At 44.0% G+C, this 71,499-nt stretch overlaps 3 protein-coding genes across 7 annotated transcripts; 1 reads left to right on the top strand and 2 right to left on the bottom strand.

Moving 5' to 3' along the window:
• The first annotated feature begins 1,297 nt into the window (after positions 1-1,297).
• On the top strand, positions 1,298-6,551 carry CTXND1 (cortexin domain containing 1). Its single transcript, XM_088063307.1, has 2 exons — positions 1,298-1,426; positions 5,884-6,551. The coding sequence occupies exon 2, from the start codon at positions 5,938-5,940 to the stop codon at positions 6,115-6,117; it is 180 nt and encodes a 59-aa protein (XP_087919433.1). The 5' UTR covers positions 1,298-1,426; positions 5,884-5,937; the 3' UTR covers positions 6,118-6,551.
• A 9,017-nt stretch (positions 6,552-15,568) lies between these two features.
• FAH (fumarylacetoacetate hydrolase) lies at positions 15,569-32,337 on the bottom strand. Its single transcript, XM_005521561.3, has 14 exons — positions 32,121-32,337; positions 29,790-29,900; positions 29,068-29,189; positions 27,919-27,968; positions 26,369-26,459; positions 25,756-25,853; positions 25,452-25,504; positions 23,963-24,062; positions 23,144-23,274; positions 22,320-22,395; positions 21,694-21,740; positions 20,580-20,681; positions 19,450-19,567; positions 15,569-15,788 (listed from the first exon to the last, which is right to left on the bottom strand). The coding sequence occupies exons 1-14, from the start codon at positions 32,310-32,312 to the stop codon at positions 15,709-15,711; spliced, it is 1,371 nt and encodes a 456-aa protein (XP_005521618.3). The 5' UTR covers positions 32,313-32,337; the 3' UTR covers positions 15,569-15,708.
• Positions 32,338-35,253: 2,916 nt separating this feature from the next.
• ZFAND6 (zinc finger AN1-type containing 6) lies at positions 35,254-71,200 on the bottom strand. Of its 5 annotated transcripts, none has more exons than XM_014251164.2 (7): positions 71,070-71,200; positions 68,265-68,354; positions 45,999-46,168; positions 44,821-44,932; positions 42,639-42,739; positions 36,809-36,922; positions 35,254-36,219 (listed from the first exon to the last, which is right to left on the bottom strand). In XM_014251164.2, the coding sequence occupies exons 3-7, from the start codon at positions 46,147-46,149 to the stop codon at positions 36,071-36,073; spliced, it is 627 nt and encodes a 208-aa protein (XP_014106639.1). In that variant the 5' UTR covers positions 46,150-46,168; positions 68,265-68,354; positions 71,070-71,200; the 3' UTR covers positions 35,254-36,070. The 5 variants fall into 5 exon arrangements, with proteins under 5 accessions (XP_014106639.1, XP_005521620.1, XP_087919132.1 ...); XM_005521563.3 differs by lacking the exon at positions 71,070-71,200 and adding an exon at positions 69,795-69,933; XM_088063006.1 differs by lacking the exon at positions 71,070-71,200 and adding an exon at positions 68,888-68,907.
• Positions 71,201-71,499: the final 299 nt, after the last annotated feature.

Here is a 71,499-nt window from a genome sequence, read left to right as displayed (position 1 = left end):
TTTATGTGTTTATTTGTTTTCAACTTTTGGGCTCTTGTAAATGATGACTCCTTAGTCTTCTGATGGAATACTGGCATCCAGTGATTTATAACTGGCTGAAAGCAGGTGTGTGGAGGAAAGATTATTTGTCTCTTGACCATAACTGAGGGCTAGATCAAAAAAAGGAGTTTGCATAAACTAAGCTAAGCATAAAGATTGAAAATCATTATGTAAAGCAAGAACTAAAATAGTCCAACAACCAAAACAAAATGCCAAACAGGGAGTTAAAAACAAAGATTAAACCCGCCTTCAGCTACATAGGAAAAATCATGCTTATAGGAAGGCAGAGTTACTGAAATGAAGGATTGATTTTCTGCTGAAAGGATTGTAAGTATAAAAGGACAATTAATTTTTAGACCAAGCTAACAGTCATATTATTGCTCTCTGGGTGTAGCAAGAAGCTCATCTGTCTGTATCTATCTACAGCATTTGACTCCTGTGCTCAGAGGCAGTGAGTTTTTAATAGAAACTAGATTGTTAAGAATATTAGAGTATGATCAAGTGTCCAGGCTATTCCTGTATAGATTTGAACTTCAAACTGAAGGTGACTTCGTTGGACAAACACACACAATACCTATCAGCATTTCACCTTCCTGGCCACTCACCTCCAGTCCCTTGCCTGAGCACCCTGTCCTGCTGAGTCCTCCCACAAGGGACTGGGGCTCATCTTTTGTCTTGTTCTTCTCAGCCTTCCCATCCTACACCTTAGAACTCCTTTCCACAACAATGTGTAAAAAGCCAGGTTTGTCATCCAGCAAGTGCTGCTGGTTGAAATTATTTTATGTGCATGTATAAAAAAATATTACCCCAAACCAGACTGACTAAAAAAAAAAACCAACAAATAATTAATAGTTTTTAAGTCCTGGTGTATTAATTCTGGTAAATCGAGTAGTTTTGTTTAAACAAACCATCCAAGCCCTAAATAAATACGCAGACTCCTGAGCAGGATCAATTCAAACCTGGCTGATCTTTCATTGTGATTTTAAAATAAGATTTTCTGCTAGTTTAAGAAGAAATATTGATATGACCTCGGGCTGGAACATTGCTCTTCCTATCACAAAGGTTCTAGGGAATGTCAGAGAGACGAATCCATCCTGTGCATGAGTGTCTCCACTGCCTCAGGCTGGCGCTGGAGCGATTCCCAACGCTCCACGAGTCCGTCACGCCCACATCCTGCATGAGGAGCAATTCTCAATTATTATTTTTTTCCAGAACACCCCGGTGAGAACTGCTTCCAGGTCTGTGTGGAGGTGAACCTGAGCGGAGCCCGGACGCCGCTAAAGCTCCACTGACTGACAAAACTTTTGAAATATGACTGCAGGGAGGATTTTATCTCCACCATGCTGCGATGCTGGGATGTGACAGGCTTCCTACCCAGGTCTGGAAGGTATGGATCTGCTTGCATACGTGAAATCTCATCATCTCCCCTCCCTTCCCTCCCTGTACATCTCTTGTTTTGGGAAAGGAGTATAGAAAGGAAAAAAAAAAAAACAACAAAGAAACCCCAAGAAACTAAAAACAAAGACTCTTTTGAAATTAATCCCAAGGGTTGAAATGAGTTGAAATATGATTAACCAGCACGGGAACCAGCTCTCTGCAATATGTGTGGTACATTATTAGTTTATATTTAAAGTGACAGTGCCAAGATTGCCAGGACAGGAAAAAAAAACCAAAATCAAATATTTTAAAGTACCTTGCATAGGTAGGGCTGATTGCAAAATTCAGGCATAGTTATGAGCACAAGTCTTGCAGAGAGCCTGTAACAGAGCTGGAGCACTAAGGAGGATGCCAACATCCTGCATAAGGTCATAAAGATTAAATATAATCTCTCTTCTGTGGCAATCCCTCCTGGAAAGGGCACTGGGTAACAAAAGAACCAGCAGAGATCAAATGCTCAGGATGGAGTCTTCAGTGAGGTTCGGGGTTCCTGATCCCTGGGCCACATCCCTGACCCAGCTCCAGGGGCCCCTGGCTGCCAGAACAGAGACAAAAACCTGCCAGGGGAGCAGGGCACCAAAACTGGAGGATGTCACCCTTTCTGAAGAGACACAGCTGCTGCCTGGTGCTGGCCCTCTGCAGCCCTCAGGGAGCCAAGTGCAGCCACTTTTGGTGCTGAATTACTCACCCAGCACTGCTCCATCCCTGGGTGAGCCTGCCTGTGGCACACCCCTACTCTCAGTGACAGGGGAGACACTGCACTCAAACACCCAGGGATTTACAGGAACACCTACACTCAGGATACCTAAATTGCCTAGCTTGAGCCAGGGATTGTCCTGCTTCATCTTTTGGCTTTGTTTAGACCTAATCACATTTTCAACAGATATGGAGAAATTTAAAAAAAACACAATTCTACAGCTCATTTCTGTCAAGCTGGGAAATAAAAGTAATTTTCTACAATTCAGCTATTCAGAGAAAACTTGATCATTCAAGTGTGAAACTTTATAATTGTTTCTGCAGATCTTTTTTTTTTCCCCCCATACACAATGTTGTCAACATCAACCCTGCTAGTAAAAAAGAGCAAAACACCCAGCCAACCAGTCTGTAGCTGGAGAGAGAGCTAATTCCAACAGTACTGATGGATTTCACACACCAGACCAAGGAAAACTGACTGCAAAACTCTTCTGCTCAGCTGCACAGCACCTCCCCTGGGCTGGGATGGGGGCAGGATGTGCAGCCAGCATGGAGCTCATCTGCCTCAGCCTGGGAGACACCTCCACACCCCTCTGCAAGCCTGGCTGTGCTGCTGGGCACCAGGGAAGTGAAAAAGGGGAGTGGAGGTGCTGGCCAAGGAAATGGGAATTAAGCAGGACAAGTTGTGCAGCTCTTCCAGAGATGGAGGGCCACAAGCACCTGGCAGGCAGCAGGACACAGCATGGCCATGGTAATACCTGGGAGCTGGACATTCCCAGGGGAAAACAGTCCGGGTGAACACACACAAATCACTCATTTTGCGTCTGGGGACTGACTCCTGCCAGTGCCCAGATGCCTGATCTAGAGCAGCGATGCATTCCAGCCACAATGAAATAATCTGGAGACAGCTGCCTCAGGCACAGCCCCACTCCAGCACCCAGCTCTGCTCAGCACCGAGGGCTCCCTGCCCTGCCAAGCCTGCTGGAAGGCAGCTGCAGGGAGGAACAGCACGGAGCAGCACCAAGGGCTGCTGGCACCAAGGGCTGCTGGCACCAAGGGCTGCTGGCACCAGCCCTCCCGTGACCCACGCTGGCCCTTTGGCCAGCCAGACCTGCAGAGCAGGGCTCCACTCTGACTGAGGCAGGGCTGAGGGTGAGCACAGCTGCTTGGAAAGCCAGATCCTCCTGCCAGCCCCAAGAAGCACACTGCCCATCAGCAGGGACTTCATGGAGAAAAGTGCTCAGCATCAAAACGTTACCGAGTTTGTGGGGAGACCAGGAGGAGAGAAAACATGTGATTTGTACCACCTCAAGAATGCAGCTTTTTTGGAAAAAAATATTTCTAGTCCCACTGAAAATGCCTACTTTTGTCAAAACAGATCAATATAAAGCTGAAATCATTAGGTTCAAGCTGTCACTGTAATTTACTGTGCAAACTACAGCTCAGATGCCACAGCCTTTCACTCTGCTCTCTGGGTAAAGCCTTCTGCCTGGCCCATCCCTTCCAAAGTGTGCTTTTCCCTTCCAGCAGGAGAGAATCATCCTCCAGGCACAGTCCTGGGGGCAGAGGGAAGCAGAGGGATGCAGCACTTACACCAGCCTCCTATGAGATTGAGTGATGCCATTTTGGAGAGAAAAATCTCCAAGGGATAGATCTCTACTTGAAACCTCTGATCATTTTCTGAGTAAATTATTCATCTTTCCAAAGAAAGTACATTTGAGTGAAAATGCAGTTTTCCCTCCAAGATCACTACTGATGGAAATTACCAGATAATTCTGCTATTCTGCAGGAGGTAATTTAGGATGAAATAACCCCACATGGTACAACATCCAGGAGGGGAGAAAAAAAATTGAAAAATCACACCCATCCTTGTTGGACCTCCAAAAGAGAACTACAGAAAAAGACTGGGATATGTTAGCAGTTTTGATAATATTTTTTTCTTTTGTATCCATAAAGTATTCATACTTAGTACTCAGCTTTGCTGATAAACCTTTTTTTCATCAAATGAAGTTATTAACTGCAATATAAGATCTCTTGGCTGGTGAAATAGAGTGGTAGCAGTCTCTTGGGAATATTAGACCTCTGACCAGGCAGGGTGAGCTTCACACCTGACCTCACTCCTCAGAGATTTCTTCATGAGCTCCTAAGGATGTGACTGGTAAATACATGAGATCATGAGGAGTCTGCTTGGTTTTATTCACTTTGTGCCATCAGCTTCTTTCATTTCCCTGCTGCAGGACCGGCTGTCACAGTAATTTCTATGCTTTCAGGAAATTAAAAAAAAAAATCTGACATTCTTGTGCTTAAAATAGACTCAAGAGCCCGGCTGGTTTGTACTTGCCTTGTGGGATCTAGGAGGTTGTGAGGCTAGAAAACCACCTGAAAAGGAGAAAATTATGGGACAGGAAAGAAACTGTGAGCTGTTAAAATGAAAGGTCTTCAGTTCAGCTGAGGGAGATTTGCAGGGCAGAGGAGTTCAGGAGTCTCTGGGACAGCCACTGGCAGCTGGCACAACACGATGCTGCAGGAGCAAAATGCTCCAGCCAGATGTGAACCACCACTGCAACAGCCCTGCCAGCAGCACCAGCTCACTGGAAACAAACCAGGCAAACTTGTCTGTGGAATAAAACCTGGGGTTTCCTCCCTGTGTTAATGCAGTAATACAGAGCAGCTGGGCTGTTTGATGTCCCAGTTTCACCAAATTCTGTAGCTCAATATCTTCTTGTTCCCATCTCTCCAGTTAAAGCAGGGACTGGCTCTCAGACTGATTATTGCATTTGATGTGAACAACTTTGTTGTTTTCTTTGCTGTAAAGAGGCATTCCATATTCCTGATCCCCAACACTTCTCCCTCCCACCCTGGCCAAACATGGATGTCAGGAGAAGTTTCCCCATCCCTGGGTAGTGACTCAACTCTGTGTAAGGTCAGATCCTCTCCTACAGCACAATTGTGCAAAGCAGTTTGTGTTATCAGCTGATTAACTATCTAGAATCAAACTTCCAGAGGGATTCAATCACTGCTGAAGTAATTTTGGTTATGGATTCAGGTGAGGAGGCCAGAGGAGACCTTCAGCTATGCAGACATCTGCAGTGAATAGGATAATCCTTGTTCTAATCACATAATCACCTGTACCACTCTGGTTGATAAAACATCCACTTAAAAATTATATTTCTCCTAAAAAAATCTTCTATTGCCTGGAGAACCTTGAGTACCAGAGATTAAAAGATTATGGAAAATAAGTATGCATAATTTTCACTTTGCTTTGTGCCAGTGAGAGACAGAGAATGTTTGGACAGAGAGGAAAATTGGGATAGAAACAGTCTGCTCTGCCATTTGTCTGATCTTTCACACTAGCAGAGGAATGGAAATATTTTTATGATTAGGATGTGCTGAGACAAGAACAGTGTCTGTGCCTCTTTTAAGAGATGATATTTCAAGTGGATAGTGCTCATTCACTATTGCTTCTCTCTGTTAACATCTCATTTTAGTCCCTAATATTTTAGCAAGAAGCATTTGTGGGCTAAATTAAGGTGGAGATGAGGTTTCTTCTTCTCACAGCTCTCAGTCAGATGAGCTACAGCATTTCCACTGGCTTTATTTCCCTGCAAGAATTTATCAGGCCTGTAACATGTATCTGTGTCCAGCACAACCCGGGATTTTCCCCGTGTCCAGGAGCAGCAATCCCTTCTGCCTGACACCGTGTTTGTTTTGCAGGTGCTTGATGATGTTAGGAGTAAATTCAAGCCCAGATGAAGAGCGGCCCAAGCAATGGAGGTGCCAACCCCAGAGCCCGTGTACGTTGACGTGGACAAGGGACTGACCCTGGCATGTTTTGTCTTCCTCTGCCTCTTCCTGATTGTGATGATCATTCGCTGTGCAAAAGTCATCATGGACCCTTACAGTGCCATCCCGACGTCCACGTGGGAGGAGCAGCATCTGGATGACTGACAGGGATTATTCCCCAGACAGAGCCATAGGATGCTGTGCTCCAGGAGGCCTTTTCCCTCGGGAAGGGCTGGCCCACAAACAGCCATTTCAAGATATGCAGGGCAAAGGCAATTATCTCCAAGAGCACATAGCCTAAATTATTTTTGCTCAACAGGTCAAGATATCAGCAAGCCATTCTGGCAGCAGAGTTTACTACTATGCAGCAACTCTTATTTTACAGTTGTCATTTTAACTCAAGTAGCACAAGATTCTCCAGACTTTTCCTAATATAACTCTCGGTCTAGCACAGTTTGTCCCACCCTCAATATCACCCACAAACCCAGGGTAAGCATCAATACCATGAAAAAGCAACAAGAGTACTCTGTCTTTCCTGGAAACAGATTGCTTCAAATATTGGTTGCTTCCTCGGTCATTATGGGTGCATTTTAGGAAAGGCCCAGATTTTATATAGCAGAACATCACTAAGTAGAAGTGCTGAAGTACCTCTGGCTAAGTAGAATTATGCAAGCAGATTTATTCTTGAATCCCTTGGTTCTGCACATGCACTCCCTCCTCCACTGCAGCCAAATTTCCAGTGACCAGGATATGGAAGCACTCAGAATTAGGGGCTCCTGGACTGCTGTAGACCCCATAGCACCACCTTGCTCTATCCTAGTCATGCAAAAACCAGGCATATCCTCTGTCATAGGCCCTTGGATTAGTCAGGCCACTGACTTTGAGCTTGGCAGGCACCAAAAATCCCTGGAGCAGAGCCTGGATGCTGCTGGTGTCAGCTACCTAGAACTTGCTGTGATTTTCAGAGTGATTCCACGTGCATTTTCACCCATCTTTTGCTTCAGGTGCACTTCAGTGGGATGAGGCAGGACTAGAACGACAAGGACAATAAGCAGACTTTTCTGCCAGCTTTGTCATTCAGACTCCTCAGCATAACATTTACAGCAACACACAATAATAAGCATTCTACCTCGGAGAAATTCAGCTCCTTCAAAGGAAGATTTTCCCCACAAATTTATAATGTACATTTCCTTCTCTCAATTCATTAAGACAGCTGTTATGCAAGAAGGCGTAAGTGAACATGTGAGTGCTGGAAATTTATTCTTTACCTTTGAAGAGTGGGGAATGCAGCATTCCAAAGTTCTCTGTTCCTCAGATTCTGAGGTTTGCTCATGCCTGCCTTTTCTTTCATGGCTACATGTTCAACTTATGGAATTGAAGCAATTCTGAGCAAGTACCGTGAACAGACAAGGCTTGAAAGCACAACACTTCAAGAAGGACACTTCTCCATTTCTCCTCCTACCTGACCCCCAGGTTTTTGCCATAAGACAACACACAGTGGGTGAGAAAGGTGGAAGCAAAGGCTGTGTGACAAGAAAATTGGGACATAGACTTTGTAAGGCACTGTTCTATCTCCAACAGATTTGTTTGATGATCACAAGTCAATTTTTATGTGCCTCAGTCTACTCATCAGTGAAATGGGTGTAACAATTCCATCTTGTCACACCTCGTTTTGTCTATCTAATAATACCAGAAAGCACCTGGAGAGCCTTAGATAGAAACACAGAAATGAGGTTCTTACTTACAACTCTTCCTGCTAAAACCAGTAGGGAAGGTCTGGCTCTTGTTATACAACAGGGAAGTTCTCCCCAGGCACAGGACTTGTCCAGACCCCCATTTACTGTCTCACTGCAGTATTTTGAGCCAAGCCAAAAGGCACCTGGCTTTTTTACACAGCCCACTGATTTCTGAGGGTGCAAGGTGCTCAACACTGCAAACACAGAGACCCCAAAATAGCAGGCTATGAGGCATATGGAGACTTTTGCATGGATCTTTTGAACCACACAATTTTTGCTGATCTCCGTTGTAGGAGATCCCACTCCTGAGGCAGGAAATTCAAAGATTGGCTTTCCTCCTGATGTCCCCTAGCAAGAGACCTCCACTGCTTCCACTACCCACTTCAGATTGCTCCTCAGGCTGTTACTTAGCCTCAGCTTCTGCTAGCCAGGTAATCACCAGTAACAGAGCACTTTTCCAGGCTTGAATGTTAAATGTTCATCATACTTGGAGCAAACTCACTGTTCTTTCTTGTTTGTGGGCAGGTCTATCTGTACCACAGGAACGGATGTCCTAGCTCAAAGAACAACGCTTCTGTTCCCTGGGCTAAACTATGGAACCTGTTTTTTGTCATTAAATCTTGTATCCCTCTAGTGGGGCTATTTACAAAACAAGCAAAATAACAAAATGATGTCCAGGCTAGTGACATTTTCAGTTTGCAGGTCACCTGGCTGAATTCACAGCTGATGCAGAGCAAGGACAGAGCTTGTCCTCACACCTCTCAGTGCCAGCACTCCACTTGGCGTTTATCTGCATGCAGGACTCTTTGGCATTGTCACATGTCACTGATAAGCCCCAGTTCAGCTAAGGACTTATTCAGGTGCTTAAGTTTAAGCCTCTGAGCAGGCTGCCCAACTACAGGGACCAGGGTGAGTCCTGTGGCATGTTCCTGGCAGGGCAGGGACAGTGGAACACACAAGCACAGCCCATCTGAAAACGACGGGTTACAAATGCTGAGGAAGCGAATTGACAAATTTGCTCTGCAAGGATGGTTGCCACTTTTTTCTCTCTTTGTCCAGCTGAAAAAAGCTATTTTATGGATTTTCCTGAAAGTCCTAATGAAAAGACCCCTCTGGGGTCTCTATTTTCTAATAAAATGGCACCTGTCCTCCTGTCAAGTCCATCCTTCTGTTGATAAAAAATGTCTTTATAAAAATCTGGATATTCACATACATGACTTCATAAAAGTCAACAAGATAGTTTTTATAGAGCAAATGTAAATTTATTGATCTCTTTACTCTTGTGACCAGTGACAGGACTTGAGCCTGAGTTCAAGGAGCCTTTGGACAACACTCTCAGGCACATGGTGGCATTCTTGAGATGTCCTGTGCCAGGCCAGGAGCTGGACTCTGATCCTGATGGGTCCCTCCCAACTCAGCATATTCTATGATTCATTCTAATTTCTGCCTTTCCCCACTGGTTACAATCACACAACCTCACTCCTCTTTAACCAAAAGCAATACTAGACATCATGCCTAAGCCAGACATTTTCTGCTCCTTCCCCTGGGAGGAGAAAATCCCCCTGGATTTTCTTCTCCCACCCCAGGTGCGTCGCTGCAGCTCCGGCTGGTCCAACCCCGCTGGCAAATCCGTGCTCACGGCCAGGACAGGGCTCTGTCAGCAGGAGCTGCATCGCTGGGCTCGGTAGTAACTTCAGCTGCATGCAACAAGTGCCTCTGCTAGTTTTGGTTCTTTTTTTAATCATTGTGCCATACTACCAGCAACTGCACTCAGAGGATATAAGTCAAACTTGTTGCAAGTGTATTTATCTAACATAATAAACAGCTTCGACATGGAAAACCTCCTTGCTGTCTCTGTTGTGGTTTTCTTACAGTTGCCAGGACATCTTTAAAAATACTCACAACACAATGTGATTTACAAGAAGGGCATACATTCGTGACAGCCCTCCTTGGAGAGTGAGAGCAGAGAGCAGCTCCCTGTGTAGCTGCACCACTACAGGTTTTCGGAGCTCAGGGCAGAGCTGACAGAGCCCCAGGTGTTCCTGCAGCTCTGCAGAAGGTCAGCCTTTCCAAAGGGGCTATTTCAGGTTACTCCCTTGGCCAGGAAGAGCACTCAGCTGAGCTTCAGCTCAGTGGGGGACTGCAGAATCTGTATTTCAGCAATTCATTATCGGTAACAAATTGCATACCTAAAGAAATAGGGCCACTGAGACTAGAATCCCTCCTTCTAGTGACTGGAAATGAAGAGCATGGAGCATCTGTGGGGGTCTCTTTGAAGAAGCTCCAGAATATGGGATATGCAGGGTAAAAAGCACCTAGGGAACTCCTCCTCTTGAAAAAGATGAAGAGACGAATTGCTAATTCTTTCATCTTGAAAAAGGGCTCTGTTGCCTGAAAGCTGGGTGCTTTATAGATCTGCTTGTCCCTGCAGCAAGTCCTCTGGCAGAAGGATCTTTGTGCCTGGAACCCAGTTTGCCACAAAGACTAAACCCCACTGATAAATCATTATTTCTCCCCTAGTCAGAAGCAGAGGCTGGAGTCTTTACACTCTTTTCAGTGCAGCTACTCTGGCTAAGGTAAGAGCAGACCTGAACCAAGGCCAGAAGAAGCTGAATTTGAGCAGACACCCTGGAAATGTTTTTTTCTGAAAGAAACAGGGACTGCTGGCAAGCCAGAGACCCACATGAGTGATGCTGCTGCAGCCTGCTCTGGCCAAAGGTGTCCCCAGCCTGCTGGGTCATTACAGTCTCAGCAGGCAGCTTCAGCCCAGATCACCTCAGCTCAGAAGCCAACACAGGACTCAGATTGGGAAATGCTGTGCTCAGACTGCTCAGACTTCAGCCATCGCCTTCACGTATTTTAATTTTTTTTAAAACCATTTTCATTAAAAACAGTCAATACCTCGCTAACCAGGAGGAAAACTCTGATCACACACGCATCTTTAAAGCAATAAACAATCTGAAAATCCTGGTTGTATTTACTCTCAGGTCATCATATGTAATTCAATTCACAATGGTGCTAAGAAACACTGAATGACAGAGTTCTTACCTACAAAGCTCCATGTTTCATGCTGGAACCTAGCCAGGCAGCCCACACAGGGAAACCAGAAATGTATTAAAATTGCATTAAGTGTGCAGAAGCCATAAAGACTGCAAAGTTTTTCAAAACTTATTTTATATTTACGATTGATTGGATTTCTCCAGCAGCTTCCAGCTTGCCTCTGCAGATGAAAGGAAGATTCTGATAGGGGTGAGCAGGCAGCAGAGCTGGGAGCACTTCAGCAGATCCCAGAGCCCCACAAAGGGGCTCCCAGGACACGGCAGCTCCAGGGCATCCGCAGGGCACTGGAGGTGCTGGCTGTGAGTGCTGAGCCCTGAGCACAGCTGCCCTGGATCCACTGCACATCCACTGGAGGAGAGGGACAAGAAACCCTCCCTGTGCTTGCAGCTCTCAGCCAGCCCCTCAGGACCCATGGAGCAAGGTGCTGATCCTCCAGGCTGACCCACGGGATGTCCAGCTGCCTCCAGGGACTTCTGCTCCTGCAGCATTTCCCTTGGATGTTCATTGACTGTGGTAACACCAGCTCTGTCTCAGCTGCTTACGAACAAACAGAGTAAAATCAGAAAGCACAGGTCTGTAGTTAAAACTTCACGGAAAACCAAGCACTCATGCAACACAGAAAGAGTTGAGGTGAAGAAGTTCTTGGGAATGAGGGAAGATGAGGAGGAACAGCTCACAGCAGCTTTGTATGGAGCAGCACGGTGCCAGTACCTCAGCATGTCCCTCACGTACTTCCAAAGCCTTCAGTCAATTTTAGAATCCCAGAAATTATCTCCTTCTTTCTCACTAAGCAGCAACTGTGTGGGCATTCTGAACAGAAGCAGCAATCAAACTTGAGAAATGGTCTCCTGCCTCACTGCTCAATGCCAAAAGCCAGGTGAATATCATCTACCAGCTCTGTTCCTCTTCACAAAGTCCCGACCTTGACCCTGAATAGCTACTGAGAGGGTGTTTTACTTTGAGTTATTAATGCCTGGGTGATGAAAGAATTAGGAATATTGCTGACCCAAACACTTATATCAAAACTAGGTTTTTTTTCCCAAGATATTGCATTAGTTGCTAATTAGAACCTCTGCAGAAAACTACTTCAGGTGTAGAGTGCCTGCATTTCACAGCAAAAAGCCATTGGTTCCTTTAAAATTTGAAATACATATTAGGGGTTTAGTCCATGCTTCTTATTTTTTTATATTTTTTTTGACACTTAATTATAGCAACAGCACTATTATAAATTACACCCAGCTTTTTCGTTACGCACCAACCAGACGATGCTTTGATCTGCAAGAAAATGCATCTCAGAGTACTAAACTGTGCCTGCCTTTAGTTTTGCTACCAGCAAAATAACAAAATTAGGTAGAATAGTCTCAGGCAGGATGATTTATTGCCTCTTTGCCCACTCTGTGATAAAGCAGCACAACCCAGAAGCAGCTCCTGCACCCCTCCAGGAGCTCTCACCCCACACCCCGGCACCACTCACCCCTGGCATCATGGATTGCTGCTGGGAACTGCTGGCTTCTGCTGAGAGACAAACACCAGGCAGGAGAAGGATGCTCCAGGCCAGCACAAGAGCTGTGGTTTCCACTTGGACACTCATTTCCATTTCCTCTGGTCATGGGTGCAGGGTCTGTCTCCCCACACAATGTTGCATGACCCTGAATGGGGCCTCTCAGGTGGCTGACACAGCAGAAAGGTTTTGGTTTTTTTCCTCCGGGCTTCTGAAGATCCAAGAAGGATTTTCTTGTTCTGCACACAGGTTAAAAACCCTGAGACAGGGCAGTGAAAAAGGAGCTCTGCGTTTGTTTGTGGGTTTTTTCCACTTTTGTTCAAAGACAGGTTATAAGCAAACGAAGAAAAATACACCTAAATCAAATGAAAATTTGTAACCTCTAGAGGCAGAGACAGCCATGCTCAACCCTAACTGAAACAAAATCTTCCAGAAGTGTATGGGAAGCTCTTTGTAGAGACAATCAACCCAATTGAAACTGGCACTTCAGAAATAATTTTTTTCCAAGCACCAGTCAGCCTGTTGAACTGAGAGCACCCAGTTCTTGTTCCCACTCTTGTTCCAAGAGGTCTTTTCACCTGTGTTCAGCTTGTCCCCAAACCAGAAGAAAGCTCCATGACTTTCATTTTAGAGGACAACGGTGCAAACTGGTCCCAACTGCCCCAGGGGAGGTGGAGCAAGCAGGAGGTGCCCATAACACTTTGTGTTTCCCAAAATTTGGTTCAGAGGCTGCTTTCCCCCCAGGCAGTGGGTGCTGCTGGTCCCAAAGCTGTTTTGTGGGCAGCCCTGCACATTGCAGCACAGATGTGCCCTTCACTCTCCCCTTGGCACAGCCTGCCAGGGATGAGGATCAGCAGAGCTCTGGGCTCTCTGTGCTGGGTGAGGGCAGCGTGGCCATGGGCCCCCCTTCTCCATAGTGCCCACCCAAAAAGAGCTCACTGCCTTCTTCTGGGGGGGAAGAAAGTGGCCTTGGGCACACAGAAAATTTGTCTCCTTTTTTATCATCTCCTGGCATTTTGGCCCCCATCCACATAGCAGGCAGCAGATGACTCTGAGCTCTGTCCTGAGAGAGGTTTTGGACTTTGTCCAGCTCACCTCTGAAACCTGCTGTGCCTGAGGTTCTTTCCAGAAATTACCCACCTTCTGGGAATCTGGAACTTCTCCAGATGTCCCCAGGCTAGAGAAGCTCAGCTCAGTCACCTCGGGGCTGCAGGGGGCCCTTCCCTCCTCGCACCCATCCCCAGGCAGTGCAGGGGTGCTCGGCCCAGGGTGTACAGAGGACTGCAAAGCCACCCTCCCTCAGGGCTGGGGCTGGCCGGGCAGCTTGGCTCTGGGCACGAGCCAGCTTGGAAGGATCTGTGGCCTCCATCCTGGCTGGGTTTGGGGTCTCAGTACCACTGACCTTCTGCCTGACCAGACAACAAGCCCAGTTCCCATTTGCTGGCAGGAATTTCAGCATCCAGGTGGCTCTTTGGAAGAGGAATTCATTGGGTGTGTACAGGACTTGTCTTTACCTTGCTCAAAGTTCAGGAAGAGCACTATGGACTTACAGTTCCCCTAAGTATTCCTGCACCTTGACACCACAGCCCTTCTTGGCAGTGCCTTGCCCCAAGGTCACAGCTGATGAGTAATGACACACTGTCCCACAGCAGCTCTGTCTCTCCTCAGACATTGCATTTCCAGAACATCAGACATGCCAAGGTGCACCGTGGATGTTGCTTCTGCAGAGAAATTTCTCTCCTGGATAAATGCTTTGTGTGTCCTCCTGCTGCTGCCAGGAGCAAAGCCAGGCTGTGCTCAGAGGAACTGGATGGGTTATTTCTAAATCCAAGAGGGAAGGTGTCAACTCACAATTGTCCTTTGAGGTCAAAAGACAGCACAAAGCATCTATAAATTGATGATCCAGTCAGAGTACATTAAATAAATATCTGCCTATTAGTTCAGCTCCAAGAGCCCGAAGGCAAAATAGCTTTTCCTTAATAAACAGCAATGAGCCAGTGTTTTCCTGGCCAGGTCATCCTTGATCTGGGGATGAACCTCCAAGTATCATTCGTTAAAGAACTATTATTGCTGCATGCTAGAAGAGAGCCCATTACAGTGCACATGCCCCATTAGCAGTGATTTATATGCACTGTCACATTTTTTCTTTAATTTTTATTTCAAATTAATTTTCCTCTTCTGCATGGCCATAAGGTTCACATTCCTGGTCAGCTCCAGGCACTCCCCAGGATGACATCAAATGCCTTCATGGCCCACATCAGCAAAACTACCTGGTAGAGCTTTTGAGCAGCAATGGGACAGCCTGGAAGAGCAGCAGCATGGGCTCATCCTGCTGTCACCACATGGAGCCAGCAGCCTCATCAGGTTCTTCACTTTGAGGACCAAGCAAATATTTAACAAGTTCCCCTTGCACTACAACACAGTTCATTATCCAGTCTCTCGAGCTCCTTCAGTCGGTAATATCCTCTAATTGATGTGATTTGGCACTTGGCCATGGAGTTAAATTGATTTGCAGGCCAGCAGGAGACAGCAGATGCCCTTTACACTTGAGGAAAGTGGCATGTGGCTTTGTTTACTGGCTGCTGCAAGGGGATGCTGTGGCACAAGATGCCTTTTAGGGGTGCAGGAAGGGGGTTTTCCTGCTTGGTGTCCTCTGGCCACAGCCCCTGTTGGGTGGCAGGGTGTCACTGCCACCAGTGAGTGCCTGGGGATCACTCCAGTGATGAAATTCCCCTTCCCTCCTTGACCCCAGGGATGCTGGTGCACAGGGTGAGAGAGAAACGGGGAATTCCCCTCTCTAAACCAGGGCAGGAGGCACAAGGGTGATCTTTTGACCTTTTGAGGGGTGCCCCAACACAGTTTCCCATCTCTGGGCTGGAATCAATCTCTTTCTGGGGCAGGAGAGCTGCCTCTGGTTGTGTAAGGGCAGGAGGAGCAGGGGCATCCTGCCTGTTGTGCTGATTATCACATTTCCAAATTGCTCTGTTGAAATTTATTTTAGGGCACAGTCATGTAATTCTTGCTCAGGAAGGTCTACAAGTTTTAATATCCATATGCAACTCGCCTTCAAGATTTCACCTCCAGCATATTAACACTGTGGAAAAAGGAAGTCAGCATGGAATCTCAGCTCTTATCATCAGCCTAGTACTCTGAATATTTAAGCTTACTTGAAAGCCTCTTTTTATAATTATAAAAAAAAACCCACATTAATATGGTAGAAGAGTTAAGAATCTTGCTTTCCATTTCAATCATCTCATTCATATTCCTAGAATTTTAAGCTAGTGTTGAAATCCTTTTCTTATCACACCAGAGAGCCACATTCACCTTTAAGATATTTATTGATAATTAAAAATAGTGAGATTAGAATCACTCATATAAAAATAATAAATCTGACTAGAGCAGAATGACTGGTAGAGGTGGAAGGGGAGTTCCTCCTTGGATGTCACATTACTCCAGTCCTCATGGATTCCACAGGGCTGGAAGGATTTTTCCTGAGCACTGGCCAAATCCCACACGGAATCCATTGCCCTGGCAGTAACCTGGAGACAGAAAACAGCACACAGCTTGCTCCCTAAGGACAGAAGGATTTTGCCAGGGATAAAAGTGAATAAAGGCATAAAGAGACCAAAACCAAGAGAAAACATTTCAGATATGCAATGAGAGGTAAAAAAGAAGAACACCTGGAAGAGTTCAAGCCCAGGAATATGAGGAAAAAAGAAGTACAAACTGTTAAACACAGCAATATTCAAGTCCAGTGAATTGATCAAAGAACAAACAATATGTGCCAGCAATATTTCTGTTTTCAAACCTAACCTGCAGCACCATCAATCTACCTGGCAAACTGATTCTCTGCCTGGCCCAGCCCTGCAATTAATCAAATAAATCTGGATTCTCTCTCTGCAGCATCAGGACTGCTCTTGGGATATCAGGATGCTGACAGCAGAGAGGCAGTCATTAAACCCCCTCAAACAGCAGGACCTCCCCTTGCAGGAGCTGTTTCACTTGCTAAAGTCAAGTGGCTTAGTTCCATGAGAAATTCAGCATATGACTCCAAGTTCCCATTAATCCAGTTATATAAGAGGGTGTGGAAGCTCTGCTGGCTGCTGCTGCAGACTCACAGGGCTGTGACAGCATCTCTGACTGTGGGACAGCTCTGTCTCTCCCTGCTCCCACACTGGGACAGGGATGCTGCAGCTCCTCTCGCTGCCACGGGCCAGCCAAGCTGCTCCACAAACAGCAGCCACCAGCAAAGCTGCAAGCAAAGCAGGGCAGGGGACACAGCCAGGGCCTTCTGGCCCATCTGAGAAGTCTGTTCTGGGAAGAACAGCTGAGGAGACCTACTGTAGCCTTCTGCTACAGCAGCTGACCAAAGCTGATCAAAGGAAAGACAAGTGGCATATGCTGCATTTTAAGGACTGATTTGACAGTTAGAGATGGATTTTCCTGATGGAATACATCACCTGCACATGATAAAAAAACAGCTTCCTTCAAGAAGCCAAGAAGGAGCTCAACAGAACAGACCCTAATTCCCAGTGGAAATCTCCCCCAAGGAAGAGAAAGGGTGGGCTCAGGCTGCAGGGCAGCCAAAGTTACTGCAGCTCAAAGAGCCCCTGCCAGCTCTAACCCACAGTGCAGCTCTCAGAGCCAGGCTGAAATGAAGTTTTCCAAGGGTAGGGGTGTCTCTGAATGCTTGTGTAAAGCCACAGACATCCTGGTATCTGCCAGGTAATCCTCATCCCTGAGCAGTAGTGGAGTAAGGCACTGTAAGGCTCAGCTCAGCTTCCATTTGACTCATTAGGCTTCACTGCCAGCTTTCCCTTGAGGAGCAGCTGATTATTTCAGTCCAGTTTGGTTCTCCCTGCTGCCAGGCACAATTTAGAGCAGCACTAAGGAGCAGCACACTGAACAAAGCGAGCCCTGTGCTGCCAGCAGCCCTGGCCTGAGCCCTGTGTGTGCCAAGGAGCTCCTAACAGGTTTTTGCAGGCAGCTGCCAGCACCACAAGGAGCCCTTCCCCTGCTATGCCCCCTCCCTGAGACACTTCTTGGGAGAAATAGATTTCTCTCATTTTATGCGTTAGATCTCTGAAATAGGTCCCACATGGGGAGTAAGAATACAAAGTTGAAACAGGAAACCAGAAATGGTGTGTTGAGCACTTGGCAAGAGCTAATGGCATCACCTTGGGAGAGGATGGAATAGCACCAGCCCTGCCTCAAGGGTGCCTTAAGGCCCTGGACCTGCCATACATCACTAAATAAATTGAGCAGCTCCCAAACTGTGCCAGCAGCCCCTGGCTCTTTGCAACGCCCTGGTGTCCACAGCCACAAACTGTGCTCGTGGGAGCAGCCCAGCAGATCAGGTAACATGGGACTGTCCCTCTGCCTTCCCCCAGCTTAGCAGCAAGGCCATCATGCCATCTTTAAAGACATTCAGGATTCAAAGTATTTCATGAGTTAACACAGATTGTCATGGGCATGAGGAGCATGGCTCATGGGCTGGTCCCGTTTGTCCCCGAGCTGGCTCCCCATGCCAGCAGCTCCCAAACTGCACGGTGCCCCTTGCCAAAAGGGACATGTAACTCCACAGGGATGTCCATCATCCCTGCTGTACCCTAATTTAGGGCTCCTGGCGTAGCTGCTGGAGGGAGACTGGGGACTCTGGAGGGCAGAGGGGCACTTTGAATTGCTGGAGGAGTGTCCCTGGATATATGGGGAGCCTGTGGAGAGCAGTGTCAGCTGGCTCCACGTTGCAGCATGAGCAGTCCCTGGGCTCTTGGGAGGCTGAAGGATATCAGAGGCACTGAGGACTCCTCGGGTTCATCACCTGAGAGTTCATGACTCTCTCTAGTACACCTCAACCTCCAGTTGTCTCAGCATCTTCCTCTGTCAACCTGGCAGCAGCTGACAGAAACACTATTTTCAAGGCTATTGGATGGGCTGCCAGGCAGGAGGCACTGGGGCTCTGGCTGCAGCACCACCAAAACCACTATGGAGTCATTGCCAGGGGGCTGGAATACATACATTGCTTTGTTGTTTTGTTTTGGTTTTTTTAATTCACAGAATTAAAATCTTGGATTTTATTAAATATATTTTCAGAGAAAAAAAAATTGTAATTTTAAACTGTGTTGTCAAAAATCCTAGGAGTCCTGGTTGGACTGAGCAGGCCCAGGTGTGCAGGCACATATTGGCATCACAGCATGAGGCAGCTGCCTGGGTGTTTGTCACTCACGTTTTCTCTGCCCTCAGTCACACCTGTGAAGGCTTTTGCCATTGCTTGAGCCATTTGTTCCTGTGCAGATATCTCTGCTCACATCAGCAGGCTGGAGCTGCTCAGAGCCAGGTGTGGCACTGGCTGGGTCTCAGCTGGTGACGCACAACATCCCACAGGACATTCCCTAGAATCCCACTAGGTCACACAACAAAGACATTGGAGACTTGAAACAAACACTTCTCATGGCTGTCCTTGCCAAATATTTGCTGCCCCAAAGCCACAAAGATGAAAGGAAAGGAAAAATAGATTTGTTTTGCACTAGGCTTTGGGTTAAAAAGAAGTAGGAGTGGTATTTAAATCACAAAACACCATGGTAGATTTTAATTCATAAAATCCTTAGATTATCAAGATGAAAACTAAAACCATGTCTCAGCATGAAACAGCTCTCAAGCAGAGCCCTTGTCAGAAGGGAGCTGGTCAGCTCTAGGAGGCTTCAAGCTGTTTCCTACATACTTGATTTGCAACACACTTCATCGAATACATCTAGGTTACAAATGAAATATTATTTGAAAAATAACTTTTTTTAGCATTTTCCAAGCTCTGCTCCACATGCAAACTTGGACTGTGGTGGAAACAATTCATCAACTGCTCCTAGTCCTGGGGTATTTTACCCATAAAATGGGTAAAAGAAAAATAAAAATGTAATAAAAACCAGCAAACCTACCTCCATCATCTCCTTGGTGCTCACACAGTAGCATAAGCAAAAGCATTAAGGATTTAGCAAAGCAAATAATCTAATCTAGAAAGCATTTATGGCAGGGAAATTTCCATCCACTTGCTTTAGCCTCCTCACAGGTAGGATGGAAACAACTGTGCTTGCATGGCAGGTATGTACAGAATAGCCCAGCTCCACACCAGCTGTCTGTCCTGCTGGGATCAGCCTGTGGAAATGTGTCCTTGCTGCAGTGTAAGAGCAGTTATCCAGCCATTACCTGTCAAAATTACTTCATCTCCATCCTGCAGGAATTTACGAGACTGTCCACCGCCCAGAGGGATTTCTTTTGTTCCATTCCAGGACAGCTCCAGCATGGAGCCAAAGCTCTCTGGCTCCTGCAGCAAGAGTTCATAAACAAATAAACTACTTTTTAGTATCTTCCCAGCTTATTGCTGCTGAGAGCAGACACACAAGTATGTTACCTTCACAGAACAGAGCTTTGCTGTTGGTTTAATTCATTGATACATTGGGTCCTTTTCCTGACTTTGCTTTTTAATTTCTTGCTGGCTATTAGCAGTGATGCTTACAGCTGTTATTTCTGTATTTAACACAGAGTTCAACCTGTTAAAGCAGTCTGGGTCTGCCACAGCAAGAATGGAAACAAGAGGAGGAGTGAAGGAGTGAAGGACTTCAAATCCAGTGCTTTTATGTAGTCACATTTCAGTTTTTTACTTACATTTTGTTCTTCAGAAGAACAAAGTTGGTGTTTGTGAGTCTTTAATGTCATTCTGCAGTACAATACTGTACAATAATCTGGAGATTCAAAAAGCACCACAGAAATGCTCAAAAGTGAAGTACAGGCATCCCAGCTTGCAAACAACTTATCTGAGGCTGTCTTTGTGACAGCATACACTGGATTTGTATTTGGTGATTCAGAAAGTGAGAGCTGCTCATATATTGCAGCCACTGTCCAAACTGCAGCTCAAGGGGAGCAAAAGCTTGTGAAGCTGGCTACAACTTCATTGGAGAAACTAAAAGTTATACCCAGGCACCTCTTACATTCTTTCAGAAATAAAAAGCTGCATTTCATAGAGGGTAAATGGATAGTGAGTATGCTTCCACACAGAAGTTAATTTGCATCTGTTGTAAAATAGCTCTTAGGGAAAGAAGTACAGGAGAGATCAAACCCCCAAAACTCAACAACATAAAAACCAGCCAAACAAAAACCCCACCCAAATCAATCCACTCCTTGGTGTGAATTTGGGGCTGCCACAGCAGCACCCCAGCGTGCCTGGGAAAGAGCTGCAGATGGTTTCGTGGTGCTCAGATCAAGAAGGGCTTAGCCCCAAGCCCTGCTCTGTTGGTTTTGGGCTGCTGAGCAGTGCCTGTGATTGTTCCAACACTTACAGGTCCACTGATGGTGCCAGAGGCCAGGAGGTCCCCAGGTCTGAGGTTGCAGCCATTGATGGAATGGTGAGCCAGCTGCTGTTTCATGGTCCAGTACATGTGCTGGAGGAAGGAGGAGGAGAGGCTAAAGCAAGGACAAGGAAGGACAGACTTCTCTGGTGGGCCATGAGGCTGTGCAGAATGGAGCCATGTGGCCTGGCCTAAGGCATTCATAAACCCCACACTTTAACATGAAATTTAGCCCCTTAAAATTTTTCTTATTTCAGCTGGATGTCATTTTTGCCTCTTCTTCCTCCTTAAGACCAGTACTGCTGACCCAGGCTCCATGATTACACCCAGTATTTTAACAGCCTTGTAGAAAAATCTACTTATTACTGATTTGCTGACTACTGATTTACTGATTAAGGTAATTACTATGCAAAGAGCCAAATGTGAATATGAAATTGATTGAGAATTGCTGCAGCTGGCACATAAATCTCCTGGCTTCAATCAGTGGGTGGAGGCAGAGCCACCACGCTGCCCACAGAGGGGATGGGGCAGAGCCAGGCTGGCAGCAGTGAGTGGCATCTAAATTAGAGCTGTGTTGCAAGAGGCAATTCCCTCTTCCTGTAGGCCTCTGTTCTCGTGGCTCCCTGCCAAATGGGCACACAGCTAAGGATGCTCTGAGCACCCCAACCTGAGCAGCAGAAAGAGCTGTCCCCTCCATCAGGCATTCATGTGTTTCCAGTGGTGTATCACCATTGGAAGATGGTGATGGTTCCCCCCTGTGAGGTGGAAACACCTGAAAGATTTTCATTTTTTTGAAAATTTCCCTCTGTCTCGTATGCAGTCACTCAGATGTGATCTTCAGCTGCGCTGGAACAGAATGCTCAGGGATTCACCATCCCTGGAAGTGTTCAAAAGCTGTGTGGATGTGAGGGACATGGTTTAATCACAGGCTTGGCAGTGCTGGGTTAACATTTGGACTCGATGATCTCGGAGGTCTTTTCCAACCTTAGTGATTCTGTGATTCTATTCCATGAGTCTAATGCAAAAAGCAGTGTTTGAAATTGCCTGGACTGGAGCTGATGGCATCAGCAAGATTGCAAATAAACAAAAGATACTGGAGTCTTACCTTGAAATTGGATCTACATATAGTAGTTGGCGTAGTCATTCCTTCTCCTGCAGAAAATAAAGGACAAAAAAGTGAGAAGCAATTTGTTTGCCTTGGATGAATGATGTTGGAGTCTTTTTACTTTACAGATGAATGGAGGCTTCTTTTATCACTGTAATCCCTAGTGAGAAACCAGTAATAACATTTTCTATTGCTACAAGCACTGGGATTTCATAGAAAACAAGTGTGTGGCTTGCACTGGAGTAGCATCGAGCTGCCCATTTCCTACTCTGCTCTCCTGTGGGAGAAACACCTGGACCTAGTGGCCAGCAGGGCCATAAAGTGGGGGCTGAGCTGGGTGGATATCTGGAACCCACCCAGATCTGCTCATTCCATACCCTGCTGACCCCTGCCTGTGCAAGGAGACCCCTCAGGAACACTCCTCAAGGGACACTGACCACAGGGGACATTCCCTGCTTGGCACACTGCTGCATGGAACAGGAGTTCTGCTCTTGCTCTGACAGAAGCAATCTGGGAAAAGCAGGAGAAGAAGGAGCACAGAGCCCAGAGAAAGTGCCTGAACATCGGTGCTGCCACAATATTTAATTGGCAACTTCAGCTTTGCAACCCACTCAGCTTTGCCATACCTTTAATAGCAACAAAGAGCTTGATGTCAAAAGTGTAGGGCTCTTTATCCTGAAGGTAGGGCAGTGGCTTAGGATCCTAAAAGCACATAAAACACATAGTCTAAACAAAAATAAATTTAAAAATCCACAAGACATTCCAGTGAGTACTGGTGTACCCAGCCTGTGCTGCACAACCATTCACCATTCTTACTGCTCAGGTTCTCGCTTTGCTTGGTCTCATGCACACACTTTTAAAGATCTTTCTGAACAGACATGATATCCATATAATCTAATTCCTTTTTCTTCACAAGGTTTGGAAAAGCCATGCCCATCATTTCAGCATAGATATTAATCCAGCACAAATAATGTGCCCGCACACCTTTGCTCTGTGCCCACACAGAGAAGATGGTGAGGCCTCTGCAAGACTCTTATCTTTTCCAGTTTTAACTACCTACAAAATGGAGACAACTGGAAATGCTTGAACAAACTGTTCTGGCTTGACTCCACCCTCTCTCCACCACTTACTGGATGCTAAGTGCTCCCAAAGACCCTGAAGAAGCTCTGATTAGTTTATTTTCCAAGTGTTTTAAAGATGATTTTTCTGCCCTGCTCAAGCAGGATGAGAGCACAACATGTGCCAGGGCCAGTGACATCAATGAGCACTTGAAGTCAGAGGGCCCTGGTTGCTTTCATTTGCCCAGAAGCAGAATCACATCTGTAAATTCCATGGAGACAATCCTTGGCATGGATGCAGCTCAGTGATTTCTACTGATGGGACCTTCCAGCTCTGCTGACATTTTTCTAGCAATGCCTTTTCCTTTATTTCAACCTTTTCTCTTGCTGACCTGGACAGGGTTTGGCAACACAAATGGCATGAGAGCTTCCATGGTGACAACCCACGGAGAGATGGTTGTGCCAAGGCTTTTGCTCAGGAAAGGACCCAGAGGAACATATTCCCACTTCTGGATATCACGGGCTGGGAAGAGAACATTCAGTGCAGTGCAGTTAAACATATCCTAGGAATTGCACATCCATCAGACCCGTGAAAGAGTAACACGAATTGAAATTGCTATCCCCAGCCTTTTCCAGCTGTTGTGCCCAAATCCCAATTTAAACCCATCCATTTTCAACCCAATTTTCTTAGATCAGCAGGATTAGGATGATAAATCAGCAATAAGTAAAACAAACCAGATCATCCCCATATAACTAGTATTTTTACCCCCACTTTAATTATTCCTTTTATACCCAGCTAATGATCTTAGCCAGCCATAAGGGGAATTTCAAGCTAAATCTTTGCAGAGACTGAGGGATTTGTGACTGCCAAATCCTTTTCCTTTTCCTGACACTGAAATCAATCACCATCATTGGTATCACCATTCTTAGGACTCCTCCATCCCTGCCCAGAAGAAACTTAGACTGATATTAGCGCTTTCATAAGTAAATAAATCTTCATTAGGCAGCAATTTCTGGTTCTACTAATTGAACGAAGATGGATTGATACAGACACTGAAAAATACAGGCAACACTTCATTTTCATCCCTTTCAGCAGAACCCAGTGTTTTCAGCCACCAGCATTCTGCCATTAAATATGTAATTATCCCTCTCTAGGGTTTCCCATGATGCTGTAACCCCCTCTCCAGGCAGATCCCCACAGCACCGGTTACCGCTCCAGTCGTTCATCAGGACCATCCCAAAGATGTGCTCCTGGGCTCTGCTGATGGGAATGGGCTCCCCATACTTGTTTCCAGGACCTACAAAGAATGCCTGAAATCAAAAAGCAACATGTTGGTTATGTTTCTGAAGATAAAAATCTTCAGTGCACAGAGAGTTACAGCAGCAACAGAAGCTGGACAGGATGAGTTCTGCACCATTTCCCATACACATTTGGACAAAACCCATGGCCTAGTCCCCTTTTCTTCCCCTCCATGAAGCTGGCAGGCTTGAATTACTTAAGGGCTCTGTGTTGCTAAGAGACAGGCATTAAACAAGGGCACGATGTTGTCAAAATGCAGGAGTTAAAATGGTCCCTCCTAATTACAGTCCGGATGCAGAACAGGTTTGCCCACTGAAGGGACTGCTTGGTGCAGACAGTGAACAGGAAGGAGTTTAAAGTCATCCAAGGGGATACTGAACGTGGCTGGAGTCTGATGAGACAGTGGGGAAGAACAGGCAGGTGGAGAAATGTGCCCACTAAGTAAAGTAGGCCATGAACTGGGTGCCTGCACTCATTCCCTTAGGAATCCACAGCCTGCTCATGCAGAGGATTTTATAGGAAATCTCAGTTGTCTCTTTCTGTCTACAATATGGAAGTTTTTCCTTCTGTTCCTGCAGCAGCCAGCAGTAGAACTCAGGATGGAAAGCAGAACTATGGCAGCACCACAGGAACCCCACATTATGGGACTGATCTCCCCTTATAGCAGTGATTGGCAAAGCACTCAGCATTTCACTACATTTTTATAACCATTTCCATCAATATTACACTTCTTCCACTACTTTTTTTTTGTTTTGTTTTTAAAAGGAAAAGATTGGGAATAAAACATACAAAAATTATATAAGCCATTAAAATGACATAAATCTTAATACAAATCTATGATACACTCCCTTCTGGACCACACTAAGCCACAGCATGACGTGCCAACCCACCATGTTTTTTTACAACACCCACAGCACAGGTTTTAACCTTCCAGGCAGGACAATCAGGAGTTTGAATCCCACTGCCAAGAACTCAGGGCTTCCTCTGCTCTAGCACAAGGTGCAGACAGCCTGGACTTGCCAAACCCCAGCGTCCATTGACAGATGCTGCCTGCAGTGCAGAGGTAACTGCTGACCAGGAAACAGCCTGGGGTGGCTGATGAAAAGAGTTCTGCTGCCTGACTGCACCCCTGGTGCTCAGCTTTGGCCAGGTGAGCTTTTTCCAGCCTGAGAGTTGTCTGAGCAAACATCCCAATGAGCTAAGGCACCCTGCTCCTCATCCAAAGCAAAGGTTTGTTCCACAGAAATCTTTACTGCCTGCAGCAGAGACAGCTCAGAGGGGAGCACAGGAATGGACCTTATGGGACATTCAGTTTAGAAAAAGCCAAACCCCACCCTTTCTTCCCTGTTTCTATTTTAACCTTTTTCAAGTCATAAGGAGAAAAAAAAAAACCCTCTCACCATTTCTAACTCGATATCCAGACGTTTACAAGCACCAAACACTGGAGGTTTATCTGTGGGTAGAAGAAAGAATATTTTACATCAGGGAGGCAGCTAGGAAAATAGAATATTGGCCAGAAGAAACAGCTGTGCTGCTCAACAGGGAACAGAAGATGGACTTAAACCAGGGCTTTCTCTTGCCCTGACCCCAGGCTGGGCTTTAGGCAAGGCATCCCAGACCCTTCCACTCCACTATTGTGATGTGGAGCAAAATTAAAGAATAAAAGCAAAAAGAATCCACATTGAAATGCTCCCAGAGACTCACCATTGTCAGGTTTTGTTTGTCCCACAGGTCTCCGGATGGGCGTCCCAGACACCACAACAGACGATGCCCGGCCGTGATAGCCCACAGGTAAGTGCAGCCTTGAGAAAGCACCACAATGCTGGGGTTAGCTGTGTGCCAGAGCAGCTTTTGGGGGTGGAAGCACAGCAGGAGTGTGAGGTACAAGGAGAAGGAGCTCTAGATACAGGGGCAGACCTCAGCACCTTACTCCAGGTGATAATAAGGATGGAAGTTAAAGCCCTGTTGCAGCCTTAATGCACTTCTGTGCCGCTGCTCCAATTAATTCCTTGGATCTTAAAACCTGCTTTCTTGTCACTCAGCAAAACCTAACTTTTTAGGTATGTTTGTCTTTGAACAGGGGGCTGCACAGTAACTGGTGTGGCCACTGCAGTGAAGGGCAGGGTGGATTCAGCTGGGGCTGGGGACGTGTGGAGCTTGGTTCTGGTATTGAACTCTGGACAACACCGACTCTCATCTGCTAGGAACTGAAACCAGTGTGACCCTGAAAAACTACTCAGACCTTTAAAACATCACGTATATGTACAGATATGCCTGCAAAATAATGCTGCACTAGAGAATAATCCAAGGCACCCACCAGTTCGGCATCAGAGCGTTCTCCTTCCCCCTGAACATGATCCCGACGTTTGTGGCATGTTGGCGAGAAGAATAGAAGTCAGTGTAATCTCCTGCACGAGGAAAAAAGCCATAAAATGGGGATCAGTGGCAGCAAAGTCCCTCATCTGAGGGGGCTAAAGCACATCATGCGCTGCTGGCAATGAAAAGAGCAGAAAAGGAGCCAGCAGGAGCGCTCAGGGGATGTCATTAATAGCATAAAGGGGTGATTAACAGTTCATCTATAAATTATGCAGACAAAAATGGGGTTTTTAAATTCTTTTTCTTAGTCTTCGGTAGAGAAGAGGCTGGAAAACGCAGGACATGAAGCTGCAGCCCCGCTTCCAGGGCCCAGTAATCCCGCAGCGTTTCCTGCAGCCGGCGGTACCCGGCGGGGATGCTCAGGACATCTGCTGCCCTCTGCTGCCATCCCTGCAAACAGCTCCCGCCCTCCGCATCCGCGGCACAACGGGGCGACCGGGGAAAACACCCCCTGCCAGCGGGTATTGGCATGGTGCTGGTTAGCGAGCTCAGTAAGACATCCAGCAGCTCCAGCAGGAGGTTATCCCCCGGTTCCAGCCGCCCAGAGGAGGACACGGCCACTCGGGAGAAGCAGAACCACACACAGGACAGAGCTGCACCCGAGTGCTGTGGAATCCTAAATGCCTGGACGTGTCTGTGTGGTACAGCTCGGTCACAGCACGGCAGTGCTCTGTTCCCAGCACTCAGGAGAGCCGGGAGCCTGCAATCTTCTGACAGGACATGAACTGAAACTATTCCTGAAACTATTCTCAGGAAGGTATTACACCTATGGGGACTCCTCGTGGTTCCTCTGGGACAGGCTAGAGTTTGTCCCAAACCAGGGTTGTGCCCCATGGAAGGCAAAGGCCAACTCAGAACAGAGCTTGGACAGAAAAGGGGCAAGTTCATATCCCTGCCCCACGAAGGTCATGCCCTCAGGTGACTTGGATCAAGTTGGTTTGGGTCCAAAAACAAACTCCTGCCACAAACAGGAAACTCTCACATAGCTATAAGAATACAGTAATTCCAAAGCAGTCCATGGCTCCATGGCAATGATCTGGGATGCAGAGTAATGGTCTGGGAGTGGAAACTCCTGCTTATTTATGAGGCTGGTGTATCTGCCTTGGAAACTTTGCAGCACCCGAATTATTTTCTGATGGCAAAAAGGGAAATTGTTGGAAACTGAGCAAGCGTTTCTTTCCTGGCTCTAGTCACAAAGGCCTTTGGTGATGCCAATCTGATGACAGGAGTTATGTCCCACCAGACATCCCTGATTTAGTGGAAATTGCATCCAGGACTGCTCTGGCTGCTATTGAGCTTCCCCAGGCTTTTATTCTTGTGCCACAGACAGCACCAACCTTTCATTATGTACAATAATCTACTTGTGGCTGCTGCAAACCCCATTTTCTGCAACAGCTACGATCTGTCTGTCTGAGCAAGCTGGAAATGCAGCAGCTGCTCTGTGTGGGAGCAAAGGGCAGAGAGAGGAGCCCTGGGCTGTGCAGGACTCACCGATGTGGGCGGGCAGGTGCATCGTTGCAGAAGCTTGAGGTACAAATGCTCTGAAATGAAAAATGATGCCTTCAGATCTCCCACCTGTAAGCACCATGGAAGAGGCTGACTTGCTCTCCCAGTTCCTTCCTTAATTTTGTGCCTCACAAAAAAAAAAAAAAAAAAACAACAAAAAACCTGGCAGAAAAGCAGGTGGCTGCACAGGCTGCCGTTCCTGGGATGGCTACACCAAAAGGAGCAGCCCTCAGGGTGTGAGTGGGGAGGGGGCAGCCCTGGGGCTGGCTGGAGTCCCAAGGGGCACAGAGAAACCCCCAGTGCCCACAGCCAGGACACCACTGCCTCTGCTGCGTGGGAAGGATGAGTTCATGGCTCCTGGGGTGTCCGATTTGAACTGCTGGCCCTGTTCAGGGAAGATGCACGTGGCAAGCAGCAGTTCAACCCCTCTCCTGCTCATCCTCCCAATCCCCCTGGCAGGACAGGGAGGAACAACTCCTGCTCACTGCCAGGGCAGGCACTTGTGGTGCTTAAAAGATCACTCTGGACAAATGAGAGGTGTGGGATTAATGGACACACAGGTTTTCCAGCAGCACAGCACAGAGTTCTCCCCCTCTGCCCCTACACCACAGCGCGGGCCCAAATCTGAGGCCAATTTGTGACCACACACTCACTTTTAGCAAAGTCCAGGGGTTGCTGAGGACAAACTGGGGGGTGTCCCCACGCCTGTTCCAGCTGTGACAGGCAGGGAGGGAGGCACTGGGGGAGGTGGGAGAAGCAGAGACCCTTGAAGCTGTGTCTCCATGGAAGGCCATGGAGAGGCCGTGGTCAGAGCAGCAGCCCACACCTGCCTGGGCAGCCTCGCTCAGCCCCCACAGAGGCAGCAGGTCTGGACACACCCCAGGGTGTTCCAGGTGCTCGCTGTTCCCAGGTGGAGGGTGACACCCTGGATCTGCGGGCAGTCACGGGATTAATCAGAGATTAATCTTTACGTAATTAAGAGAAGGAAGCACTCAATGTGCACAAACCCCAGTTAATTCCCACGTAGGAGGCAGGTGGCCACGTCAGACTGTGGGTTCTGGTGTCCTGTCACCCAGGTGACACAGGGCACAGCTGCCACCTCACTGTGCCTGCAGCCACTCTCCGCTCCCTCACCTTCTCCGCAGCTCCGTGCTGTCCCTCAGGGTGGGCTCTCCAGCTGACAGCAGCTTTTGCAGGAAAGCCCTGGCCTCGCTCCACGCTGGCCAGCCCAGCCCCATGAAGGCATTCAGGGTGGGCTGACAGTGGCACAGAGGTGGGGGAAAGAAAAGACCACGTTTTGTTTATCCCTCACATGCAGGAAGATGTCCCACACCCTCATCCCGGTGTCGGATGCTCATGGCCGGGGTTATGTGGCCCATGATCACCCTGCCCATGGCTGCCCACAGCCCCATTCACACCCCACAAGTCCTCTGCAGCAGGACCTGCTGCATGTTTGCATCACCCCGTCCTAACACACCACTGCAGGTCCTGGTGGCTTTGATATCTCAACCAGCTGTAGCCAAAGGTGGTTTGTGTTCACCTTTATCGTTAACAAAAATTCCCTGTCATTAATATCCCATCCATGGAGTGTTAAAGGCACAAGCAGGAGTGAATTAACATTTAGGCTTTGTGTCAGACACCTGCATTGCCAAATGCTGATGACACTTTCCTGCAAAATGACTTTTGGATGCACGATGCCCCTGCTCTCCTTGAACCTTTGATGGTTTTTGCTCTACCAGAACCCGCCTGACAAGCTATTTCCAGTTCATGTTCATTATCTCACCACAAGTTGTTAAAGTGCCTTATGGAATATTTTTAATATGCGTGTGGAAATTAGAATAGGCTCTGATAAATACCTGGTCAAAGACGTGCTGGTGTTTGGCAAGAGCTGGTCCATTGAAAAGATGTTTAATGACGCTGAGATCCAAAATCTGGTCTCCAATTGCTACCCCAAGCCTGTGCCGAGGCTGCAAAGCAGCAAGAGGAGGGCGGAAGAGAAGAGTTTATGCTTGTACCCAAAAATGCCCCAGAGAGCAAAGAGGAAGACAGTGACCACAGAGAGTTTAACCCATCCAGGACAAAGGTGTGGTACCACAGCAAGGGGCCATCAAGAGCCAGTCTGGCTGCTGACAAACATTAAGCCTATGGACTGAGCATCACTGCAGACTCCCAGCTGATCCTGAGGGGTGGGAAAGAGCCTCAATCCCATCTTTTGGGGACATTACAACAAGCAGAGGTTTCTCTCCTTTCCCCTCTTTCCCCCAGAAAGGGGCTGACTTGCTCATTAACACCCCTCATTAATGATAAGCATTGCATGTTAAGCCCAAACATCTGCAATTCCTGTGAATCAGGAAAACACTGCTGCTCCTCCCACAAGCGGGGAACTGAAGCACAGAGAGGCTACCAGAGGATGGATCCCATCCCTGCAGTCATGCCTTTGGAGAAACAGGCATTTCTGCACCCCAGCTCCTCCCCAGAGGACTGAGGGTGCTCTGACTCCCCTGGTGGTACCAGGGAGCACATCATGCTTAGGCACATGATTTCTGTGCCTCGAAGGATGAGGCTGCCCTACATCACCTGTCCTCACACCACACGAGGAACCCAGGACCTGCATGCTGAGCCCAGCCTGGATCCCTGCTGGATCCTTGCTGCAGGATCATCATCCCACACATGGGGAAATGTGACAGATGCAGCCCAGGAGACAAAGCTCTTGTTCATGGGCTGGGCGCTTGCGGAGCCAGCGGTGACAGACCCACGGCAGCTGCACGGGGCAAAAACACACCACAGCCTCCATTATTTGTGTCTTTGGGTAAACAGAGACAAACTACTACAGCCACTCTGAAAAGTAGCTCACCAAAATAGCCATCTTCAAAGATCCATGCTATTAAACCTATTTTTCAACCTTTAACTTCCAAACAAGATTCCAAATGTGGTAGTAAGTATTTATTCAGCAAACATTCCTACAGAATAAAACCTAAAGGTCATGTCAGGTTAATTTGTAACTGGGATAGTCAGGAATGACACCAATTGTTTTAGCCTGAAATCATTAAAACATTCAGCTACTATCAGAACATTATTCTTCTAAATAATTTCTGTAAGTCTTGCCTGTCATTTCATCAGGTTTGAGTGAAGTTTTTTTTTTAGACAAGTTACTGAGGAAGGCAGAAAAATAATCCAAACTTGTTAGATAACAGCACACACATCTAGGAATAGATTAAATACACCATCTCATTTTATCTTTGGAAAATACCACATCAGAAAACACAATCTTCTGGCTTTTTGGGTTTTTTTTTTAAACCTACATGGATAACCAGCAGAAACCAGGAGATAATCATGAAGTTTCCATAAGCAGTAACAAATCAATTCTCCATTTTTTTCCTTCTGAGAAGCAGCTCTTGGCTTGTTTCTCTTTCTCCAGGAGGACACATCTCTGAAGCTCCATCCCATCAGGCACTCAGAGGCGTGAGGTTCAGCCTAGCTGGGCTCAGTTCTCATGGATATTGGGAGCTACTTCCTTGGCAGAAAGGATGAGCCCCATTTTCTTATGTGATCATAAAATAGAAAGCCTGGAGCTGGCTCAACCTGCAGGCTTTCTGCCTAGCTTTAAACATGACACATTTGCACACATTTAATGCAGCACTGCATAAATAAACACCCAATAGAACACAATGGGTCAGCTGCAAAAACAGGTAAAACACACATTTGATGCCCTGGTTTAATGCTTTGGCAACCACCAAAACTCCCCAAGAGTAGTAGTTAATGGGGCCTCTTAAGGGCGATGGTGTGATTACAGTCACAAAGAAAATGAAAGACTGAGTTAAAAACATAAAAAGTTGAGTGTGAAATGTGCTGTGCTTCTACATAAGGAGTGGAAGGGTCAAACATTGATTTAATGATGTCACAAAAATTATCAAAACCACACAAGAACTACTGTACGTATTAGCCAAGGTACTTCTCATCCGTACTCACACTCCTGATTTCTTTTCCACAGTTTCAAAGAAGCTGTAATCAAAGTTACCACTATGGAAACAGACAATGTGGCAGCTACAGCTTTTTCATCGGGTCAGGAAAGCCATGAGCATCTCAGGCTGGGAAGTTTCCTTTTATCCCCCATTGCTGGGAATTCTGCACTCTCACAGCCCTGGAACAACTACAACAGCCCAAGAACAAAGTTTGCTGTTACTCACCTCCTCCTTTGTGGAGAAAACCCCATAGGGGAGGTTTTGGAGAGGAAAATCTGAGTCCTTGTCTACCTGGATGAAAGACATGCTGAACCCCGAGCAGTCCCTGCTTACACACAGCTCCCACCTCCCAGGTGCTACGCGCCTTCCGCGGAGGAAGAGCCTCTCCAGCTGCTGTAACCCAGAGCAGAGGAGCATCAGATCCCACCCTCTGTTCTCAGACACAAACCAATGGCTGCTCTGTCACCATCCCACCCCTCTGCCTGGTCCCTGGCAGTGGTTAATCAGTGCCAGAGGTTTGCCTGAGTCAGCAGCTGTTAATTGTTCCCAGCCAGGCAGTGACCCTGCTGAAATGGGCTCTTCCTGCTCACAGCTACCTCTCCTGGAGGTATTTAGAAGATGTGTAGATGTGGCACTTAATTTAGTGGTAGACTTGGCAGTGCTGGGTGAGCAGCTGGGCTTGGAGGTCTTTTCCAACCTTAAAAGTTGCATGATTTTACAAACCCTCACATGAAACTGAGGCCTTCCTGCAACAGGTAACTCGTTGGGGGTGAAGGATCCAGCAGCCCTAAGGCCAGAGGTAACTGCCCTCTTTTACCTTTGAAAGGGTCATTATGTGCCGGGCCCCGGTGAAATGACTATGTCCACACCGATTCTCCCACCACAAGCTCAGCAGTCCTTGGGAAGTGGCACAATTCACACTTCAAACTGCACCTTTTTGTGGTTTTTAGTTTTGCAACACTGCTGCACCTTGTCAAGTTCTTCCATATTCTCCAGGTAGTTCCACCATCTTAAAACCAGACACGTATGTGCACCCAACCAGAAAGAAGAGGGAGGCTGGTGCTTTCTGCTCCCAGTCCCAGCTTTCTCCCACCTGCAGGAGAAAATTCACTCATTGTCAAACATAGAAACCAATGAGAGAACATCCTTGAAATTAGAACTAAATAGCAAATTTTATTTTCCAATAAAAACAGCAAAATGCTTATGATTGCCAGGCCAAAGAATTGGTTTGCTGCTCAACCTTTTTTTTGACAGAAATCATTAGAAGAGATTCAGCAAATGGTACAGCCAGAAATTCAGTGCAAGATGATATAACAGCATCATCTGTGACAGCTGCTCACTTGTTCAGACACAAGCCACTGTTTGAAAAGGGGTCTTCCTGAAACATCACAATGCCTAGCTTGCAAAAGATTTCCTGTAAAATTTCCCCTGACTGTTGGAAATGCTTTAAACACAGTGAAGATGTTTTGTGGGTAACCTACAGGATCTGGGATATAGAACCTGTTTATTCCAAAACTGAAACAGAAGCATGTACAAAACCTGTTCCAATACAGTGGCCAACGTGAGCAGACAGATTTACTCAAGAATTTTGTAGTGCAGTGAATGTGCTGGTGTTAATTAAAATGTTAACCACTAACCTCAAGCTGATGACACAAAATACAGAGTGAAGTGCAGATCAACCAACAGGATATTGCAGGGCCACTGCCAAAGCAATCCTAACACACAATTCTCAGGTGTCACTGAAAGGTGAACATCCAGTCAAAATGTAAGCTTAAACAAGACGACCATAAGCTCCTTCAATATTAACTCTGAGCCCCCTGCACAAGCCAGGCCAAAGGAGGTTTATTAGATGGCTTGGAGAAGGATGGGGAAGCAGAACTCCCCACTGTGGTTCTGCCTCACCATGGGCACTGCCAGGTGAGGACCCTACTGTGTAATCAAGAGCCAGAGGAACAGCTGCTTCATAACTGGTGGTGGTAAAGGAAATATGTAAATACTTTTCTTGTACCTTTCTTTTCTTCTTTCAGGCACCAGAAAACACAAATATAACAGGCTTTCCCACGCCTTGTGAAATCGATGGTGTGTTCTCTCTGCCTGGCCCAGAAGCATCACTGTCAGGTCAAAGGCAGTTTGGTCAGGAGGGCACGTGGAGAGAAAAGGACATGCTTAGGGAGAGACCAGAAATAGGGAAGAGGGAGGAATCAAAGTGACTGGAAAGGATTAGAGAATAAGGAAGTAGCAGCAAAGAGGAAAGCAAACAAACACACACCAAAGGGGACACCGCTATTCTTCCATGCTCTGTGCTGTGTAAGAGGAAGTTTAGCAAATGCTTCGAGGAAATACAGGATCTCTGACCTGGCATAAGGCAGACCATTACTGAAACTTGCCAGTAAGTTATTTATTTCTTCCTTCCTTTACTATAAACTCCACATGCTTCGTAGATTTTGGTTAGGCTATTTCTGCAAGCACAAGCTACTTCATTTATAATTTGGTCTTGCAGATTACTTTCTGTAACTATCAGAGAAAGCTCCTTCTGCTGCACAGTTTATATCATAAATGTAGTGCTTTATCTACTAATTGCCAGCCATAGCTTTTAAAGAGCATTCTGAATTTTAAAGGATGAAGCCAACTTTGATTAAAAATTTAATGCTTTAAATAAAGCTGCACAATCACATTTGTTTCACAAATACTCCAAAACAGCAGCAAATCACCCAGTGAGATTTCATCTGCAGATCAGGACCATCTGGAGAGGAGCTGGTGTTATTTTATTACTGTACTGTGAGGTTTGGTAACAAGCAGTACTGGCTGAAATTTCCATGGCACTACATAAACCACCTTTAAGCTGGAGATGACCCAGGTTGAGGCACAGACTTTGATCTCAGGACAGGCAGCCTTGAAGAAAGAAACTTACTGAGCACCCTCACAAGACAAGAAAAGAACCATTCCTCCAACAGTGCCATTTTTCAGACAGTGGATCCCAAACCCCACAGCACCATTTCCTAGAATCACACACATAACTCCATAGCCTACTCAGATCAGTTTTACCTTTAGGTCTGGCCCAACTGATGTGCATTGTCACAATGTCACAAACGCCCCAAACTCCTGCACGTGACAGACGTGCTGCACAGGAAGCATGGAGAGCTCCCTGGGCAGAATCAACACAAGGTCAGGAAACTGCAGTGTCTCTGGTAGTTACAGGTGAAAAGAAAAAAAACCCATCAGATTTTAGCTGGCATTGGGATACATGTGGTAGCCATGAATAAACACACTCTAAGTAAAAGAACCACCAATAAAAGGTCCCCACTAAAATGAAGCAAGAGAAATCCAACTCACATATGCCAGGGACAGCCACAGGGGCTCGGATTTTTTAAAATTTTATTTAATCAAAGTTAAGACGTGGATAAACATAAATACAGCACAGGTACTTCAGATCATTCTTCATATTTGTGTACAGACAAACTGATGGGATGTAATTCCAATGAAAACTGCAGTCAATGAAGTGCATACAGCCTTCCCCCCACACACACAAAAACAAACCCCAATTAAAAAAAAAAAACAAACAAACAACAAAATCCCCACACAATCGCAGCACACACACTCATTACAAATGATTCATACATAAATAGGTAGAGGGTGCAAACAAGCTAATATGCGAACATGTATAACCTCTCGTTAATGGGAAAAAAAACCAGAAGCAGCCATAATGATTAAAATACATTCAGTTACTGATAACTAGTTGTGCCATACAAGGCATTATCAATAAAAAAAAAAAGGAAATTGTGCTGCAGAGAAAAGCTATATACAACAAGAAAATAAACTGCAAAGTTAACGCATGCATGTTTTATCCTGGAAAAGCACAGCCCTCCAATATTATCTCCATGTTTGTTATAAAAGCCCTCTGCACTCAACTAAAATTAAAATGATCTTAAAGGATAATACTTGTAAAGTTTACTTAAGTCTTCAGCCACAGAAAACTGCAATGAAAATAATGTTCAGAGTCATTTTCAAAACAAAAAAAAACAAAAACAAAAAATCTATTCATCTGATGACATGCATGATTAAAAGGTCTAGGCAAGATACACTGCTCTACGTTCCTGATGACTAAGGAAAAAAGCTCAAGTCAATTTAATCTGCAGATGGTCAGAAGATTTTTATATTCCAGCAGAAGCAGCAGTTCAGATCTTCTGGATCTTTTCCCCAACAACTACAGGATTCTCTTTTCTGATTTTCTCAGCAGCATCAGCTTTATAATTGTAAGAGCAACTGTGTACATCTGAGTAACGGTGCATTCCACAGTAAACGTTCCCACACCGACATTCAAACCCTGTGGACAGAAACAGCAGCTCAGACATTTCAACATTCTTAATTACACTGGTTTGCTTTAAATCCTGAATGTGTTCACTCACTAGCAATAAATCTCAGTCACCAGTGTCAACCAATCAGCCAAAGAGCCTCTGCTGCAGAAAGCATAAGAATCACAAGTAATACATTTTTAAGTGATTACAGCAAGATGTGACTTGACCATTCCTCCTTTTTGCATGACACTATCACAGAACATTCCTAGACAACTCCTCCTTTTGCTATGTTTATGAATCTTCACCCTCCAGAACTCAGGCCCTTTCACTGGACCACTGAAAAGCTGACTAGTGAATGGCAGCAAACTATCATCCAATTCCTTAGCTAAGCAGACTTCCAAAAGGAAGTATTTGGAATTATAAACTTCACTTAACAACAGGAGGCTGGAAAACAAAATGATACATGAATGACTAATCTAGTAAGAGTCAGCTGAAAGCACCTTTGACTGTTATTTCAAATCAGTATCAAATGACTATGCCCCATTTCCCCTTTAAGATAACATTACAAAGGGCCAAAGCCTAAACAAGCCTAAGGAAACTGAAATCAGTATTTCTTACCAGTCAGTCCAACCTTCTTCCTGCACATGAAACAACGATTCTTTTTCTGTTTTGGTTTGTCAAGCGACTTGTCCTGTTCTTCAGGTGTAGGCTCTGCATTCTCTGACACTGAAGCTGACATTAAAAAAGTTAGTAACAACAGTGGAGAATAAAAGTCTGTCTGTCCCCTTTTAAGTCCTACAATAATCTAAAGCCCATGCTGTACATTGGGCCATTTTGCTGCAGCTTCCATGTCTGAAGTGCATTGGTCTCTCCGCAGCAACTGGAACTCCCACCTTCTAGACCTTTGATATAATTTAAGAAAAGAACTCACCAAATGCTTGAAAATACCACAAAAGCAACTGAAACAATAAGCAGTAGGTTTAACAGCAAGATTCAGCACTGTCAGATCTGGGAAGAAAATCCAACAGCCAAGTGTTTCCCTACAGTATTACTCGCCCAGTTCCCAAAATCTGCTTGCAAGAAGGACTCCATGTAACAGAATCAGATGAGAAAAACACCCTCTTCCAAATCCTGAATCAACATTATTTTTGCTGAAGACTGCAGCATGGAGGCCACACAAAACACAGCGTTTCAGTACAATCTCTACCACTGTGGTGATGCTGCTGCTCTTGTACACCTGGAAAAAGCCTACATAGTCACACTATCTGGGGTGAGAAACACCAGCTCAAGAGGCCCAGGCTTACAGGGTAGAACTATACTGTCCTGGAGCTCAGAAGGAAGCAGGTAAAAACCTAATTTTAAAGACATTTCTCCTAAGGCATCTTTCAACCTACTTTAGTGCTCTCTCACATCTAAAAGAAACAGGTTACAGGTTGTGTGGGAGAGTATGAACAAGCAATAGTAGTATTTGCCTGAGTCAAGTAAAAATAGAAGTTGGCTGGTTTTCCTCAAGTATTTGCACATTCCTTACATTACAAAACAGAAATAGAAACCAAAAAAAATACCCCAATTTCATTTCAAGAAGGGCTAAGAGCCAGCCTCTGCCTACCAGACATAGCTAGACCACAGCAGGACAAGTCTCCAGTAAGATACACAGAAGTTGGGAGTATTTGCAGCGAAGAACAAAAGCAAGCTCCAGCTGGGAGGAGTGTGGATGGAAGTAGAGCTAGAACCAGTGCTGTAAGGAAGGGAATACAACAGCAAGCTCAGGCATTTGTCAGGGAAAAAGCTGCAGGCATCTCTGTGCAGCTGGACTTTTGTTTGTCAGAGACTGTCAGATGCAGATCTGTGCTAGCTCTTCACCAGCTGACAGCTCTTCTGCATGACAAACCCAGTGGGGTTTTTCATGTGCTGCTATTCTGATCTTTTTTTTTTCAAAGGAAAGGGCACTCATCACTTCTGCTATGTATCAAAACATTGTACTAAGCAACATCAATGGACAGCACGATACCTGATCACCAGCAAAGACTTTGCCTGAGGGGACAATATATTCCACAGGTTAATCTAGCAAAGGTACATGGTCTATTAAATCCTTCTAAGTCAACCTCGACATTACAAGCAGAGCTTCTCTTAATAAATTCTGAAATTTATAACAATTCCTAGTTTGCAAGGAAAAAAAAAAAAGGTTCAATGGCTTTAAATGGCTGCTAAAAGACACATTTCTGAGTGGGCATAATATCAAAAGGATTGCAAGGTAAGAACCAAAATCAGCAAGGACTAAAAGAGGTGAGATAAGAACCAGAAGGTGTAAGATTTACTCAAATGAACTTTTGTAGTTTTACACAAAACAGATATTGCACTGTTCATTAATTCATTAAGACATATTCATGCCATGAGCTAACATTCTCCAGCTTGCATTTCCTGCTGTAGCAAAATCCAGTTACCTCAATGTAAGTTTCACTAAGAGCCTCTGTAACTATTAGCTAAATTTAGGAAAAACTGTCACTCTTCCCTGCATGACAAGGCTCTCACACATCCCTACTTACATTTTCTTTGTGTGTATGGCTCTCACATTAAAAAGGTTTAAAAATATTTAAGAGCTGCTGCTCAGTGTAGAACCAAGTGGGAAGATTCTTCTACTGCACCAGAAGTCACTTTGTATCTACTGTAGTAACCATAAATTTCAGGTCTCATTTTGCTTTTGAATAGAAGCCAGAGATTTGAACCAGAGTCCTCTATGATAATCACAAATACCCCAAACACTTTAGATGACCAAGTGCCAATTTTCAGTCTATAAGACACCTGTGATGACCACAGCAGAACAAAGCCAGGTAAGATGCAATATTGCCCAGCTTGGAGCTTGAAGGAAATATGTTGCAGCCACTCCCAACTGCTGGACTTCATCCGGATTCCAGGATGCTGCTGCCTGCTTTCCTTGAACCAAGTCCTCCCTTCCCCCAGCCCTGCCTGCAGCAGAAGAACAGAAGCCCTGGCAGCACCAGTACAAGCTGCCAACTAATCAAAAAGGAGTAAGGTATGAACAAAGGCATATATATATAAAATTTCTGGAGTTGACAAGTTGGGCTGGCCACTAGAAATTCCCTGATTTACAGAACATATTCCTAGCTGATCAAAACAAGCAATGCCTGGATTTCCTCCTAAAGGCACAACACAAGCTTTTCCTTTTGCTTTGCTTGTGCCAACCCCTTCCTGAACTTCAGTGTGTTCTGACTGACCACAAGAACAGCATCCACATGACAAAATGCACTTCAGCCTCTGCACCCCTGCAGACACAACGCAGCTCTGTGTGTGCAGCAAGACACCCAATGCCTCACCTGCTCTCTCTGGATGTTTTACATTCATCACCCCTACATCACTGGGCAAAGATTTTAAACATAAAAGGTTTCTCATTCCTACAGAAGAGCATGAACAGCTACATTTACTTCTTAAGGACATTTCACCAGGCTTAGGAAGAATAACCCCTGCACCTCCAGAGGAGTGAAATGTAAAGTTAATCCAGAGGAGAATATCACTAATTGTTAACATTTTAAACTGACATAATCAGCCTAAAACACACTGTTTCAATGTTAGGAAGTGGCAAATTAAGTAAGAGCACACTAACCCACAGAATGTAGTTTCAAATCTCTCTGTTGAGTGTTTCCTCTCTCCCTAGAGCATTCACTCACTATATCATGGTATCCTGTATCATTTTATACACTTGTATCATAATCATACTCTACCTCTGAGTCCCTGGTACTATGACAAAAGTGAGAAGTACCCATCAGTTCCTTTCCAGTATTGTCTACGGAGCCAACCCTGGTAAGACCCACTAAAGTTGAAGCCATTAGTTCAACTGCATTCACCTTAGGTCCCAGTTACCTCCACACAAAATTCTGAAGCAACCTAATTATTTTAACACCAGATTTTTTAAACTCCATTTGAACTTAACTGTTTTACCTTACTAAACTCCAGATATGCGCAAAATCAGGTGACTTCATTCAGAACAGCCATGTATCTTTTAGACGGTTAATCCAATCTAACTTTGTACTTTGGTTTTTCAAATAACAACCACAGCACATGACATGAGCATGTGTCAGGCATTTTGCAATGCTAATAGTACATACTCTTCTCCAAATCACAACAAGCTTGAAAATCACAGAGGCTGTTTTCATTCTCAGAAGTTTTCAGCCTCAGAGAGGCTGAGAGTCCATCCATTACTTGGATTTATACTTTTAGCCCCATGTTCTTCACTTGTAGGAGCTCCATAATGTTTTTGGTGAAGTCCTCCTGCCTTTCATGACGAGCTTTCTATACCTTTAAAATCCTCCCTGAACCAGAAGCATGAATCCTAACCTGGATGGTTTTAATTCGTTTACCCCAGGGAAGTGAAGCACCTCTTTACCTACTTGCAGGCTTGCCTGGAGGCAGCCCTGTTAATCCTCTGGCTGACAAATCAGGAACGCTGATTGGCTAATTCTAACAGGGCCATCATGCTGAGCAAAAGGTACAATAGCCCAGGAGGTAATTAAAATGATTTTGAGAGATGCTTAGAATAGAAGAAAGCTGCTAGAAAAACTGGACTGTACTTAACGAGTTTCATTTTAGGTCATCTTTAATGAAATGTTCATGGTATTTAAGAACATTAAAGTTAAAAAAAAAAAATTCTATTAGTCCCTCTCTTAGCATATCTGGGCTTTTGCACTCTTCCATAAGCATCATCATACAAACACTAGCTCCAAGTCTACACTTATGAACATATTCCAGAGTCTTCCTCTATTTCTTCTTCAATGCCTAAATCCAACAAAGAAAAATCTGAACTGCTCTTTGGGAATTTTATCCCTTTGTAGTTTTACCTTGACTGCAAACAGCAAGGACTGCATTGCACACAGCTCAAGTCTCATTTATCTGTCTGCTTTAGAAAAGTAATAATAGTAATCCAAGCAAGTTTAATTATTCACCCAGTCTTTCATTCAATGTTGTTGTAGCCTGGTAATTTTTGTTAAATGGCAAGTTAAGGGGACCTTAGCTGAACACAATACATTAACTTACACCAACAGCACAGAACAATTCACCGCAGAACAGACATTCCCACAAGGCAAGATTTTATCAAAATAAATACTGACATTATTTCTCCTGTTCCCCTGCATCAACAGAAGTACTATTAGACACACTTCACTCTGGGACCAACCAGCACATTGCTGTGACCTTATCTTTTTCTAAATGTTAGAAACTTAGGCAATGCTAACCCACCTGGATTCACATGTTTGTATACATTATACATGCTTTTCAGCAACCTAAAATTCAACTTCAAGAAAAAAAAAAGAACTTCAGGATGCACAACTGTGACAGCAATTCAATTAAATCCCTCTCAGCATCCATTCTAAGATGCTTTCCTTCCAAACCTACATTTTCAAATCAAAATGCTTTTTAACTGGAAACACTACATTTCCTATGATTTTCAGTTAAGGGACAACACAGAAGGAACTCTTAAGGAAATACAGCTGACCCTGCCAGAGAGTTATAAATAGGGATGGTAATTTAGAACTGTAACTACATGCTGGTGATGTTCTTAGTTTAGAAATGAGGGTACAAAGAAAAGGACAGAGGACACAGCTGAGTAATCTAAACACCTGATATATGTTGATCCTTGAAAAACATACTGCAAAATGCAGAATACTTACTGACTTTCCTTTAAATACCTTTTTTAATGCCCATAAAATTAGCAGTGTGAGCACATTTTGTATACTCTGACATTTTTGCCTTTCCTAAGAAATACTATTTAGTTTTTTTTTGTCTTAAGCTCTGAAAGTCTGCACATAGAAAACAAGAAAAAAAGTGAAAAGAAACTTTACCTTGTACTGGCAAGAAGGATCTTAGGTCAATATAGTTAACCCACTCAGCCATTGTCCTTCAAGCAGACATAGCCTATGGTTTGGTAATTTTATACTTGATAAAGTGAATTTCAGTAGTTCAAAATCTTACACCACTACAGCTCATAGGTGAAAGGCTCTTTTATAGGTGTTACTGGTTTATAGAAGATACTGACCCTGTTCTTCCAATGGCTATGTCAAACACCCTCTATCACAAATATGCTCAAAAACTTCTGATATGTGCTGTAAATGGTTACCCTGAGAAGTAACACATACTCAGACCTCTACTTAGATGTAATAGCCATGGCAGAGACATAACAGGATGCTGATTTATGATGTGTATTTACAACACCAATTAACACACTTGCTTATGGTAGACACTGACATCACCAATTAAATGCAAGGTTTCAATTTAACTTGCCGTTTAAGAAAATAAACTTTATCCTTATTTTGCCTTCTGATTTCACAGAATATTTGGGTCTGAGAATCAGCCAAGTCTTGAACAGCAGTGTATTAAAAACAGTCAAAATTTAAAAAATATTATTCATAAGTTCTGGCACTGAAAACTAGGCACCAACCTTGCAACCCTTCTGTCTCAGGTACTGTTTTGTCCACAGCCGTACTATCCGGTTGGGATGATGCTACGGATTCTGTTAAAAGTGACTGACTTGACACAGGGCTGAAGGGCAAAAGAAGAAAGTTATGATTTTTACAATGCATTTCCACATTCTTTTCCTGTAAGAGATACATTAGGGCACCTCTTGATGAAAAGGTATCCCAGAACTTTTCACTCTGAAGTTGTTTCTGTAACCACTTAAAACTGTCACAATCTGAACTGACACAAAAGGTAAATGAATTTTTTTTAATTCATACTGAATGCAACAAAACAGTTCCACTATAAAAAAGGAAAAAATATTTTGGGTGGTTTGGCATAGCATCATTCCACACAGAAGCAATAATGCAACATTCAATATGCAAGGATCTTCATAACTTAAGTCAGCAAGATAACTGTAGAGGAGATAGTTTCAGTGTTCTGGTGATATGAACGAGAAAATTGCAGCATGTCAATGTTTCCAGTAATAAAGCTGCAGCAGCTGCACAGAGAACCCCTTGCATTTTCACAGAGTAAAGTGGTGCAGGCCAAACTTCCCAATCTTTAGCCATCCTGCTAAACCACAGAATGGCTGAACATTCACCATTGAACACCCTGAGCAGTTGAGAGAGAGCGACTCAACACTAGCCATCACTCCCAGCCCAGCTGCTCATCCAGCAGCTCTCCTATGGAACAGGACAGAGTTCAAGTCCCAAGCAAGAGGCAGCACTATTTCATTTGCATTTTTTTTCTTCCTTTCCACTGAGGGATTCACTCTGAAGGTAAAAACCAGATTATCCAGCAGCCCATGAACCAGCACTCCATGAAATAACCAGAGCACCAGAGTTGCAATTCTAATTGTCAAGAACTGCATGTAGGTCTTGAACTGCCCGTCTGGCCACCTACAAAAGGGCATTGTCAATTAATTTTCTCTGTCCTCAGAGTGTCGTAAGTCTGAGGTATTTCCAGAGATTGAAGTTGAAAAAAAAAAAACAAGCAAGTGACACTGATTTTTCTGAAGCACAAGTTCAAGAGAAACCATCCACTAATTTCTCCTGCAGCCAGTGATCAAGCCAGTGATCAGTGAGGTACTTCTATTCTTTCATGATTGTAGTGAAGTTGTGAGAGAACAAAGGCAAGTAACTGTAATTGGTTCACATCTGTGCACTGACCTGAATGTACTTTTTTTTTTTTTCTACACACACCAGAAGAGTTGTTTCAGGGTAAAAGATATGTATTTTCTACCCCAACTAGAAACCTCAGAAGGGAAAGACTAAATATAGCATCAAGCATGGCACCTAGCTCTCAGTTCATATGCAGGATCCAAGCATGAGATAACACCTCCTATAAAAAGCTAGGGAGCAGAAAACAGTCTGAGCAGAATCAGTCAGCAGTAACTGATGAAATTGCCCTCAGCCTGTGTTCTACTACATTCATTTTTTTAAAGGAAAGTTGAAATGAGTATTACTGCAAGTTTAGCTTCAATAGTATATAACACACTAACACTTTTCACTCAAATTTCAGAAGCACTTAAGTTGCTGTTGGTTTCTAAACTGAAACGATGCCACTAAATATAAACAAATATTTAGCTTTTACAAATGGAGAACACTTAGTAAGTCTGAGTGATTTACAAGAGGACATTATGTATCCTTGAATAATCCAGATGGAAATTACTTGTTTAATAAGAGATCAGTTCAGTAGCACAACTTGTACCAAGACTCGCATCTTTACCCTGTTCTAGTACTCTCCACTCCTTGTAAAGCAACTGGCTTGTTAACACATTATCATACATTCATTTATGAGAGCTCTAGTAAACAGCTCCCTGACATTTTACAAAATCCTCAAGTTTCTAGGATGAAAAGAGTTCTCCTTTGGTAAACGTACAACTGCAAGTTGTGGAAGCGTAAGAGCAGCCAGACAAATTTCTGCAGAACAGAACCTTGTACTTGAGGCTAAATTCTAAAGACAAATTTCCATTTGAATGCCAGATAAATCACAGAGATCTGCTAGCATTCACCCTGAGATCCCATGCTTTAAAGTTAGCACTGAAATCTTACACCTCTTCCTAATCCTGGTTCCAACATTTAATTATGCAGGATCAGCACACTTCATTTAATCATTTTGACAGAGATTTTTCTGTAAAGACAGAGCAGACCGAAGCACCTTACCTTGGCTGCATAGATGGAGTCGATGTAGAATCTAAAGTGGACTGAGGTTCCTGGGCACTGCCCTCTGTGCACTGGACCGGTAAGGACTCGGTGATACTACTGACAGAGGCCGCTGCAAAACACACCCAGGGAAAATGTGTTATGCTACTTCCTGGGATTACAAAAGTTACACAGCACACATTTACTCTTCAACCCCTAAAACAGTCAGGAAAGTAATTTAATCTCTGCCTACACCACAATGAAACGTAATTTTACAACAAAGTAATTATGTTTGGTCATATTTTGATGTTCCAGCCCCAGGCCCCTAGAATTTATACTGCAGAAAATTTTGAGGCTGGAGTTTTAAAACAGATACCATTTTTTGCTAAATAAAGCATCTACAAACAGCTTTCTGAGGATAAACTGCAGTACTTTGACATGAGAAGCTGGTGTTTTGTTTAAAAAACCAAGATGGGAACACCAGTATAACATCCTAATGCCAACTCCAGATGCATTTTGAAGGGATAGAACCCAGATCCCCAGATTTCAGTAGAAGCTATTGCTTCAACTTAAAAGGTCAGGCTGAAGGAAAGGCAACAGTACACAGGGCACTGGGGCAAAAAGAACAGAAAGTATGTGAAGTCAAGAGGAAGCTATTGTTGCCTTTTCCCAATCTGGAAATGAAATTGTTTTAGTAAGGAGGTAATATAAGCACAGATCTTTATGTGAAGGCCTTCAGGGGTAGTTATGGAAAGATGTCCACAAAAGCCCCTGAAGGCCTTCAAAAGGAAAAGGCATCAATATCAAATGGTTACAGGTTAATCCTTCAGCATGAGGCTGCAGAGATGAAATACCTGTACTTAAAATGATTTTCATAAACATTTCCCAAGCTCTATCCTGTCTCTGTCAATAATTTCAGCAAATACGTTGGTGTAGTGTTTTTCTGCATTTTTGTAATTTCAAATCAAAAACACTCGAACGAATACAAAAGGTATTAGTGAGAGTCTACATCTGAGCAGATTAGTGGCTACACAATTACATTATGAGCATTCCATCCAAGATCATTCCATAAGGTGAGATGCTGGAATGAAATGGTTTGCACTAATGCTCCAACAATCAGTATCTGGACATGGCCAGGAAGCTGCTGCCCACTGTGTCAGGTTGAGCTGTTCACACACACGTGTGTTGGGGTTACTTACCAGGAGGGCTAATTCTACCATTACTGTTCTGCCTTTGAAGGTGCTCTTTGTAGCACACTGAACACATGCCATTTGTGCGAGGATTCCCATAAAATCCGCAGCCAGTGGAACAAAGCATAGGCACTTGGCTACGGTTAGTTTCTTGAGCCATTCTCCCTTCTTCTATAAACCTGAAATTGATACACACAACCCAGTATTTAGAGGCCTGAGAAAATCCTTCTTTTACAGCTGACATTCGAAAATCTGGAATTTCCTATAGCTCAGCAAAAAGACCATCCAGAAAAAATGCCTTGTGGGTAACTCGGTGCCCTTTCCCAAGAAGTCTATAAAGTCTGCCCAATAACACAAACACAGTCCTATGTAGGCTTTGCATGACCCACCTTCCCAGCCCCATCCATTTATTTTCAATGTATACCCCACAAAGAAAAGAAACTTTAGCAAATATTGGTGCTTCTGGCAGTCAGGTAAGGGGAGCAGAGGATGGGGACACTTATGCTGAAACCTGAACACCTGACACTGTGGAAGAGAACTGTAAAATCAGAGACAAGCATGGTAACACAGGCTTGCTTGCTGCATAGTAATTATAATTAACAACAGTCACATGAATTCACGTGTCATTATTTAGTCACTGCGTCATTAGTGAAAGATGACAACTGCTTACCACAAACCCCATATTATGATTTTTCACACACTAAGAGAAAATCACCCTTACAGTCAAAAATATTAGACCACATACACATAAACTCTTATTTATAAATTCTGTGTGAAAACATAATAAAAATGAGAATAGATATATATTTCTTAACTCATATGATTTGCTACATTATTTAACATCCTTAAATTTGGTTTTCATAAAAACTGTATCATTTATTTTTCCCCCCCCAGCTTGCATTAACCAAGTTTACAGATATTTGCAAGATATTACAAGAAAGTTACAACAAATGACAATTTCCATCAGTGTTCTCAGGCTCCTAGCTATTATCAAGTGGTCCAATTGCAAGTAATTTTTGACATGTCATTTCATGAGATCATTTTCCATTTTTCCCCCCCTCCATAAATATACAACTGCACTTTTTTTTACCAATTTTGAAAGAGAAAAGAGCTTCTCATTAAGAAACTAGCTATATCATAGGTGATTTTAATTCTTGCAAGTTAAGCCAAAGATAAGCAATATTACTGAAAAAATAAAACCAATCTTGCAAGTAACATCAGTATACATTTCAAACAAAAAAAAAAATCCAGAAGGAAAGGGGTTTCAAGATACTTGAATACTTCACCAATTGCCATGTTATAAAACTAGATTAAACCACAGTAAGAAGTACCACAGTAAAAAATATTTTCTTTTACATAAGATGTATTTGAAGCCAAACACAAACAACTTTCCCATTATTTTGTTTCCAGAGAAATCTCCCCATCTCCTCTCACACCCACATCCACTCCATTTTGTTTTTATTTCCCCAAAACATATGAAACTGATACCAAGAGCAAACCTCTGGATTGCAAAGCCAACGGCAACACAGAAACAAGTCAAGTCTTCTGCTCACAGCAATAAGGCACTCTATGGACAAGGAAGGAGTCAAGATATAAGACAAGGAAGATGTACAGGCAGGAAGACAACCAAAATCTGATTGTATCTTTTTCAGCTTCAACCTGCAATTAAGCTTATTTCAGCTGTTGACTACACTCCCCCACCCCAACAGAGAAGCACTTGCTTTCGACATACAAAGCCCCCATTGACCTCACACAACAGCTAAATTTGATTTTTGCTGAAGTACTGTACTTGTAGCTGAAAGAGCACTTTCATTCCTGCTTTTCTCCAGACAGTCTTTCAGAATGAAACTGCAAGTAGTGCATGTGGAATTTAATTCTTCTGCTGGGCCCAACATTTCAGAGAAGCCATTTCAGGGGAGTGCAAATGAATATGGGTTTGCTGTGCTTTGGTAACCAGAACCAATTTAAAGCTGAAACCTTACGCAAGTCAATTTTGGCATAGAATGTTTAAGATTGAAAGACTAATTAAAACCACTTTTGACTGAATATTTCAAGAGCTAATAGCGATTCAGTGTCACAATACAAGTATTAATCCTTTTAACTTTAGGCAGTAGCATATTAAAGAACCCTACACTAACTTCATATTGTACCATGATTTTCTTTCTTTCTGTTCAATATTAGCTTCAAGCAGCACACAGGAACTCAGTAACTGCAGCAGTCACTGCTAATATATTCCCCAACACAACGCTGCTGAAGGGACCAGGTGCTAACACGAACACAGAATAACAATCTCTAACATGGATGGGAAAAAAAAAAAAAAAAGTTCTGCTCAAATTCAATAAACAAACTGTGAAAGGTGCCCAAAGATGCCCAGAAGAAAAACAAGAAAATCTGGCCCGAGTTCCAGCTAAGCCAGTTCCCAAGTTCATTAACCAGTGGATCCTGTCACCAGTCAAAGCACAAGCCACTGGCATGAGGCTCCAGAACACTTCAGTCTCCAAGGGGAAGTGCCAGGGATTCTTCTGAAGAGTTTTAATAAGGGCCACAGGAAGCAGGAGATCTTTCATTGGTTGCTAATATTTGAAAAACACAAGGAATAAGAGATAGGATCAACCTGATGCAATGTTATGAAGTCAAAGGAGAACTTGCACAAAGACACCAGCTTGTTGGGTAGGAAGGAGAGAATTGGGTACAATCCCCCTCACCCACACAATTACTGCTGTGAGCTACCAAAAAAACCCACCAGGAAAAGAAAGGACCATCACCAACACAAAGTTTTCTGACAGTTCAGTGAGCTCAATCAGTTCAAATGCAAAAACACAACATGTAGGAAGTCCAGCACAGGAGAGCCTCTGGAATTGATGTGAAGGAGGACATGTGACCAGGAGGGACAACACTTGTTTTAGCAGCCTGTAAGCTCTTGGGATGGCTGAACTCACCTATTTGAACCCTTAACCACAGAATGCCAAACCAGTATAATAAGCTCTCCCATGCTTAGCCTTCCCTTTCAGTGCTCACATGCACCAAAATGAAACAAGGAAATTATCAAACTTAAAAAATCAACCACTCCACCTTCTGCCAATTAGTTTCAACACAGTTTGGTTTCTGAGCTCATTTGTCACGCATGTGCTGTTCGGGCAGGAGAGAGGGTCTAGCTGCAGACGTGTGGAATTGCCTGTTTCAGGAGCAAAGCAGGCTTAAAGAATTAAGAGAACCACAAAGCCAAAACCGGGCACTGAAAACAGAAGAGAAGAGGCCCAAGTACTGGCAGTTGCTGCCACTGCACTGGAGCCACGTCTCTCCTGTACACGCAGTCCTTTGGGAGGGCAGGGGCCGGGTGACACAGCCCTGCCACAGCGACAGCTCCTCCTCGCCCCGGGCCCCAGCAAACAGCTGCCAGTACAGCAGCCGGACTCTGCCCCATCACAGCAAACACCAGCAGCCAGAGACCATGGAACAGATGTTTTTGGGGGAGGGAAGGACCTCCTATCAGCCCAGTTCTTGGCTCAGCTTCAGATTTTTGTTTCAAAAATGTCCAAAAGGCCTCAGGCAGGAAGACCCACACCATCACTGAGCCCAAACATCCCATAAAGCAGGAGAGGTGGGCAGTCACTGCTGAAACAGCACTGCCAGAGGGTGAGCCTGCTCCCACAGCTCTGGCCACTGCTTCCCCCTGTCCCTGCCTGCAGCCACATTAGCTCAGTCATCCCACGGAAACAACACAAATATTTGTTCTGGTGCACTGGAGAGCTTGCTGATCTGATAGAAGATCAACTCCAGAGAAATTACATACACTGCACAGGAAGTGACATGGCTAAAAATAGGACAGCCCTTTTTAGGGGCAGCAAGCCCTTGCTGAGCATCAAGCCTACTGTAAAATAAATCCCGAGTACATACACTATCCATAATTTCAAAAAGGGTCTGCCCTAGCTTGGCTTCTGTATGACACTTGAAGCAGCTTCATAGCTGAAGTGACAAGGTCTTGGGATCAACCTGACTACATGTCACCCTTGGTTTGAGGTGTCACAAAACAGGTGTGGAGCCTGTCAAGCTCCTGGAAATGCCTCTGGGCTCTGCCTGTTCCCCCAGAGCTGTACCTGGATAGTATTCACAGGATAATGCTATGAATTCTGAAGGTTATTAGGAAAGCAGAATTGATTTATCTTGAAGAAAAATAAACCAGAATAACAGAGCTCTTTACAATATTTTAAGTACATTCCCTGCTTTACTTTACAATGTAGTTGTATAACCAGTTGTACAAGCAGTAATGAGAAGGAACAGACTAGAGGGAAGTGCAAGAGCCTTCAACAACTCCTCTCAGTGCAACCCCAGAATATCTACTTCATTGAAGATTATGGAATAAACACCCTTTTTCTGTATTAGTGAAAAATTGCTAAACTTCAGCTGAAATTATCTCTCACTGCTTTCTTAAAGATATTTATTGCCACTAGAAGCATGGCAGCACACAGCTCTGCAGGCTAAGTCCTCCTTTTCCTACAGATAAGGTGCTTACAGTCTACCTGTTCCTGTTACTCCTGTAATACACAACTTCATTCATTTAATAATGCCCTCTTATTGCTGCTGCTGCAGGTCCTACCTTTCCTCGCTCACCACAGCACATCCTCAGAGTAAATTCCTCTCCATACTAAGCAAAAGATATACCAAAGGACACACCTATAAAATGTACAGAGCTGAACCTGTAGAAACACTAAAGCAGAGCAAATCTTCTGGACATCAAGTTCTCTAGAGAAAGAGACATTTCCAACAGTCTGTAAAGCAAGTAACAAAACACTTGTTGATACCTCTTCCTCACAGAGGAGGCGCTGTGATACTGGTCTTCCTCCCCACCCCCTTTCTTCTTTTCCTTTTAATTAAAATGTTTATATGCCACTAGTTTCAAATAACTGATACCCTAGCTTTATACGCTTCAAATGTTAATCAGTAAGATCAGAGAGAGCAGCATTTAGCAGGATTAAACACACAAGGTTTAAGAATAATCTCTTTCACCCCCCCCCCGCCCCATTCTAGACAAGGAAAAAAAAAAAAATCTGGCACAGAAGCCAGCTTTCTCTTCATCTGTCTTCTCCAAAGAAAAAGGTCTCTTGAATGCCAGCTATCCTCATACTTCAATTTCTGGTAAAGAAAACAAGCAGTTCCTCACATCCTGCAGTACAGTCTTGTGTTCTGCAAACACTCCTAAAATCTGTGACTGGTATGGGAAGGATCCCTCCTAAAAGCTAACGCTGAGACCACCCAAACAGCATTGTGCCTCAGCAGCACAGCAGAGACAGTTTGAATCATTCTGGTGCCAGCTTCGAAGCTGCTGCTCAAGGAGAAAGCAGAACACTGAGTGTGAGCTACTCCTCACTGTCAAAATCAGCACACTGACAGTTTTACCTAACATTCACCTCCAATGATAAATCAAATTTTAACAAGTGATTAAGATATTCCCTCCTCTGTCATAATCACCTATAAAATGAAGCAGTTCAGTGCTGAGTGAAGTAGCACCAACACTAACGGTCATTTTCTCTTTGTGCTAATGAAGCAAGGAAGAAACTGCAGAAGTGGTAATATGTGCTGCTTAAACATACAGAGCTTCATTCCAGGCACAAGTAAAACACAAAATTGGGCACACAAAAATACATTTCCCTTTGTAGCATGTACTGGCACAGATACCCAATACCACCTGTACCACCATATGAAAAGGCATGCTGGTACAAAATGCAATAAATAGGAAATGCATTTCTCTACAGGCTTATTGAAATGAAGGGCAAATAAAAGCCCAAGAGCAAAGTTCTGTTGAATTTTGCTGCAGAAGCTCCCAAGGCACTGGCTGTGCTGGAGGATACCGGTTGATGTTGGAATTCGCTGCTCAGGTGTCCTGCTGCAAGTAGGACACTACTGAGGGTGTAAAGCACTAGACTCACAGATTCCTAGCAAGCTACAGAACAGTCCTGGTTTTTTTTACTCCATTGCTGTCTCCCAAAATGCTCCAATTTACATTCACTGAGCAGTCATTTGTAGCTGCTTTAAGGCATTATGTCCCAGCAACTTGCTATGAAGCCAAGAAGAACTGGCAGATTTGAATAGGGGCCTCAGTCATTACAGCTCAGCCCAGCTTGCTGGTTGCAGTCAGACATGTCATTTCATCTTACAGCTCACCCCTGCTAAAGCACTGCAGCTGGTTCACATTTGCCAGCACAGCTACATGTGTAGTTACACTCTGACCCAGTTTCATCAGAATGCTTTGAGTTAAAAAAAGTGAATATGGTTAAGGACCAGCTATGCAAGCAGATCTGTAAGGGCAGCGACCTCTTTGTTCCTGTAGCAGCAGAACACACAGCTGCTGCATTTTTCAAAACACAGGAGTTCCAACTTCCTCGGCACCAAGAGAATCCATACATTTTAAAACCTTCCACTCATTCCACTGAGCCTCCAGTTGTCTTCCCACTCAAACAAACTAAAGTTTTAAATTGCAATTTGAAGGAGAATTTATATGACTTAATAACAAAAACAAAATACTCACACTAGTGACCAAAGACTTACATAAGATGTTCTTTTAACTGACTTGACAAGTCATTTAATATCTACTATGTTCCTGTCTATTCCTGTTGAACAGCTTTTTATTTTTGTTTCATGCACAGACATAATTTAGGCTAAAATCAAGTACTTATACTATACACTCATAGCAGAAACTTTACAAAAAGATGAAAGAGTTAAAGAAGCCTTTTCTTCACTTACAATTTTTAGTAGTCAGCAAGTTTAAATCCTTCCATATAAAAACTAAAATATAAATAAAATTTGGACTCAAGAAAGCTGTATCTCAGATTTAAGATGTCAGAAAGACTGAAAGAATCACACTAGTGGGAAAGAAACACACACAAGAAAAAGTGCAAACTCAGAAGTGTCAGATGGACAGAAAAGAGTTCAGATTTTAGGAAGGGACAGAACATTACCAACTTTTATAACTAATCTGAGCCAGAATATCATAAACCCAGGAACACCTGGTACAGACAAAGCCTCCAGTGTTAAAGTGTGTATGCTGCTAAGTACAGCTGACTCTTGTACTCAAGGTTACACGAGGAACAAGAGAACATTTCACTACAACCTCTCCACTCTTGCTAAGCAAGAACAAAGATGCACAGATTGTATACTGTTATCAAGGAGATCACTGATAATAAGGACTCAGCTTTCCATGCTCGTCTACATACACTATTAATAGATGTTACTTTGAAACTGTAATTACTACTTGTGACCACGCTTAACCTTTGCAAAGCACAGATTACCAGACGCAAAGATTAACTTCTGTAAAAGTGGTACCTCAGACTCTCTCATTCACCTCATGCAAAAGCATCTAATTGCTTGCAGTGACCTGCGAACAAAAACAAGTATGAGCAAAGTTTTCATATTTAATTTCCAAACTTTCTAGTATTGTCAACACACCAAATAAAGGGCCAATTCCATGACTCTACTGAAGATTAATTCTAAAAAACCCCAATAATTAACAAGCAATATGAGAGGTACATTTTACTACCTAGTAGGAAGAATCATATTTTATTTATTTTGGATTTCGAAGAGGCAGAGTACAGACAAAAGGATTTGTTTGCATTGGAACTGCAGAAAGCTGCCACACAGAGCTACTGGTGTGACACTGGGTTTTTTGCAGGAAGGACCACTACTTTATGGAGCATCTGCTAACTGCTAAGACACCTAAAAGTGCAGCCCTCTGTATAAAGCCTCCAACACTCCTATTTGTCATGCATTTCAATTTGAGTCCAAAGCAGAAAAACAGAACACAAGATGCCAAGGATTTGTACACTTTGTACATTTAAGCCTGTACACTGGGACTTCCGAGTTGTTCTAGACTAACACTGCAGCACCACTAGAATTAGACCCTTGCATCCAAACTTCTTGTGATTAAAAGAAACATCATTTTTTCCTCAGACTTGGGAAACTTAAAAGCCTCTTATTCCCCAAAAGCACAATATATTTGTAGTCAAACCCAGTTCATCCAGCAAACTCCAGTCCAGAGCAACAGAGAAATGCTTTCAGAAAGAGGCACCACCAGCATATTCTAAGTTTCTGTCTGTCCAGTGATGACTATCAGAAAAATCTAAGCTGACAAAGCTGCCTTTTTGGAGAGGTCAACCTGAATGCAAGTGAAAATAACAAAACAAAACCCACACACACAACAAAACTCACTTCTTGGGTTCAAGAGAAAAAACAACAGATAACCCTGGGAGCTAGACATGCTTGTTTACAGCAAGCCTTGACAGGGACCTTCAATAAAGGTAACTAGTTAAACATTAAAAGCACTGAGAGTAACACAGTAACTATAGTTTTTCAGTACATAGCAAAGACAACTTCTAAGTGAGTTACAGACAAAGAAAAGTGCATACAAGAAAAGAGTATCTCATGTGTTTGAGGAAGCTGGTTTTGATCCAGCATCCCTGGGGAAGGCATGGCGAGAGAAGTTCCAGAGGCATATTTGAGGAACACAGAGAGGACACTTGGCAGCCACCCCACTGGTCATGCTGTCCTACCCGAAGCACCGTATGTCCATACACAACCCAGAGAAGAGTGTCCTCCCCCACAAATACGAAGCTGTAGTTACTCAGTTTAGCCTCCCCAGCTCACCCAAGATTTAAGGCAGACAGGCTGAGCAGGCCCATTTTTGGAAGATGGCTGTCTCTGAGACAAGACTGATGCAGAAACCTTACATGAAGTTACATTTGTGACAGAACATGCAGCTACTTTTAAAAGAACACCATTTTAGATGCGCTTGCTCTGGCATCACTGCTCAAGAGAAAAATTCAAATGTTACACCCATTAGAAAAATCAAACCATGTCAGTAATTGCTCATCAGCAGTTGGCTATGTCAGCTTGCACAGTTTCCATCATGTGTGGCTGAACTGGTGTCGAGCTGTACAAGTCACAGATATTGCTTGAGGAGCCCTTTTCTTTCATCTGGAGTTTGTGCCATCTCATATCTGTACTCTGACATTCAGGTGCTGCAGGAATCCTTGAGTTGCCCTTCATATTTCTACACAGCCCCATAAATTTAAGGTTTACTTGAAATCTGTCAGATCACAGAAATGCCTTCTTTTAAAATGTTCTGCAAAAGGTAAGAAAGCTACTCTGAAACAGACCAGGCAGGGTTGCATGCTGCTTTCTCCGGTATCAGATGTTGAAGCTGGCCATTTCAGAAATCAGAGGTTGTATAAAATTAGAATCTCAAAAATTTTCTAGAATTCTCTAAATTCCTTTAGCATACCAGACCAAAAGGGATGCAGGAAAGCAACTCCATAAACTATCTTTGGTGCTGTATTTTAAAACAGGTTTGACTTTACACACTGATGAGAAATAATCTGTAAGAAGGATTCAAACACTTACAAGATTACCCTCATAATTACTGAAAGAATAGATATAGATTCAGTAATCGCTTCTTTTGAGCTTCACTGAATAAGTAATCTTCTCTCAATACAGCATAAGTTTCACTTATTTTAAGCATATCAAACTCAGAAGAGATAAAAGCCGCTTTAACACGAGTTCCCAAAATAGACAGCTTCTTGTTAAGAAAGCACCTGTTGCTGAGAACTGACAGTAAGCACAAAAACACATTATAATTTGTTTTCATAAACAGAACTATGTAGAATTTTAATTAGCTTATAATGCCACAGTTCTACGTGGGCCTAATGCTAAGGGAGCTCCTGCTCTAATATTGGGGTTCCTATGTGCTAATAAATAAAACGATCAGCATTTCTAGCTAGGGCATCTTGAATTCAGTTTAACTTCCAAGAACACTGTGATTATCATGCGTGATGTGTAGTTCTATTTAGAATTATGCACTATGTCTAATTTAAGTGTGCAAAATTATACAATACCCTTACTGTGGTTTGATGGGGAACTCAACCTAAAGCTAAAGCCTGACCAAAGAAAGAGGGTATGTAAGGACAAGTTTTCGGCACAGGAGGTGTAAGTATAATGTTCCCTGTGGCAAAGCTGCATTCCTCCTCTCTTGCAATACACTTAAATTTAGTCAAGGGACTCAAAGGTATTACTTTGTTTTAACCTCAATGCTATTGGGGGGGGAGGTGTGTGCTGCTTTTTTATTCCTTAATTATTATTTCAATCACTGGGGAAGCCAGCATACATGATCCCAAACAAATTACACATACTATGTAGATTCTACATACTAAAACTTCTCATCCTGAACAAAGCATAGGAAAATACTACACAGGTGATCAGCAGCTGCCATGTTGGACAACTGGTATTTATCCATCTTCCATTTAACACACTGTCAAGTTTCAGTGAAGATATGAATAGATCAACTGGTCACAATCAAGTTTTGCATCTTTCCTTTGTTTCCTCTCAGCTGTCACTTTACACTGCCTGAAACAATGGAACATGTAAACATCCAACTGCAACCTATACACATGCATTCAATATCAATTCATATGCAACTAATGCAATGGTTTCATGCTACAGGTAATTTGGGGCTTTAAATACCTCTGTCACATCATTTCTGGGACAGAAACTGATCTACCCTGAAGACTTCATTCTTTAAAAGCTTGGATTGACTCTTGTATTTGGCTTATGGTGCAGCTCTATGCCAGAAGAGTCAAAGTTAACTGTGCAGGAGGAAGGTGAACCTACCAAGTCAGTAACAGAACTGAAATTTAAGGCACAGCCTCACTTACAGCTTAAGCCAAGGAAAAAGGCACACATGACCAGGAGGTCAGAGTGTGAATTAGTAAGAGTTGCCCTGGGTCATCTTCAACTATCTAAGTGTCAACAAATATGGGACTAGGGAATTATCAGAAACTTACAATGAGACAACTCTCCTTTCTGAAGGTTTCCAAAAGTACACCACTTGCTCAGATGGAGAGGTCACTGCTCAAGAAAAGCTTGAAAAAATACTGGAAGCAACTTGATTGAGGACAACTGGCATTTCTTCCCCCACTGCCATCATGGAACAGAAAATATTTTTTACACTTCTTCCCAAAGCCCATACAGAACAGACTGCACATATTTCAGTTTCTCAACTAAGAAGAAACCCAGAGCTGACAGCTCTCGAGTAAGAGTCTGCATTGCAAACACTGCGCTTTAATCACCAGGGCATCCTCTTTACCTACAAATACTCCAGATACAACTCTGAACTGCCCTCCTGATAACCAAGTCTGCTATTCATTCTGTTTCCAGACAAGATTCTGCTATGTGAGCGCACATTTCTTCTACAATGTCTCCTCACTCACTGTCCAGAACACTTAAATCAGCAAGTTAAGAACACATTCACCTAAAAATAGCATGGCTGGATTCTACTGTCTCCCCATTTATTACTATGCTACCTTTGTACAGAGTTTTTTCCTACAATTCTACATAGAAAAATAAAGCCATAAATGGTTTTACAAGAGGGACTTGTAACCAAAAAGGCCAAGCTGTTAAGTAGTGCCATGGGATTTCCCCTTTTTACTCAAGCCACATAAACAGAAATTTACATTTTTAGAAGCATTTTGAACAATAACTCCTTAAGTAGATCTGATTTCTCTTTTTATCCTCTTGCCACAGCAATTGCATTCTGACAGAGAAATGACTGACACATGACAAAGTAACAGCACTTTCTAGAGAAAGAAAAGTTCATGATATAAAGGAAAAGTAGACAAACAAAAAAATGCAGGCCAGATCACCAAGTATTTTGCTTGGCATATCAAAGCCAGTATCACACTTCAGAATGGATAAAAAAGGAAAAAAAAAAATTCTGTGCACAGGATATTGAGCTACAACTATCAACAACATGTAGTTTTCTATCATGATGTTCATTCCCTTCCATTCACAAACTATGGTGAACGGGGCTTCTATCAGGAAAGAATGGAGAAAAGAACAAAGTATTTTCCTTTTTAATATTGTACCAGGTCAGAAACGGGGGTTGTGAGCAAGATCAAGGCCCTTTAGCTTGGTCTAAGGATGCAGCAGTGTCAACTACACTGATTCCACAAGCTCAGCGTCCTGGCTATGGCTTGGAAAAAAGCCCAGTACCCTTACACTGCCTCCCAAAAATCCCTTCTGTCTCACACCTCTTTTGTAAAGGCAGAAAATCTCCATACAACCGTTGAAGAATATTTGTATCCCTTAAATTAAACAAGAAATTTTAACCCATAACCCTGGATTTCAAAAACCAACTGTCCCATTGAAAAATCTGATGTTGCTCAAGGGAATTCAGCAACACGGCAATGCACATTTTACATTGCTTTTGCCACCCTGTTTAAGTTCACCAGGCTGAGCTTTCAGGCCATCCACAAAAATTTCAATAAATTCTTTGTTTCAGGCCTGGACAGTCTGAGAAATTTAGGTGTCAGAGCTGCAGCAGGGACACAGGTATTATTCAGAGAAGACTGATGCTCCAAGCATTCTGATTGTGTAGTGTGGGATCTGAGGTTGAAGACAGAACGATAAGTAGCCAGCAACTAATCAGGGATTTATTTATATACAGAATGACTAGGTATAAACTTAAGACCATAGGTCACAGCCACATTATGACTTTGCAGAATAACAAGCTAATTCCTGCAGAAAGAGAGACCAGAGGCAACAGCCAGAAGTTTCACAGACACCAAGTAAGAGAAATGCAGGAAGGCAACAAAATCAACCAAGTGACCAGACTGTGAAATTAGATTTTTTTTGTTATACTGGAAGAAAAAAATTAAAGCCAATTACTTGACTGCTATGCACAGAAGTTTAAAATCACTTGTAAATGCATTCAAAGCACCAAGTTTGACTGGACTTATTAAGAAGGCAATAAAGTCATGCCCAGCTGCCAGACCATTCTACAAATCAAACCCTCCTTTATCTCAGCACCAGTCTTAGCCCCTGCATGGTTTGTCACACACAGCTGACAATTTGTTTGTTATGTAACAAACAATAATACACTTACCTTGACCTATTGTTACTAATGCTGCCTTACTCCTCTCCAAGGATACTTTAAACAAACCCCATGAAAATATGTTGATACTCAAAACAATTCTACTGAGCCATTCTGAAGTCTTTTTTCCCTAAAAAGCATTTCAGCAAAGTCTCCCCATGTTGCCACCATTTTTTTTCCTCTTTTTTTGCACGTTAATAATCAAATATTTTGTTATTATAAAAGACTAAAATACTTTTCTTGTCACCTTTCACTACAAGAAAAACATTTGTTTGGTAACTAATCATAATTAACACCACAAAATCACTTAAGGACTTGGCACCAATATCCAACAGTATGTCATACTAGCATGATATTTGGATAGCATAATCCCAACATGAGAAGTCTGGTGAAATTCACTTAGGAAACTCTCCTGTACCAGCAGCTAAAGCTACCTGATAAGCATCTTACCTGATTCTGAAGGAGCTGGGCAAGGAGAGCTATCTCCAAACCTTTCAGTTTAACACTCACAACCACTTATTTTGGCCCTATCTTGATAATGATGCAGATCCCAATGCAAGGTCATCCTGTTGCACAGTAAACATTCTGGCACATGACAATATCACATTGCATTAAGAACTTGATTGCATCTCATTTTAGAAAAACATGTTAAATTCATATAAAATTCATACAGGGGGTAGTAGAGAAACAATTTTATCCTTCTTTGCAGTCTCATACCTCCCCTGCCACCCCATCCTTGAAACCGGCACAATCAACAGCTCATTGAATGTTTTCCTCTGGCAATCTGAATTAGAGATGGCCTTCTGTATAAAATGCATTAATATGTCCAATTTAGGTAGAAAATGCTGCACTTTTGCCTGAAGAATCTGTGTTTCTCTTCCCACAAACACATCTTAAACCTTAAGTGGAAAATACCTGCCTTCCTCATGCAATAGTCTGCTTTCATCAGCACAATTATGTTCCAAGGCACACACATGAAAATCATCCAGCCTCCTGCGTTGTTCAAACTAATGGTGAGAACTTCAGGCTTTGCTTAAAAAACCCATGCAATGCAAAATGTTTCAATGAGCCCAAAGCACCTCACTTCCTTCTCAGAAATACCCCTCTTAAGCTCCCATTCCAATTTGATTATTAAGTTTATATTTGTCTCCCTAATCCTTCATATATCTAAAGATGCATTACCATCATGAATTACAACACACACTGGTGCAGTGCTGTCTTAAACCCTGGGCTAGTTAAACTGTTGGGGTGGTTGCCAGGGCCTGCCAAGCCAGACACACTCTTTATAGTTTAGTTCTCCAGATACAGGATTATTACATTTCAGACTAATACCATATCCTGAAGGTTAGAGTCCTGTGACACAAATACATCCTGGCAGGGCAGAACAGCTGAGCAGGAGTGGTCTTCAGCACAGAGACACAGACTGAGCTCCTGCAAGACTGCTGAGGCATTAAGTTAAAGGAAGAACTGTGGATTTAATAAAACTGCTGCTTAAAAAGGAGCTATTTTTAGGAAATACTCAAACGAGTGCGTTCATTTGTCTAAGTAATACTCAAAAAACTGTCTTAAGTTGATCTAAATGGAGCAGAAGATGGATCAGGTTAGGATTTAACACAGTTTATCTCTTAATGCATAATTTAATAGCCAAAAAAGTTACTTATCAAATGAAAAAAACATACAGTTTCTTTCAACAACTGGAGAATGAGCAAAAAACCCCAACATGATTGAGGAGAAACAGTTTTTTCGCTGTCAAAGCTTTGTTTTAACTCATTTCTGTTTAGCTCAAAAGCCCTATAAACACACTTCGAAGAAGGGATCTGTTAAAAATATATCACTCCACCCCTTCAATTAAGGGCTGAGAAGCTTATGACACATCTGAGAGATCCAACAAGAACAGGGAAGAAAGACTTAATGTTCCTGATACTTCTAAAGGTAAAAAAAAAAAAAGAACAAACCAAGTTTAAAAGTCCCAAACATATTTCACGCCTCTGTTAAATGGATTTTAAACCAAGAACAGATACCAACTATTTTTATTCCTTTGTAGGTCATGTGTAATTAACTGCTTATTTTCACAAAACCTTATTACAGTGTAAACATCACTGGGCAGATGATCTGCCCCACCCAGAGCTAGCTCCACACCACAGGAGGACACACACTATCTCCTGAGGAGCCCTTGTATCTGCAGGAGAGGGCTGGTCCTCCGCACCAATCTGCCCTGCAACAGCACCCCTGCACTGATCGCGCCTCCTCAGCACACTCCTTTCCTAGAAACTGCAAGAAAACCAGTTAGAGGTCAAACCCCACAGCTAAAACCAAGGGCAGGTGTCCCTTTTTGGGTATCACTGACACGCTCTAGAGTGGCATGACTCTTGTCCCCCCTCCCTTCTGCCTTGGGCACAGGGCAATTAGCAGAAATGATCCCTAAACCACTTGGGAAACAGGGGGAGGAAGAGAAGGGGGAAAGAGCCAGTTGGGTTGGCTCCAGCCACTAGTTCAGAACAATTTGAGCCAGCCTAGTTGACTCTGCCTGCAGTGCTCACAGAACCCACTCTGCTGGCAGCAGAGGTGCAGGAGGCCCTGTGTGTGGCAGAGAGCAGGCCCAACAAGCAGGGGGGACTCAAAGCCCACATTCCCGGTTTTAGGTGGACATCAGCCCTCCCTAAGGCTTGGGGGTATTTTACAGGCACACAGCATGAGGCACACAGCCTGCTCCAAGTAGCACTGAAAAGAACCAGAGTGCAGGGTCACCATCCCAGCTCATGCTGGGCCACCCACCTCACACTGGGCAGTGCCACCAGCAGCCAGTGGACTGTAGGGCACACATGTCCTTTGTCTCAAAGAGGGGAGATAAAATTTGGTTCTGCATTTTGTGCACAGGGTTACAGTGGATTTTAAGAATCTCTTATTCACATCAGAGATGCATGTTCCATCCTGGCACAAGAAGCAGACACATAAATCCCACAGCACACAACGCATTCACAGTGTTTAAGATCTGCAGATGGAGCATGTGCAGGAGAAGGTTTTATGAACAAGAAATGCTGGAACAACCAATCGTCGTGCGGGGACAACACGGGTCCTGCCAGCAACGGCTCTGAATGCAGGCAAGAAACATTTGCTGTAGCCTGAATACAGAAGTTGTACAGCTGTGCCAGCAAAGTGGTATGTTTATCCTTTAGGGCAGATTTGCTTTCTACAAACAGCCTGCATTAGAACTGTATACATGTGGCGAGAGAGTTGAGCATTTCACTCCCGTGTTGAATAAATCAGCAAAGCTGGTCCCAGATAATACATCTTTCCTAAGTTGGGGGCCAGAGGGGACCCAAAAAACATGGCTGTTCAATGATCAAGCAACAGGAACCAAGCTGCCTCATGTATTCTGCTTTTATCTATTTATCTTTTGTTCTACGCAAACCAGCTTTTGGCTAAATGTAATATTTAACAGCACACAAATACTTTTAGTTGGCTTCCTTTAGTTTCGGCAATTCTAATACACATACTCATAACTTTAGAGAGATTCCAGCAAACTTCAGTATTCTTTTTGCCCTCACCTCATACACCTGATCTAGCCACTTAGTCTTAGGCCTAGCATCATGTGGAAGTTAAGAAATTAACATCCAGGTATTTAAACACTTGCGTATCCTGGTCTTAAACCCAGTACAGGAAACCTATCCCAACTCTCAGCTAAAAGACTGTATACAGTCACTGCCTATTCTAAAATAGTATTTTCCGGGTTTAAATTCAATGCAGGACATTTAAAAACGGCATAAACAGGTAAGACAACAAGAGCAAATTAATAATTCAGACCTATAAGCCACTGGCCCATAGCAACACACCAGTGTGTCGAGACACTGATACATACATAAAAGCAATCTACACCCAGCATTTTGGAAGAAAACAGAATGGCTCAATGTAAAACTGAAAGGATGAGGTATGCTTTCAAAAGAACACTTGTTTACATTCAGTAAGGATCTAAGCAATTGCTTTCCATGCTCATTTGAACGACTGTTGCTCAATTTCTGACATCCATTCCTCTATCACCATGACTAATCACACAAAACCCAAACTTCTTAGACTCAACAAGTATTAGGGACATGAGTATTTCTTTCCAATTCCCAGGAGCAGCTGTGTATCAACCCAAGTGATTTTATAAAAACAGGAAATATTTAGGGAAGTAAGAAAATAGATTTCCCAATCTGAAAGCCTTGTTCTGTATATGGCCTCATCTAATACGGAAAGGGTGACAATTAAAAGAAAGTCTTCATTCTCATTAGGACCCTCCTGTTTCCTGCCTTGACACTTCCTGCTCTTCTCCCTCTCCCATGCCCCATGGAAACCCATGCCACCCATGGAAATTCATACTTTTCCTGTTCCTGAAGCCCTCTCAGATACACAAAGTGTCACAAAAAATACCATATATAACTGGTACAGAAACTGAAAATAATTTTCCCTCAAACAAAACACCTGCTACCATTAGACAATACAGGTTTCCAAAGAGATTCAGACCAATTCCAAAGGAAAAAAAAAAAAAAAAATCCTCCCCCCTGCTTTTTTCTCCCTTGGCTGGAGGGGTAATAGCTGCAACACAGAGCAGTAACACTTAATTTTTCCTGCCTGTGTTTGTAATCAGAGCTCTTACAGACCCAGACACCCTACAAAACTGATTACAATTAAGAAAAAAATTGCCATGTTTTAAATAGTTTTTACATATCTTTGTTCTAAATGCTAAAGACCTGCGAGACATTCTTCTCATCAAGAACAAACACACAGACAACAGCACAGCAGCCTTCAGTGATACAACAAAGGACAATTTAAGACAAATGACTTGGAGCAAATGCTATCACTGAATAATCCCACAGCAGCTGTCATAATTAGTTACCTCCAATCTCATCAGAATCAGGGAAGTTAGAGTTAAAATCGAGCTCTCTTCCTGTAACATTGTGTAACTCCAAAACGGCAGCATTATCCTCGCTATTTCAGAATTAACATTTCTCCATAAGGTAATGTGGAACCGCTCGATTCTTTCACGCCAGAACACCCGGTGCAAGCCGAGAGATGACAAAAGAAACTCGGTCAAGTTTGAGCCTCTCAGCACCTTATTTCCTGTCTAAAGAGCCCTTTTGTTCTGCTTCCCTGCATAAATGTTAATATCCTGCCATCATTAGAGAGCGAAACGACGAAGGAAAGCCCCACGCACATGAACTCCACTGCCCCGGAGGGCGGAACGACGCCACACGACGCGATTAGAACGGCAAAATTCCTACCAACACGATCTCCACAATTTTCTGTTCGCTTCACCCCAGATTAACTTCACTTGGAGCTGCACTTCGGCGCAACCTACCCTGGGCACGGGGCCCGCCCTCCCGCTCCCATTGGCCGAGGCGGCGGAGGCCCGCCCCGCCGGCTGGGCCGCGCCCGCTGATTGGCGGAGCGGCCTGTCCGTCACGTAAAGAACTTTTCCTCGGTAGCAGGTTAGGCTGGGCGGGCTCGGGCACCCCCGGGCGCGCGCTCTTAAAGGGACCGTGCCCCGCTCTCGCCGTGCCAAACCCGAGCCGCGGGCGGGCGCTCCCCGGGACTGATGCCCGGGACCGACCCCGGTCTCCGCGGGGCGCCCACCCCTCCCGATACATCGCTCCCGGACGGGGGGTCGGGGTCGGAAGAGAGGATAACACCCGAGCGGGCTGGGAACGCTTCTCCCGCGGCAATTACACAACTGCCGCTTGCTCCACTTATGGGATAAAATTAGCTGTGGGTTTGGAGCCCATCCGCGCTTTAAGGGTGACTGGAGTTACCCTGGGAGGCCGAGCACACTATATAAATTAGTAACCCTGGCTAAAAATACATCGGTCGCCGGTTCCAAAGACTTCCACCCATTTAAAGCATGAGTCAGCAGGAGCTCCGCAGGAAGTGACTGTCTCCATCCCACAAAGTACCACGGCTTCTGCCAGAAACTTTTTGTGCTTATTCAGGCTTCGCTTGACTGAACAAATTCGCAAGATCCTGGTCGCGTTATGACAACGGCGTTTCTCACGGCACAGCTTCCTCAGCACCACACAAAAACCTGTCTTTTAGATTAAAAGTGGTGCTTTTTCCTTAGCGCAAACGCAGATGTGGTTCCCTACACATCTATCCAGAGAAAAGATGAGTAAAAACAAAACAAGATTTAAATATTTCACAAGTGCAGATATGATACCTGGTTCAAGACGAACCTTGCCCCATTCCTAGCAAGCAACACAGGGAAGAGCCAGAACCCAGTCAGTGTTCCCTCCTGCACTCACAAGTATCGTCATAGTTACACAAGACTTATCTGGGTAGCAAGGTTTCCTTACATATATTTTCAAGTATTTAGTGTAAAATAACTAAAAATATTAAGCTAGAGGAAGACAAAAGAACTTGCGAGCACAAGCGCATTTGGGTTGTTTTTGTTCTGTGCGAAGGCAGAGAAGAAAAACTTGTTTCTGGCTCTTGTCACCTTTCCTCTCCCAGGGCTGGAGTTGCCTCCCTTCCCTTACTTCACCCACTACCAATGCCACAAAACAGGGAAGTTTTAACTTCCCTAATACAGATTAATAAAGTCCAAGGCTGTTCAGTACACTGCTTTACTGAAAATACTGTGCAACATCAGGAAAATATTTACAGCTAAGTGCTCCCCTGAGCTGTGATACACCAAAAAGAGCATAAAAAACTCCTTCAGGAAGGACATTTACTTGTGCTAAAACGATAAAATAGCACATTTTGTGTTACTTATTTTAAAGCAACCTATTGTGCTACAAATCCAAGTAGGACTGTAATGGTTGTAAGTTGATATGTATGAAACATTACAAGAACAGAATTAACAATATTCACATAACTTCCCCCACAATACCTGAAATATAAACTAGAAAGAACTAGACCTTACTCCTTGCACCTGAATTCAGCGCCCAGAGAGAGCCAGCACTGCCACAGGCTGATCTGGGGTCCCCTGAGGATAACTCATGACACTTTTTTTGACCAACCCTTATCTAAGCAATCAAAACCAAGAACACAGTTCACACAAACAAAACAGACCAGTAAAGTGTCCCTCAAGTATCTCAGTAACCAATCTTGGAAAGCTTCAATTTAGAGCACATTAACTTTAGGCCCATAAAAACAGCAGCACAAGTCACAAATCACATCAACCAAACTGCCAAGTGCTAGAAGACACAACAAATAGTCAACGTTGTTGGGGTACTTTTAAAAGAAGGAGGGGGAAACCCAAACCAAATATACTACTCCAAAAGTCTCCAGCTCTATTTGCTACCACAGCAGTCTCACCATCTTGTAATGGCAATGAAAAATAATTTTTATCATCAAACATCCCACACTTCAGCTCATGGCTTCTGTCACACAGGCAACTAGCAGCTCTTATCACTAAAGGGGAGATGTTCCATCCCTTTTCCTCCCCACCTCTTCCCCCCACAAGGCCTGCAGTCTGGCCAACTCCTGAAACCAGCTCTGGTGCTAATCAGCCCCTTCCACCTGCCTTAAGTCTCTGAGCTGGCAGAAGTTTGGCCAGCCTCTGATGAGCAGGACCATGGCTTAGCTAGAGCAGAACGGGGAAGGCAAAACTAACTCTCCTCTGCTCAGCCCTGGCCTCCCAGATTTGCTTACCCCATCTCATTTAAAACCAAAACACACACACACCCTAAGTATCTTAGTAACAAAGCCCCAAGAGTAATTTGCTATCCTCATAAAAGAGAAGATCCCCACATCGTCTGTGAAGTGGGGTATCCAAACTGATTCATAGTTGGCCCTAGGTCACTGGACTAGAAATCACAGGTAAACACACCTGCACCTAAATGTTGGGAACATGCATTAAAAAAATGCTATTCAGATTCCTACATCCCATGCTGAAGGAAATGTAGTGAAACTGGATTAAAAAGCCTAATTTTCAGCCTCAGTTTCTGCAAAAAGACATCTATTTTCCCTCTAAACACACATATGTTCTGGAAAAGTGGCACAGGCACATTTTAAGGTAGAGGCTCAATATAAGATTTTGCTACTCTTACAATATCTGTAGCAATGCAGAAAAAAAGAAAATAGCAAATTGCAGCTGTAAGAACAATAAGCAGAGACACTTTCACATCAGTGTTAAAAATAAAAACCAGTTTGCTGCCACCCAACTTTGCACTTGGACAGTAAGAGAGCACCTGACTCTCATTTGACTACGGTAATCATGGAACAGCTAAAAGGCCATTTGTTCTGTAATCTTACACATGCAGAATACAGCAAGTTTGGGAGACTTGACAGCTCAAGAGATCAGGAACAGAACCTTCCATCTGTAAGTCACCAGTTCAGAGACAAGAATAGTAGTGATCAAAAGCTACATGTGATGGCTGTTCAGGGATTAGATGAAGAGATGCTTACTCCATGTCCAGGTCCCAGCAGATCAGTGTGAACCACAAGAGCTTTCTTCACTATTTTGCACCTGGTTTTCAGTCCTGAATCCATTACACCTCCTGGATTCTGTACATGTTAATAAGTAGCAAAGAAACTGATCCGCTGCATATACACACTGAACTGGCACTGGAGAAATGGACTTTACCCTCTGGTTGTCAATGATGTCTGCATTACAGCATGTACTGAATGTTTTATTTATTATTATTATAGTTCAGATTTTTAGCTTTTCTTACTATTAGAGATAGCTTTCAAAGTAATATTTAGCTTCCCATGCCTTTCACACCCTCAGATGCTGTAACCCTGTTTATAAACAATAGTTATTAAAACTTGCTGTGCATTTCTAAAAATATATCAATTTTGTGATCCTACTTTAGCATAGGCATTTCAGAACTTTGGCATTATTTCTCAGAGAAATTACTCTGAAACAATATTATTAAATTTTTTATCAAACCTGAAAAACCCATTACTTCATGAGGGCCATGTCTACATAAAGGCAGTGGGAAAAAAATCCCTATCTGAAGAAATAAACATTTCTTTTAATATTATGCATTCTTCAATACATCGGTGTGCAGCACATCACTCTGCAAAGTCTGCTAGCAGTAGCTCCTTTCCAGCCTGACTTCAGTTTTGAAAGTCTGCAGAACTACCTGGAATTTCCAGGCTGGATAAGCAAGATGAAAACAAGTTCAGAGTGTATGTTGACTGAAGGTCCCCAGAGCTTGGGTTCATTGTCCTACCACTACCAAAAACAATCTTCTACAGAAGCTCAACAATACACAGTTCATAGTTCTTAGTAGCACATTACTTCCCGAGAATGAAATTGCTGATGAAAAGCCAAGATCCTAGAAACCTAGCAGGAAACTTATCCTTAGCTGTAACTAAGGAGGCTCTCACATACAAAGAATTCAACTTGCTATTCCAGGAGTTTGAAGAGAACAACATACCAGACTGATGAGATTTCAGTACCCTTGAACTTCTGAGATTCCTCTTGCTGCTTTCAATCCCAGATGCACTATGCACTGCAATAATCAGATCTGGAAACAACAAAGAGGTGCACGTGGTAAATACAGAGAGGTCTGCTGAGCTGTCTGGACAGCAGTAGAGTCACACCAGACACACACATCCCCCTGGATGTTTTAGCAGCTATCTTAAACCACCCAAAACTAGCTGACCTATTATTAAAGTACCAGTATGTTAAATGCCAACTCTTCCTATACAGGGAATAAACCCTTAACAGAATCACTTGTCCCTGCCCTGTGGCCCCCAGCCTATACAGCTAGACATTCCTAACAGGTCTCAATCTCTCAGCAGCTGCCATATTGGTTTGCTTTGGAGTGGTTGTTGGGTTTTTTTTGTGGGTGTGTGATTTGGTTGGGTGTTTTTTCCTTTTTTTTTTTAAATCAGAACATGGAATTGTATCTTCTACAGCTGCACAATCAAAGTCTCTGGGGACAGAGGGCTACATCACTTCCCTCAGCCAAAGTCCTTGAAAAAGGATCTAGACCTTTTAAAAGACACTTCCTTGATATCAAGTATCTCTTGGGTGGAGCAAAAATAAGTATTTTACCGTTTCCATTGAGTTCAGTATAGTCCAAGTGCATTTATATGTAATTTATAATAATCTTTGTAGGTCAAATGATGTATCTGGAATGCAAATCACAGCCCATTCAGTATTAAAAAAAAAAAAAAGAAAAGCTGCATAGCAATTAACTGCCAAGAAAATGGAGCCAGAAGTTTGTATACTTCAAATTTTCTCAGAAATCAGACTGATTAATATAGCTGTTACAAAATGACACACTTTCACAGAAACAGGGATTACCTTTATCTGTAACCATAGCAACTTTTCAGCAGTTTGTGTTAATGCTACTCTCTCTGATAACTTGCCACTATCTCTTTCAAACTATTTGTGTGAAGTCTTGAATGTGGCATCTGAGACCATTAAGTAACAAGAAGTCGAAATATAAACTTACATTCTTCAATGACACTCCCCTAAGTATACTATGTCATATACAATGTTGTTATTTTTTTACCATAAATTCATGATTAGTCAAGAACTTAAATAGTAACAGATTAAAATAAATTTAACATGATTCACAGGTTTTAAGACAAACATTTTAAGAAGTACTCTATCAAATATATACAGGAGACATTAATGAAGAGTATCTTCTTCTCTATCTGCAAAGTAATAAACCCAAGGAATTATGCCACTGACATGTCAGAGACTGTCATTCAGGAACAAAATATAAGGAACAAAAAATCCTCCCATTATGTATTTATTTTGGCCTGAACAAACACAAGATATATAGGAAAAGAGCCAGTCCCCTTGTTCTAAGTTAAGAACAGGTGTAAGTACCTTAGCAAGACAAAAACAAATCAGATAAAATTCAAAGAGTAAAGCTGTAAAAGTTAGAGGACAGGCAAGAAAGAGACAAAGGAAGGAACTGACATATTAACTTCCTCAATTGTTGACTTACCATCATCCACATTTCAGAAGAGGATTAGCACTCTGTGCAAAAACTTATTTAAGATGACACAAGACAAACAAAAACATTTACTTGTAAGCAGGAGGAAGAAAAGAATAATTTCTTCTTTTTTTTTTTTTTTTTTTTTTCTACTGAAGTTCACAGGGCAGTTTACCAAGCTGTGCCCTTCTCTTTTCAGGGTAGAGTTTGGCACAGTTAAGATGTGAGCACAGAACCTTAGAAGAGTGAAAGAAACTCGGCACGCTCTTTGCTCCCTCTAACTCTTACGCAATGACACCTATTATAGGACAAGCCTGGACAAACACTCGGGAATGGACTTCAGAACACAACGGTGCACTTGAAGTCAATCCATGCAGGGGGTGAAGTAACTACCATGGTTCTGCTGAATGCCTCCACATTACACCAGCACGTATGGTGGAAGTTTCTGTATTTCGCTGTTGTTGCTTTTGTTATTAGCAGTAAGGTAACTGCCCTTTTTATTTTCTAAGGTTACCCAATCCTAACATCCTGTGAAAACACGAGTGGATGTTCACACCCCTTATCTATCACTCCAGGCTTTTGGCAAAGCCTAGGAGGCAAGTCGGGTTAAATCTCACAGGGCTCCTGGGCAAACACCAAAACAACAACAATAACTTTTCATAAAGCAAAACGCCAAAGTACGACAGACTTGGCAAGCGTTAACCCTTGCTTTAACTAGCAGAGTGGTACAACACAAAGCGCATGTTGATTCCCGAGCACCCCTGTGCCCACACCAGCCAAACCCGCTGCATTGGGCTCACCCGAGGGGCAGCGAGGCCCGGCCCGGGGTGGGGGAGCCCTCGGGCCGACAGGGCTCCGCCTCCGGGTCCGGCCGGAACCCCGCGGTCCGTGCGGAGGGCGCGGGGCCGGGGCCGGGCCCGGCCGGCGCAGCGCTGGCGGCGGGCCGGCTCTGCCTCTCCCTTCCACCCAAGGACACGAGTACAAACACCTCTGCCCCGGGATGGCTCCTGCGCACGCAGCCGCCCGCCGGGGGTGGGGAGAGGAAGACGGAACCACCAAAAAAGGCAGCGAAAGAGCCGCGGGCCCCGCGCCCGCCGTCGCCCCGCAGCCCCTCACCCGCTGCGCGCAGGGATCGGGGGCACGAAGGGGGGACCCTCCCCACGGCCCCTCCGCCGCTCCCTGGGGCCGGTGGGTGGGCGGGCGGCCGCCATCCCCCCGCCCCATCGCGGTGCGGGGCCGCGGCCACAGCCCCGGCCCGGCCGCCCTGGCCCCGCCGCGCTCCCTCACCTGCGCCGGGCCCGCCGCGCCCGCCGGCCCCACTCGCTCCTCAGCAAACTTTTTTTTTCCCCTTTCTCCGTGTTTCGTTGCCCTCGGAGTGACGCGGGCGGGCGCTGATTGGCGGAGCCCAGGAAGGGAGGCCGCGGGGAGCGGGAGGCGGCGCTTCGGCCCGCGAGTAATTATTACACGGCGACGGCGGCGACGTGAACCACCGAATGCTATTTAAAGGGACAGCGGCCCGCCCGCAGGGGTGACCTGAGGCGAACGCAGCGGCGGGAGGGGGAGTGGGCAGCACCTGCTGGGGCGGTGGCGTCCGCCCTCCTGGCCCACAAATAAATTCATTTTGCTATAAAATACCCGCGGATGCACCTGCTGTCGCCCCCGCTGCTCTTCAGAAAAGGGGAAGGTCTCTCCTAGCGGGGTTTCCTGCGGGGCTTAG

The sequence above is a fragment of the Pseudopodoces humilis genome, chromosome 16 (genome assembly GCF_049639895.1).
Source record: "Pseudopodoces humilis isolate 2021_Gansu_Grassland_sample_001 chromosome 16, ASM4963989v1, whole genome shotgun sequence".
Taxonomy (NCBI): Eukaryota; Metazoa; Chordata; class Aves; order Passeriformes; family Paridae; genus Pseudopodoces; species Pseudopodoces humilis.
Note: the sequence above shows the minus strand (reverse complement) of the source record. Positions and strands in the feature narration are given on the sequence as shown.

Bases quoted from the DNA above. Each gene is read 5' to 3' on its own strand.
- CTXND1 (XM_088063307.1), top strand. From the start codon at position 5,938: ATGGAGGTGCCAACCCCAGAGCCCGTGTACGTTGACGTGGACAAGGGA.
- FAH (XM_005521561.3), bottom strand. From the start codon at position 32,312: ATGCTCCTCTGCTCTGGGTTACAGCAGCTGGAGAGGCTCTTCCTCCGC. The intron at 29,190-29,789 runs GTATTTATCAGA...TGCCACTGTCAG, and splicing joins ACCAGCACGTCTTTGACCAG to CCCACCCTGAATGCCTTCAT. The intron at 24,063-25,451 runs GTGAGAGGGTTT...TTTTGATTTCAG, and splicing joins TGGATATCGAGTTAGAAATG to GCATTCTTTGTAGGTCCTGG.
- ZFAND6 (XM_014251163.2), bottom strand. The intron at 44,933-45,998 runs GTAAGTAACCCC...TGTGTTTTGCAG, and splicing joins TGGTAGAATTAGCCCTCCTG to CGGCCTCTGTCAGTAGTATC. The intron at 42,740-44,820 runs GTAAGGTGCTTC...TTTGCCCTTCAG, and splicing joins ACTCCATCTATGCAGCCAAG to CCCTGTGTCAAGTCAGTCAC.